The sequence below is a fragment of the Bombina bombina genome, chromosome 1 (genome assembly GCF_027579735.1).
Source record: "Bombina bombina isolate aBomBom1 chromosome 1, aBomBom1.pri, whole genome shotgun sequence".
Taxonomy (NCBI): Eukaryota; Metazoa; Chordata; class Amphibia; order Anura; family Bombinatoridae; genus Bombina; species Bombina bombina.
The window spans coordinates 55,643,320-55,704,267 of record NC_069499.1 but is presented as its reverse complement, the minus strand read 5'-3'; the positions used below and the strand labels follow the sequence as shown (position 1 = coordinate 55,704,267).

Below are 60,948 nucleotides of genomic sequence, written 5' to 3'. Positions count from 1 at the left end.
TGGATTAGAATGTCGTCTAGGTAAGGTGCTACAGCAATGCCCCTCGGTCGTAGAACCGCTAGAAGGGACCCTAGCACCTTTGTGAAGATTCTGGGAGCAGTGGCTAAACCGAACGGAAGAGCCACAAACTGGTAATGTTTGTCCATGAAGGCGAACCTCAGGAACTGATGATGATCTTTGTGGATAGGAATATGCAGGTACGCATCCTTTAAGTCCACGGTAGTCATATATTGACCCTCCTGGATTGTTGGTAAAATTGGTTTAGAATTTTTAGATCCAGAATTGGCCTGAAAGTTCCCTCTTTTTTGGGAACTACAAACAGGTATGAGTAAAAACCCAGACCTTGTTCCGCTGTTGGAACTGGGTTTATTACTCCCAATTTTAATAGGTCTCCTACGCAATGTAAGAATGCCTGTCTTCTGAAGATAAGCAAGACATGTGGAACCTTCCCCTTGGAGGAAGTTCCTTGAACTCTAGAAGATACCCCTGAGAGACTATTTCTAGTGCCCAGGGATCCGGAACATCTCTTGCCCAAGCCTGAGCGAAGAGAGAAAGTCTGCCCCCTACTAGATCCGGTCCCGGATCGGGGGCTACCCCTTCATGCTGTCTTGGTAGCAGCAGCAGGCTTCTTGGCCTGTTTACCCTTGTTCCAGCCTTGCAATGGTTTCCATGCTGGCTTAGGCTGGGAAGAGTTGCCTTCATGTCTGGAGGCCGCAGAGTTAGGATTCGATCCGTTCCTGAAATTGCGAAAGGAACGAAAATTAGATTTATTCTTAGCCTTGAAAGGCCTATCCTGTGGGAGGGCATGTCCCTTTCCACCAGTAATGTCTGAAATAATCTCTTTCAATTCCGGCCCGAAAAGGGTCTTACCCTTGAAAGGAATATTAAGCAATTTATTCTTGGACGACACATCCACCGACCAGGATTTTAGCCAAAGCGCTCTGCGCGCCACTATTGCAAACCCTGAATTTTTTGCCGCTAACTTAGCCAATTGGAAAGCAGCATCCAAAATAAAGGAATTAGCCAACTTTAGTGCGTGAATTCTGTCCATGACTTCATCATATGGAGTCTCTTTTTGGAGCGAATTTTCTAGTTCCTCGAACCAAAAATACGCTGCCGAGGTGACAGGAATAATGCACGAGATTGGTTGAAGCAGGAAACCTTGCTGAACAAATATCTTTTTTAGCAATCCTTCCAATTTTTTATCCATAGGATCTTTAAAAGCGCAACTGTCCTCAATAGGAATAGTTGTGCCCTTAGCTAACGTTGACACTGCCCCCTCAACCTTAGGAACCGTTTGCCATGCGTCCCTTCTGGGGTCAACAATGGGGAACATTTTCTTGAATATAGGAGGTGGAACAAAAGGTATACCTGGCTTTTCCCACTCCTTAGTCACTATATCCGCCACCCGCTTGGGTATCGGAAAGGCATCAGCGTGCACTGGGACCCCTAAGAATTTGTCCATCTTGCACAATTTCTCTGGAATTACCAAAGAATCACAGTCATCAAGAGTAGTTAGGACCTCCTTAAGCAGGGCGCGGAGATGTTCTAACTTAAATTAAAATTTTACGACATCAGTGTCTGCCTGCTGAGAAACCTTTCCTGAATCAGAAATTTCCCCCTCAGACAGGCCCTCCCTCACTGCCAATTCAGATTGATGTGAGGGTATAACTGATAAATTGTCCTCAGCACCAACCTGCTCATCTTCTGTATTTAAAACTGAGCTGTCACGCTTTCTAGGGTAGGATGGCAGTTTGGATAACAGATTTGCTATAGAATTATCCATTACTGCTGTTAACTGTTGCATAGTAACAAGCATTGGCGCGCTAGATGTACTAGGTATCGCCTGCGCGGGCAAAACTGGTGTTGACACAGAAGGAGAGGATGAGGAACTATCCCCACTACCTTCATTAGAAGAATCATCTTGGGCAATCTTATTCAATGTGGCAGTACTGTCCATATCTTTGTTTGGACGCTATGACACAATTTGCACAAACCTTACATTGGGGGAACCACCTTGGCTTTCATACAACACAGAACATAAAGCCTCTGAAGGTATAGACATGTTAGACAGAATTTGGCAGGCTAATAATGCAATAAAAGCGTTTTTAAAGAAAAGCGTTACTGTCCCTTTAAATAATACAAAACAAAATTTTTTACCACAGAGTCCTAATGCCCCTGAAAGTATTGCACACCAAGTTTCAAGACTTTAACCCTTAAAATGGAGCAAAACCGGAGCTATTTGTTAAATTAGGACAATTTTAGTACACTACGAAATCACAGCCACAGCCTTGCTGCGGCTTTTTACCCTTCCCTGAGAGCTTATTCAGCAATGAAATAATAACTTCAGAGTCCGTTTTAGTATGCCACAGGACCCCTCACATGAAGCTGCATGCACTGCCATGTAAGTAAACTGCGCAATTGAGGCGCGGAAAACGGGGCCCTCCTTCCTCTGCATAACCAGAGTGAAGGGGCCTTCCTGACTGAAATAGCCGTCTAACTCAATGCCAGGCGATAAAAAATGTTCCCAAAAAGTGCTTTTAAGTGCACAAAACACTCTAAATGCCATTAAAATATGAAATAAAACAATCGATTTAGCCCACAATAGTGTCAACCAGTGTATTAGCCCATTTGTAAGCCTTAATCTGTTATGAGTCTAAAGAAAATGGCTTACTTACCCCTTAAGGGAAAACTGACAAGTCTTCTACCATTAACATGTCTTGTTAGAAATATGACTGATCATACCTTGAGCAGAAAAGTCTGCAAAACTGTTCCCCCCAACTGAAGTTCTCTGGGCTCAACAGTCCTGCGTGGGAACAGCAATTGATTTTAGTTACTGCTGCTAAAATCATACTCCTCTTCATCCTTTTCTGTTTTAGAGTAAATAGTACAAACCGGCACTATTTTAAAATAAACTCTTGAAAGAAGAATAAAAAAACTACAACTAACACCACATACTCCTTTACCATCCCCGTGGAGATGCTACTTGTTCAGAGCGGCAAGAGAATGACTGGGGGGCGGAGCCAGAGGGGGAGCTATATGGACAGCTCTTGCTGGGTGCTCTCTTTGCCATTTCCTGTAGGGGAAGAGAATATCCCACAAGTAAGGATGAAGCCGTGGACCAATGTTGGAGAAATACATGAACAAATAACCCCTCTTTTCTGTAGATATCTAAACTTATATTGAGCGCAATTGCCTGCAAAGTTTTGTTTAAATACATTAACAAAAATGTATAAATTTACACCAGTTTCCTTATATCTTAAAGTGTAACTAGATCTCAAACTAAAAATAAAAAAGATCTTCTGCTTACGGTTCCAGTTTAGCTTTGTGATTACACAAAACACAATTAAATTCTGCACAATATTTGTACTGTAAAGGGACACTGAACTCAAAATTTTTCTTTTGTGATTCAGATAGAGCATGCAATTTTAAGCAACTTTCTAATTTACTCCTATTATCATTTTTTTCTTCGTTCTCTTGCTATCTTTATTTGAAAAAGAAGGCATCTAAACTTACATTCTTGCATTTCAAATAAAGATACCAAGAGAATATGATAATTGGAGGTAAATTAGAAATTTGCTTAAAATTTCATGCTCTTTCTGAATCACGAAAGAAAAATTTGGGTTCAGTGTCCCTTTAAACAAAGCACCTGCAGAAATGTGCTGATAGTTAAAGTGAAGGTAAACTTTGGTGAATGAAAGCCCGGTTTTTTAAAAAATACTATTAAAAACAGGGGCACTTTCATTCATCAAAGTTTAGAAGGCAGCCGTTTTGTTAAAAAAAATTACCTTTTTTTCTTTTCACTGCTACAGCAGATTCCCTCACCTAGAGATCCTCTATTCACACGTCAGCAATGACTAATCCTGATTCCTCCAATCACAGCTTTCCCCCCAGGGTAGTCATTGCCTGAGGACATGCTGTGATTGGAGGAAGCCGGATTAGTCATTGCTGACGTGTGAATAAAGGATCTCTATGTGGGGGAAGCTGCTGTAGCAGTGAAAAGAAAATAAGGTACATTTTTTAACAAAACGGCTGCTTTGTAAAGTTTGATGAATGAAAGTGCCCCTGTTTTTAATAGTATTTTTAAAAAACGGGCTTTCATTCACCGAAGTTTACCTTCACTTTAACAGAGTAGAAACACTGCATATTTAAATTCCCTTGTGTACAGCTGTTAACTCATTTTGTGTAAATCTCTTAGCTACAATACAGGGCTATTAGACACTGCTATGACTTGAAATAGAAAGCAAGGGGTTAATTCATAAACAAAAAAAATAGACATTTCAGCTCCATAGAAAGTAGACTGTAAATTCTACAACTCTAGTCCAATATGACAATCCATGGGTTCACTTTTTTTTTTTAACATTTCCCAAAACATTTAACAAAGTACCGGAGATGGCAGCTCACAGCAGAACTATGTCATTGTGTACTGTATAAAAGCAGGTACTAAAATCTTAATTACCAGTAGCATTACACTGTCTATATTGTTAAATGTGAACCCTGCAATTAAGATGTAAATTTGGCTGTGAGCATCAAAAGAACAAACCTTAAAGGGACAGTCTAGTCCAAAATAAACTTTCATGATTCAGATAGGGCATGTAATTTTAAACAATTTTCCAATTTACTTTTATCACCAATTTTTCTTCGTTCTCTTGGTATTCTTAGTTGAAAGCTTAACCTAGGAGGTTCATATGCTAATTTCTTAGACCTTGAAGGCCGCCTCTTAAGAATGCATTTAAACAGGTTTTTCACCACTAAAGGGTGTTAGTTTATGTTTTTCATATAGATAACACTGTGCTCGTGCCCCCGAAGTTACCTGGGAGCCATCACTGATTGGCTAAACTGCAAGTCTGTCAAAGAACTGAAATAAAGGGGCAGGCTGCAGAGGCTTAGATACAAGATAATCACAGAGGTAAAAATATATAAATATAACTGTGTTGGTTATGCAAAACTAGGGAATGGGTAATAAAGGGATTATCTATCTTTTAAAACAATACAAATTCTGGTGTAGACTGTCCCTTTAACAGGGGAGTTATTTAATAGTTTTACAACTTTCAAATGCCTTTTTGATTGAGACCAGAATTTAAAATGCTATAAAAATATAAGCAAGTGTTCCCCATCAGCATTTAAAAGACTTGTGTTCTGCTTTTGGATGATCATTTTTATTTGCCGATGAACATGAGATGCTGGGATACACATTGACAGGAGGAGGCTGGTGGCCATTTCAAAATGGCCAAGGGACATGTAGTAAGTACTTTTATTCGAAAACTACATATTTAGCAAAATTGGGCTACAGTTTGAACTATTTATCCTAGTAAACGTAATCCGTATGATTAAGATTAACATTTTTTGGGTTGACTGTCCCTTTAAGTTATAACACAGAAAGCGCTGAAATCTGACCTTTTAAAGAGCTAGCAGATAAACCCTTATCTAAGCCCTCTTGTAAAAATTGGAGAATGCTAGGAATTCTGAAGAAATGCCAGCTGAAACCTTGTTTTTCACACCAGGAAATAATCTTGTGATAGACTTTTCTTGTAACAGACTTTCTGGTCTGAATTACGGTTTCAACTACTGCATCAGAAAAACCACTGTTTTAAAATCAGGCGTTCAATCTCCAAATCTTCAAGTTTAGAAACTCGAGATCTTGATAATAGAAGGGGTCTTGAGACACTAGGTCACGTCTTGGAGGAAGAGACCACAGAGGACAACTGGACATCTGTGACAGATCCGCAGACCAAGTTCTGCGTGGCCAAGCTGGATTAATCAATTACTGATGAGAGCTCTTGTTTGATCCTAACTATAACTCTTGGCAGTAGAAGTTTAAGGAAATATGTATGCAAGATGAAATGACCAGGGAACTTCTATAGCATCTATAAATTCTGCCTGTGGATCCCTGGATCTTGCAGAATATCTGTGACGTTTGTTGTTTAATTGAGAAGCCATCAGGTCTATCTCTGGTAGACCTTGTTGATCTTCAATCTGGTTGAAAGCAACGAGATGAAAAGACCATCCCCCTGGATGAAAGGATTGCAGACTGAGATAGTCTACTTCCCAGTTGTTCGCGCCTGGAATATGAATTGCAGAAATAGTAAATTTAGGAAATCTCCTTCATCGCTAGGGAATCCCCCTTGATAATTGATATAGGCCACTGCTGTGACATTGTCCAAATGAAAACACAGATAAAAGTCTGTTCTTTCAGGAGAGGCCAACTCTGAAGGGCCCTGAAAGTAATTGCAAGTAATTCTAAAATATTTATTGGCAACCACACCTCCTGAGGACACCAAACTCCTTGCACTCTCCAGGACCCCAATACTCTCACCACATTATGAAAGAAAATAATGGATTTACTTTGCTTTATCAATAATAATAATAAAAACAGGAAAATAAAAATAAATTTGCACAACTGACCAGAGCTTTCTCATACTTCTAGTAATGGCAGATCACAGTCCTTCCCACATCTCATTTCTGAGCTATAACATTTGATGCCTCTGAGCAAACTTTTTTTAAAAAGTGAAAAATATGTATAATATTTAGAGTAAGTCTTTGGCTGTTGTATTTTTTTATTTATGGAAAATAAGATAGATATTAAACTTTCTCAGGGTCATATTTTACTTACACTAATTATTGTAGATGACTGGTGTAGAGGTCAGATCAATTCCCAATAAGTTGGAGCATTCGGCACAGAGGTGGGCTCGGATTCCAAGAGCCAAGATGGTCCCGTTAGCTCTTAGTCAGTTAACTTTATCGTACCAGCCATTAGCAGTGCTCAACCAGTATAAAATGTACCATACATTACAGTTAACAATTAACTAAGTATCAACAGCATAACCAGAAATAAAACTACATTTGTATCTAAATAAATATCTTACATTTTGTAAAACTCATTAATGCGCTGTGCTAATTAACACAATAATTGACTATTCTTAAATACTAATATCTCTCCATATATATGCATATATTATGTCTCTGTATTAATGCAGTCTCTTTTTGGCCTGACTGTTACATGATTCTTTGTCATTTGGCAGTGGGACTGACCTGAGCCTAACCTCTCACGGCAACCAGCAGCCTATTGCTCGGGGCAGGCAATCATTCATCTGGAGCAAAAATAGAGGACAGCACTTTCAGAGCTATGCAACATCTGATCCAGGCTACAGAAGAGGTGGTGAAAAAAGAAGACAGTGTGTGCACAAAATTGTGGCGTGCACCAACAGAAGTGCATGGTTTTCAGATAAAAGCTTATTCAAACGTGGCTGTGTGCAGGCACGGACACACACCCTGATATAGTTGCACCAGAATCACACAAGCTTACTCTCATTGGTCAGGTGGCCCTCACAGCCCTTCATCTCATCAACTGCTGTAGTATACATGAAAATACAGAGTCTTGTTGCGGAGTAATGAGTAAGAGTTGTCCAGTTTGAGTAAATAGACCCCCTCCCCAGGGTACTCATGGCTGCCCGCCTGTACTTCACGATGACTGTCTCTGCGAAAAACTTGCATAATTTCTCCATATCGACTGCGCAGACGATACACAGAACCACGCTCCACATCCCCTTCCCGGCTATGCCCTGAAAAAATATAAATTAGAATTAAGTTATACTGGTTTGGTTCTGTTTGTTGGGAGACAAATGGCACCACACAAACAAATTCAAAAGGCAACATTTACAAAAAACGTAGGCATTATTTATTCCTTCTCTGTATACTGATTGAGACGTGCAGCAATCGCCCAGGACCCTCCTTAAGATCTTAATTATATTCACTCAAATAGCACAGCACTACGGTCAGGTGCACGCCAACACAAGGGTGCTGTATATCCTTATCAAACAAAGTCCACAAACGGTAGCACCATAAAGTAGGTTAAAAGAGGTTTATTTCATCACACCTGGGTCAAAAAAAGTGACGTTTCGGGAACCAAGCCCATAATCATACATGTATGATTAAGGGCTTGATGACCGAAACGTCACTTTGTTTGACCCAGGTGTGATGAAATAAACCTCTTAACCTGCTTTATGGTGCTGCCGTTTGTGGACTAAGATCTTAATTAGGGATATGACTAGCTCAAAATGCTACTATCATTCAAGAAAGAAAAATACTTATAAGCTGTAGGACTGGTTGATAATGTGTTAACTCCAAATCCTACAATAGGTGGGTTGAGTTCAGCAACTCATGTGGAGGAGATCAGGCAAAAGAGGCCGATAGTGGTCTGGGTGAATCAGAATATGAAGATAAGCGTCCTGTAAGTCTATTGTTGACATGAAATCACCTTGCTGAACAAAAGGCAGAATAGTCCTTATAGTCACCATCTTGAAAGTTGGGACTCTTACAAAATGATTTAAAGTTTTCAGATCCAGAATTGGTCTGAATGAATCCTCCTTCTCTGGGACAATGAACAGATTTGAATAAAAAAAACCAAACCCTGTTCCTGTAGAGGAACTGGAACAATCACCCCTGAAAGCTCTAGGTCTGAAACACACTTCTGTCAGTATATGGCTGGGTTAGAATACAATGTATTTAATAATTATTCTTTAAAACAACCCCCAATTAAAATGCATATGCGAAACAATTAAAATCAATATTTATTCCTAAATTCTTTACGATAAGTTAAAGTTATAAACACATGGAATTATATTTATAGAAACCAGATTATGAATCAAATGATATACCCGTATGCTGTATAATATTCTATACAAAGACCATAAAAATATACCTTTACAATTTACCTTACTCACAATAATCTCGTATAAAATATCACAATAAAATACCAGAATCTTCTGTTATTAACCAATAACTCTAGTTCAATGTTTAATATGGATTACCAATTTACTATGCTTAATTTAGAACTACCAGGGATTTAATCACAATAACCAGTTTATGTACAGTTCTGAAAGCGTTCACTATAATGACTGACTTATAAATCTGGAGTGTAAAACCCTGTCTAGCAAATAAATGATTTAACACTGAATGTGACTGGTTCCAATTTAGACAGGGCTATGGATATAACTTAAAACACAAAATATGGTTTTTAAATTACTAGCTACAATTTAACTATAGCCTTAGTGAATGTCTGATTAAAATATTAAAAATATGGTTTCTTATACTTTACCCAAATAACCAAATTAATGTTTCAGCTTCCAGAATTTCTCCAATAAGTCCAATTTCACCTCATAAATTAAGAGAGGTATTTTTGCAAGATGGATAAAAATTAGGCCCAGATTTGCTTTAGAGAGACTGGCTTCCAAGGCAACAGTTTGTCAGTCCAAATTCAGCACGCGATATAACCCCACCCCTTTTTATTCTAATCATTGGTGAAATTGGAAACGCCCCACGGAAGTTTGTCTTGTGATAGGCCCCCTGATCTGAACATCTCTTGGTTATTTGGGAGACGCCTCCCTGAGTAGCCATTTATCTTTTGGCTGCGATACAATCTCTGATCTATAGGTGGCAGCAGACACCCAGAAATGCAGTTTCATTTTTAAACACTGCTAATAGTAAATACAGTTCCTATATATTTTTATTTAATATACTATAATTTCTTGTATTAATAACTTAAGTTCAATATACATGGGACCGTAAAGTTCCATTTAATACAATTTTATTCTGAGTATTTCAAGACTAGGCATGAATATATTCCACTTATAATATCTTAAAATGCGTTAAAAACATTTTCTATGAAAGGATTTAAAAAGATTATAATACCTTCATCATGGACTCAATTACTTTCTCAGTTATCTTAAAGGGACAGTCAAGTCCAAAAAAAACTTTCATTTTTCAAATAGGGCATGTCATTTTAAACAACTTTCCAATTTACTTTTATCAACAATTTGCTTTGTTCTCTTGGTATTCTAGTTGAAAGCAAACCTAGGAAGGCACATATGATAATTTCTAAGCCCTTGAAGGCCGCCTCTATTTTATTTACTTTTCACAGCAGGGGAGAGCAAGCTCATGTAGGCCATATAGATAGCATTGTGATCACGCTTGTGGCTAGTGGCAGACACTGCACTAATTGGCTAAAATGCAAGTCAATAGATAACAACTAAAAGTCATGTGATTTGGGGCGGTCAGAAGATGCTTAGATACAAGTTAGTCACAGAAGTAAAAAGTGTATTAATATAACAGTGTTGGTTTTGCAAAACTGGAGAATGGGTAATAAAGGGATTATCTATCTTTTTAAACAACAAAAATTCTGGTGTTGACTGTCCCTTTAATATCACATACATACCTTGAGATCAGCAATCAGATTTATATTGGACTACTTTCTCATATCAGTATAAATATTGCATATCTGTATATCACTTGCTGAGTGTATAAAAACATATGATGTTATTTATATTTTTCATTTAGCAGACATTCATTCACATTTAATATTATACAAACAGACAATTTCCCATCCATTTATTTGTACCTATTATTTAATAGTCTGAGGCACATATTTAACGTTTGAAAACTATATATATGATTTGTCCAAACTTCGAATCCTTAAGACTTCTATGTTTTCAAAAATACATAGGTTAAGACATGTTGAAATCTTGATTCTTAGGTTTTCAGCTTTCCATATTACCCTTCTTAGGCATAGACCATCTCCCAGATTCATGTGTTCATATTTAATAATGTTGTCTGAATATATATATTCATTTGAGTATCTTAAACTACATGACAATTTGGCATAATTCCTTTATCTGAGATCTAGTTTCCCATGTGCTGTAGGTAACTTGAGTTCAGATGCCTTCTCAACTGAGAATGTGTATTAGATCTCAGCAGGGACAATTTAAAACTTAGATGAGGACAGCTGTATCCTCTGAGTAAGTTTGTATATTCCCTTATTCTTGCAGATGGACCGTCTGTTCCTTACATGGGAACTGTGAGTTTTATTATTCATCTTGGACAGGAAACCCATTTATGGGCATATATCTGTGGGCTCCATATGTTAACATTTACTTTGAAGTGGCCCACTGGCCTTATTTATACAACGGTCTAAATTATTTGTTCTCTCCTGTGTAATTTTGCATATTGAGTGGGGGAGGATTGAACTTTGATGTGTGGTCAGCCAGGCATCTAATGTCTCATGATCTCAGAATTGCAATACACAGAATGTGTCCAGTAATAAAATAAGCATTTTTAAATTGAATATTATCTACTGACATTCACAGATACCCTGACACTTCAGAAAAGCCTGAGCCTTCACAGGGTTTGTTGGAACATGGGAAAGAAAGAATCTTCCCATGGGAGGTCTTATTCTGAAACCTATTTGATATCCCTGTGAAACAATATCCTGAATCCACTGATTTTGGACAGAATCTGCCCAAATGTCTTGAAATCATTTTAGCCTGCCCCCCACCAGTTGAACTGGATTGAGGGCCGCACCTTCATGCAGTCTTAGGGCCTGTATTTGGTTTCTTATAAGGCTTAGACTTATTCCAATTTGTGGATGGTCTCCAATTGGAACCAGAGGCCTTAGGGGAAGGAGTGTTTTTTTGTTCCTTAGACTGACGAAAGGAACAAAAACGATTGGGAGCTTTAAATTTACCCTTAAATTTCTTATCTTTGGGCAGAAAAACTCCCTTACCCCCAGTGATAGTGGAGATAATAGAATCCAATTGAGAACCAAATAAATGATTACCTTGAAAAGATAATGATAGTAATCTAGATTTCTGCATTCCATGATTTAATATCAATTTTAATAATATCAAATATAGCATCACAAATGAAATGATTAGCATGTTGAAGTAAAACAACAATGTTAGACAAATCAGGATCCAGTAGCTGCTCTGCTAAATTGTCCAACCAAAAAGTTGAAGCAGCAGCAACATCAGCTATAGAAATAGCAAATCTACAAATATAGCCAGTATGTAAATATGCCTTCCTAAGATGAGATTCAATCTTCCTATCTAAAGGATCTTTAAAATAAGTACTATCTTTCATAGGAATAGTAGTACGCTTGGCAAGAGTAGAAATAGCGCCATCAACTTTAGGGACTTTCTGCCAAAGCTCTAAATTAGACACAGGTAAGGGATACAATTTTTTAAACCTAGAAGAAGGATTAAAAGAAGTACCAGGCTTAGACCATTTCTTAGTAATCATATTAGAGAGATAGCATCTGGAATTGGAAAATCTTCCGGAGTAACCTCAGAATTCAAACATTTGCTATTCTTGTTATCAAGAGGACTAGATTCCTCAATACCCAAAGTAAACAATACTTCCTTTAACAAAGAACGGATATATTCCATCTTAAAAAGAAACTTCATCAGAATTATGAGAAGTAGGAAGAGACCTTTTACGTTTATTTGAAGGCGGAATAGCAATCATAGCCTTCTCTATGGCTGCAGCAATATAATCATTTATATCTACAGGAATATCATGTACATTAGACTGTGAATGTTTAACAGTAGATGTATTTGTACTTTTATAGAAACTTTATCAGCATGAAATAATTGCTCATAACAAGTGCCACATACTTGAGCTGAAGAAGGAAGATCAGCCAATTTACAACATACACACTTAGCTTTGGAAGATTTGTTTTCAGGCAACTTGGTTCCTACAGTAACATCAGAGGCAGGATCAGTTTGACACATCTTGAAAAATTTAACAAAAGAAAAAACATTTAAACAAAATATCCAAAAGAAATTGCGTCAACAAAGACGCAAGAAATGACGTGACTTGCATCACAACAAACGCAACCTTCACACCAAAAATGACGCAATAAATAGAAGTATTTTGCGTCATTGCAAGCTTAATTTGCCTGCGAAATTTGAAACAGACCAAAGTTACAACTAGCTGAAACCTCAGGTAAGTAAAAAATATACAAAATTTTTCCAGAACATAATTTTATGTCAAGACAGGAGGCTTCATATTTTTGCATAATTCTTTACTGAAACCAAAACAGCAGCAAAGAAAAACTGAAAGGAAGAAAAAATAACATAGCAACAGTGTATAATCAATCAGGATACAGCATAGCAATAAAGAGTCCAGAACAATCTAAGTCCTTCCTCTTTTCTTTGCTGCTACCAAGACAGCAGGTCACGTATTTCTTTTGAAGTATTATTATTCAATATAAACTGTTATATCATTAATTATATCATTCATTTCTAAGTATTTATTTAACTATTTTATTCTATTTAGTTTATTCTAATTATTGTTTTTTCTTATGTATTGTTATCTTTTTACTTTTATTTTTTAGCAAAGTGTATTTATAGTACTTGGTATTATGTACTACCAAGAAATTTTATGCGCCAATGTACTGACCATAAAAATTATAATAAATTATAATAAAACTAATATCTTAATTTTTTACAGGATACAAGATATATATTATGAATTTATGAAAAACCTCTGTGTATATAAAGATAGGATTCCAAAATTGTGTAGAACAGAAATCTTCTATATAAAACACTTCTATGGGTATTGTGTGTAAAAAATCTATATATGTATATATAGACACACCGAGAGAAATACAAAAGAAAGACACTTGATAGTTAATTCATAGTCTTAGTAAGGTTGGTCTGTTATGAATGTATATCCATAAAACGTTCAAATCTCATAATAGAGAGATGCCAGAAAAGTCAGACCACAGTACCTTATAAAATAATTTCAGTAATCCAAATCTTGCAGATGGTATCTTCTATTATTGTTATTCCTTAATTGTAGGGTACTCCCAACAGGTTACGTTGGAGTGGGCTTTTTTACCCAAATCTTGGTGCCTCTATAGTGCAGCCTTGTTCCAGCCAGCAATTCCACCGGTCTTGGCTCAAACGTAGTTACATAGAACAGAGAAGAAAAAACAGGCGCACAGGGCACGATTCAAGTGTAAAAGTTTTATTACAATGTAGCAAACGCACAAGTTTTAAATGCACTTACTAGAGATAAGCAAATAATTTGCATTGAACAAAAACTCCTGGAATCTGCAGCTTCTGTTGCATCGGCACAGATGGTTCACCTCCTCACGATCCTCAACCTGAGCGTTTGACCGGGCTGTGCATACAGTTTGTTCTGCTCTCCCAGAGTTATGGTAGCTTGTGATAGAGGCCAGCTATCACAAGCTACAGATTTTACATCTTTTGGATGAAGCCCTTTTGTCTGGCTCTCCTTTAGATCCTTTTGCCATTCGAGAATGGGCTTTTCAAGGTTTTTGCTTCCTTGGCAACGCCAACGTAACCATTTCTACTGAACGCAGAAGATCTGCCCTTTTGAGAATTAATCCTAGATTGGCTGTTCTCGCTGTTGAGGAAGCAGGCTCTTCAGCCAAGGGTCTTCTCTTTGGAGAACCCTTTTTGGATATCATGAGGCATTATGTTTCCACCTTTACCTCTATTGATAGGATTCAAGCCTCCCTTAGAAGAGTTTTCAATCCCTCTAATCGGGTTTTTGGCAGGGCCGGCAGATTCAGGGGTCGTCTGCCCGGCGGTCAACAGTTCATGGTTCAGCAACGCCAAGCAGTTGCTTTCCAACAGTACCCCCCTCCTATCCTCAGAGAACTCTCTTCCCACCAAGATCTCGAGCTGTCAGGACCAGATCAGCCCTTCCTAGACCCACCTTACCTCCAGGCCCTCCCGCTACCCAGAGTGAGTACTCCTCCTTTGTTCCTGACTTCTTTCCCCATATCTCCCTTTGCAGGCAGACTGTCCCTTTTTTCCCCCATACGTGGGATTTAATTTCTCAGGATCCTTGGATTGCTCAAACAGTGAGAGGCTTCAAGCTGGAATTCATATGCCCTCCCTTCCAGAGTGGTCACCCAAAACCCCTGAATCTTTCAAAATCAAATATAGACCTTATTGGTTCAGAAGTTCAATCTCTCCGTCTCAAAGGCGCAATAGAGGAGGTTTCGAACCCAGAGGAGGGGTTTCTAAGCAACCTCTTTCTAGTAAAGAAAAAGACAGGTGGATTTCGTCCTGTCATCAACCTTCGGGACTTAAATTACTTCGTGGTATACCGCCATTTCAAGATGGAGAGTATCCACATGCTCAGGGACCTACTCCGTCTTGGGGACTGGTTCATCCGCCTAGACTTGACAGATGCCTACCTTACGGTCCCAGTGTTTCCAGACCATCGGAAATTCCTCAGGTTCCTCTGGGACGACAGGATATGGCAATTTACTTGCCTTCCTTTCGGCCTCAGTTCAGCTCCTTGGTGTTTCACTAAACTTCTAAAGCCCGTCATTGCAACCCTCAGAGGCAAAGGTATTCACCTTATCATTTACCTGGACGAAATTCTCCTCATGGCAGAGGATCGTTCTTCCCTCCTTTGTCACTTACACACAACCTCCTCCCTTCTTCAAGGGCTAGGATTTGTTATCAATTCGGAGAAGTCTGCTTTAATCCCCTCTCAGAAAGTAGAATTTGTAGGTTTTCTCATAGACTCCACCTCAGGTCTGCTCCTTCTATCTCAGGAGAAGACCGACAAGATCAAATTAGAAATTCGAGAGGTGCTGGCGTCCCCCATGGTATCTATCCGCCAGCTTTCCAGAATCATCGGGCTCCTCGCCTCCTCCATTCAGGCAATTTTTCCTGCCCCTCTGCATTACCGAGCAATGCAGAGGCTGAAGATTCAATCTTTCAGAGAATGCCGTTCATATCATCAGATGATTTGTTTGAACGAGGAGGTCCGTGTAGAGATGTCCTGGTGGCTCCTTCACATGGAATCCTGGAATGGCAAGGCTATCTTTGGATCCTCGCCAGACTTTGTACTCTTCTCAGATGCCAGTCTTCTGGGACCTCTGTGACGGGGGGGGGGATCTTGGTCCCCTCTGGAACAGTCGTTACACATCAATTGTCTAGAGCTTTTGGCGGGCTCTTTTGCCATTCGCTCTTTCTCCAAACAATTTACGAATTGCTGCATCCTCCTCCGTATGGACAACATATCTGCGGTCCAATACATCAATCGCTTAGGAGGTACGAAATCCAAGATGCTATCAGATCTTGCCTCAGAATTGTTCAGGTTCTGTGCCTCCTGCAACATTTCTCTCCGGTCTCAGTATATTCCTGGAGATTCCAATACTGTCGCGGACTGGTTTTCTCGTTTTTGGAGAGACTCCAGCGATTGGCGGCTTCTTCTCCCCGTTTTTCTTAAAATTCAGAGAATATTTGGTCCCTTTTCTGTGGACCTTTTCGCTTCCAGGATCAATCATCAGTTGCCTCGTTATTTCAGCTGGCTTCCAGATCCGGGGAGCAAGGCCTCGGATGCTTTTCTGCAGAGCTGGCCTCAATCCGGAGCTTACGCTTTCCCTCCCTTCTCGCTCATCACGAGAACACAATAATTACCCCCTTTTGGCCAATGCAGCCCTGGTTCCCACTTCTTCTGGAGATGGCTGTTTCTCCGCCTCTTCTTCTGCCCAATCAGCTCGACATACTTTCAGACCCGCAAGGAGAATCTCATCCCCTGATTCTCCAGGATCGCCTTTCCCTGCTAGCTTGGCAGATTTCAGGGGATCCTGGAGAATCAGGGGATGAGGTTCTCCTTGCGGGTCTGAAAGGAGAACCTCATCCCCTGATTCTCCAGGATCGCCTTTCCCTGCTAGCTTTGGCGGATTTCAGGGGATCCTGGTCTTCCGAAGGCCTTTCTAAAGACGCTCAACTTCTCCTTCGAGAATCTTGGGCCCCTGGCACCAGGAAATGTTACGCTTCAGCCTGGGCGTCATGGGTTAGTTGGTGTTCTCACAGGCAGGTTGATCCCTTTTCAGCTGCTGTAGTTTTTATTGTAAATTTTCTTTCTGAACTTTTTTCCCAAGGGAAAGCTTACCGCTCCATTAATGTCGTCCGCTCTGCAATTTCGGGTCATTTTCCGGTTGATGGTAATCCGATTGGAAGACATCCCCTAATTTGCCGGATTTTAAAAGCAATTCGATTGAAGGTTCCACCTCCTGCTCGATATTCTCACCTTTGGGATGTTTCCATCATGTTGTCCTTTCTTAACAGTTGTTTGGCCGACAGTTGTCGGCCAAATTGGCTATGTTACTCTGCTTGGTTTCCTTCCGCAGAATTTCAGATATCCGTGCGCTGGACATAGAAGGCATTTCCTTTTCCCCTGAGGGCGTTACCTTTTCTATCTCTTAACGCACAAAATCCATGTCCATCCTCTACCCATATTTCCCTGAGGATCCTCAACTCTGTGTGGCTCTCTGTTTGAAATCTTATCTTTCTAGGACGATTTCTTCCCGCCCTTCTTCTGGGGGTCAATTACTAATCTCCTTTGTTCCCACCTTTCGCCCCGTCGCTTCCCCCACTTTAGCCAGATGGGTGCGTTGGCTCATGTTCTCCGCAGGCAAATCTTTCGTTTGGAGCTCATTCCGTTCGGGGTGCAGCTGCATCCAAAGCTCTTTTGGTGGGCAGTAATCTTGAAGATATCCTTAAAGCCACAGATTGGTCTTCTTCAACCACCTTTTCTTGTTTCTATTATTCTTCACGATTCTGAGTCATTACTTTTATTGCGTTAAAATTGCAAAAATATGAAGCCTCCTGTCTTGACATAAAATTCAGATTATTATAACCTTGGTGACTAAAAAAATCTTGATTTTATTAAAGACAGGAGGCAAATATTTTCCCACCCTCTTTCTTCTTGCATCTCCCGGTGTAGGATTAAAAAAAAAAAAAGAAGAAGTTTTAGGATAAAGATATTGAAATGTTATGTATGTTCATGGTTATGTTTTATTCTATAGTTCTGTACCTAAGAGAACAATTATTATTGTCATTTTTATTTCTTTTTTTACAGTTTAATTCTGTGGACTGGATTTTTTCTTGCATCTTTCAAGGCTCGGCTAGGATCTTCCACAAAGCTTCAAATTCCGTGCTTCACAGGATGTTATTGATGTTCGTTCTTCTGTAGTCTTTCAAGAGATTCACCAAAGAAAAGAGGAAGGACTTAGATTGTTCTGGACTCTTTATTGCTATGCTGTATCCTGATTGGTTATACACTGTTGCTATGTTTTTTTTTTGTCTTCCTTTCATTTTTTCTTTGCTGCTGTTTTGGTTTCAGTAAAGAATTATGTAAACTTATTCGCCTCCTGTCTTTAATAAAATCAAGATTATTTAGTCACCAAGGTTATAATAATCTGAATTGTCCATGCTGAAACTGTGAGACTGGAAAGGGAAATAAACATAGACCTGACTCACGGCAAATATATGCAATATATATTTAAAACTTTAATAATATAAAGTGCCAAACATAGCTGAGAGTGTCTTAAAAAAAAATAATATATATATATATACACACACACACACACACTTACCTGAAGACACCCATCCACATATAGCAGACAGCCAAACTAGTACTGAAACATATCAGCAGAGGTAATGGTAGAGGAGTATAATGTCGATCTGTAAAGGGAGGTGGCAGATGAATCCCCACGAGTGAATTTACAGAGAGCCTTAGAATAGATTTCCCATAGGCGAAAACATGGCATCATCAGGCAATACTCCCTTCACATCCCTCAGACAAACACTGTACTTTGAGAGGAACTGGGCTTCAAAATGCTTAGAAGCGCCTTTCACAGAAGAAATCAAGCATGATATGCTTCACCATCCTTCAACGAAGGCAAAGTTTGTAAAACTTAAGTATGAGGTGGGAGGTGTATTTATAGGCATTATGAGGTTTGGGAAACTTTGCCCCCTCCAGGTAGGAATGTATATCCCATACGTCACTAGCTCATGGACTCTTGCCACTTACATGAAAGAAAACAGATTGTGTTAAAAACAGCAAACAACTTACTAGTTTTCTTCCTAAATGAGCACTTAAAAATTCTCAGTGTAGCCACCGCCTGCAGCTAAATAAGGGCGTCACCATTACAAAACCTAAGTTCTATTGTCACATGATTTTTGCAGCAAAGGTCTTCTACTAAGCATTGACAATAAACTGACTGTAGCAATTTTATGATGTCCCCTAGCAAAAATTCAAAGGAAAATCTGATCCTTTGGCTTCATGTTAAGACCCAAGCCCCTTGTGGTGTTGCGAACAGGAAGTAATTAACCCTGCACAAATGAAGTTTTAAAAATAAAAAAATAAAAGTGCTTAGCTTTTTTATTACAACATTGAAACAGACTAACACTGTTTCCACACACAGCCTTGTTAGCAAACACACTTTTAATTCAGGTTGTATGTGTGTCCCTGATTGTCCTCAGCAGAAGAGATTGATAAGGGGGGGGGGGGGGAAAACGGTTCCAACATCATGGGATCCATTACTTTATAGAAACTCAGTGTAACTGAGAAAACCAACAATTACAGGTTTTTTTTTGTACAGTTGTATTACAGGAAAAGGGGGGCAACATAAAAAGTATATTGCAAAGATTTGTTTAATACATATAATTATTGAATTTGTATTATGAGCTCAACCTGTTTAACATTCCGGTAAGTTACTCTTTTGTTGTACATTCTAGGTTCCTTGGACTGAAGTAGGGTGGGCAAGATTCTCCATCTTACTATTAGGGTGAGTATAGAATCCAGTCCAGGTTTTAAACTGGGTTCTCTCTCTCTTACCTGCTGAGGCTATGTATGGGGGGGGGGGGTTACAGATGAAGGAAACAGCTATACCTGCATGTAATACTTGCAAGTGTCAAACAGACCTTATTATTTGTCTGGAGTTTATGCTGGGAATCCTCTGTTTTGTCTGCTTTGCTGGACAATTATATTGTCTGTCTGAGATCCTGGTTATTTACAGTTTGCACCAGTATTCAAGTTCAGATAGCTGGTGGTGGTGTGTATTGTGCATATAAAGACTTAATTTGTGCCACTGCTGACTCTCTGGGAAGGTGTAGTGTTTGAATACGGGTGCATTGGCCCTCACAGCATATGTGCATATGCCACTGAGAAACAGTAATAACTTTTACCAGAAGCATTTTTGCAATTGGAAGTATATTGCTGCTTCTATTTAACATTCAAATGCACCTTGCACCCTGGCAAATTTCAATTTTGACCTTTCGATCCCTTTAAATGTAAAAAAAATCCAATACAACCTGGATAGCAGTGGATTCCGAAGACGTGTGGTGCAAGTAAATGTCTGAGACACAATATGTGTAACAAACTATACACAAAAATAAAAGGATTTCAACTTTGGCCTTCGGGTGGGGTCTGTGAGTGCGGAAGAAAATTGACCTCCCTTTGTTTTTTTAATTATTAATATGTATTAGGGTGTTTTCCCCTGTTTCTATCCCTTTTAGCCTGATACCTTGAGGACAAAGCTAATTACTTTCTTTTAACGTTCCTCAATTACGACTGCACTGTTTTTTCTGTTTTACTCTCTTACTGTTATACACACACAATATATAGTCACTGAACCTTGCATTTGATGATCCTGTGGTTCATATTTTATCCCCATTACAGCTCACAAAACAATGTCAGCAGAGTAACAGTCTATGCAACATTTTCAAGATTAAAAGTTCAACATTTATTTATTTATTTATTTAAGGGACCGTCTAGTCAAAATTAAACTTTCATGATTCAGACAAGGCATGCACATTTTTAACAACTTTCCAATTTACTTCTATCATCAAATTTGCTTTGTTCTCTTGGTATTCTTTATTGAAAGCTAAACCTAGGTAGATAAATTTGCTAATTTCTAAGCCCTTAAGGGTGCCTCATCTCAGTTTTTCACAGCTAGACAGCACTAGTTCATGGGTGTCATATAGACAACACTGTGCTCACTCCTGTGGAGTTATTTATGAGTTAGCACTGATTGGATAAAATGCAAGTCTGAGAAAAGAACTTAAGATAAGGGGGCAGTCTGCAGAGGCTTAGATGTGAAGATAATCACAGAGATAAAAAGTGTATCAATATATCTGTGTTGGTTATGCAAAACTGGGGAATGGGCAATAAAGGAATTATATATATTTAAAAAAAATAAATTCTGGTGTAGACTGTCCCTTTAAGTAGTTTTAAAAAATAACCTCACCATTTCAGCACAACATGCTGCTCATCCTCTCTGTAATTATATTTATGATTCCACAAAACATTTTTCCTGTAAAGTGGTCCTTGTCTTCTAATGTTATAACTCAACATATTGTGAAGTGTCTATGCTCGGATATTCTACAAAGCTTCAGTATTTGGTGACATTTTACGAGTAAGCGATACTAATACATTTTACTTTAAACCTAAAGTGAAAGATTATTTTTTTTTAGAATAATAAAAAATAATAATAATAATAATAATAATAATAATGAGAAAATAAGAGATATCCAATATTTGATCTCTTCAGCCACTACACAACCGAACACTTGTACATTACAGTTATAGAAACAAACATGAAAAAAGATCTATTATTGAAAGTAATTATTAAGAACTAAGAGGGTCAAAAATGTTGGTCTCCCAACCCCTTCCCCCCTTTTTTCAATTTCTTCCCTTTACTTAGATAGGTTTCCTTGAGGTAAAAGTGATCGGTTTTAAAAATTTTACTTAATATGTTATGTTGGTGTAGTTGTTAACTGTATTACTTTGTTCAACTTCCAAAATATGTTTTGGACTTATAGTGGGTGAATGATCAAACATATTGAAAAATAGGGCTTTCACGCTATTTACAAAATGAACTTAAAGGGACACTAAACCCAATTTTTTTTCTTTCATGATTCAGATAGAGCATGTCATATTAAGCCACTTTCTAATTTACTCCTATTATCAATTTTTCTTCATTCTCTTACTATCTTTATTTGAAAAGGCAAGAATGTAAGCTTAGGAGCCAGACCATTTTTGGTTCAGAACCTGGGTCGCGTTTGCCGATTGGTGGCTAAATCTAACCACCAATCAGCAAGTGCTATCCAGGGTGCTGAATAAAAAAATGGGCCGGCTCCTTAGCTAAGATTCCTGCTTTTTCGAATAAAGATAGCAAGAAAAATTTATAAAAAGAGAAAGAAAAAAAAGAGAAAAAGTATTCAGCACTTAGCAATTGTGATCACCCCAAACAAACACAACTACCAAAAGCCTTAATTTGCTGCCCAAATAACCAAACAATAGGTCAAACCAAGGCCCCCGCCTAGGAAAGACTGATGTTAAAAACAGAAAAAGAATGGGTAAAAAAGATCAGGAAATAGGGAGCAGGGAAAGAGTGCTTGGAAGTATAAAGTCACAACCTGAGTAATTCTAAAAGGAGTAGGTTATGTAGGGTTTGTAATTCTATTGTATAAAATAATACGCAAATACACAAATCTTTAAATTGATATTAAGTGCCGGCAAAAATAACAATTCTTATAAATGTAAGCACAAACAGTCCCACTTTTCTTGAAAATAAAACAACGTTGATTCCAAGATATCCCACGTGCAGAAAAGATGAATTCCAAATTCCCAGTCAACGTGCTTAAAATAAGTAGAATACCTACTTACTCAGAATTACCTCAATCATATGAGGTAAGTGCTGCTTGTATACACAATCTGTAGACTTGTCAGCTACTCAGACGGTCTGTGATCCACTGCAAGGCTGCTCAATATCATTCCACTTCCCACTTCCTCTTGTTGTCAATACAGATAGAGGGAAGACAGAAAAACATAATTTATGTATGAACTTACCTGATAAATTAATTTCTTTCATATTGGCAAGAGTCCATGAGCTAGTGACGTATGGGATATACAATCCTACCAGGAGGAGCAAAGTTTCAAAAACCGCAAAATGCCTATAAATACACCCCTCACCACACCCACAATTCAGTTTAACGAATAGCCAAGAAGTGGGGTGTTAAAGAAAGGAGTAGAAAGCATCAACAAAGTTATTTGGAAATAATTGTGCTTTATACAAAAAAATTATAAACCACCATAAAAAGGGTGGACCTCATGGACTCTTGCCAATATGAAAGAAATGAATTTATCAGGTAAGTTCTTACATAAATTATGTTTTCTTTCATGTAATTGGCAAGAGTCCATGAGCTAGTGACGTATGGGATAGCAATACCCAAGATGTGGAACTCCACGCAAGAGTCACTAGAGAGGGAGGGATAAAATAATAACAGCCATTTTCCGCTGAAAAAAATTAATTCACAACCCAAATTATAAGTTTATTTTCATAATGAAAAGAAAAAACTTAAACATAAGCAGAAGAATCAAACAGAAACAGCTGCCTGAAAAACTTTTCTACATAAAAACGGTAGAATTTAGTAAATGTATGCAAAGAAGACCAAGTTGCTGCTTTGCAAATCTGATCAACTGAAGCTTCATTCTTAAAAGCCCATGAAGTGGAGACTGATCTAGTAGAATGAGCTGTAATTATCTGAGGTGGGTCCTGACCCGACTCCAAATAAGCCTGATAAATCAAAAGCTTTAACCAAGATGCCAAGGAAAATGGCAGAAGCCTTCTGACCTTTCCTAGAACCAGAAAAGATAACAAATAGACTAGAAGTCTTCCTGAAATCTTTAGTAGCTTCAACATAATATTTCAAAGCTCTTACCACATCCAAAGAATGTAAGGATCTCTCCAAAGAATTCTTAGGATTAGGACACAAAGAAGGGACAACAATTTCTCTATTAATGTTGTTAGAATTCACAACCTTAGGTAGAAATTTAAATGAAGTCTGCAAAACCGCCTTATCCTGATGGAAAATCAGAAAAGGAGATTCACAAGAAAGAGCAGATAATTCGGAAACTCTTCTAGCAGAAGAGATAGCCAAAAGGAACAACACTTTCCAAGAAAGTAGTTAATGTCCAAAGACTGCATAGGCTCAAACGGAGGAGCCTGTAAAGACTTCAAAACCAAATTAAGACTCCAAGGAGGAGAGATTGATTTAATGACAGGCTTGATACGGACCAAAGCCTGTACTAAACAGTGAATTTCAGGAAGCTTAGCAATCTTTCTGTGAAATAAAACAGAAAGAGCAGAGATTTGTCCCTTCAAGGAACTTGCAGACAAACCCTTATCCAACCCATCCTGAAGAAACTGTAAAATTCTAGGAAGAACACTATGAAATATAAGTTTTACAAACTCGATAATAAATCTTCCTAGAAACAGATTTACAAGCCTGTAACATAGTATTAATCACTGAGTCAGAGAAACCTCTATGACTAAGCACTAGGCGTTCAATTTCCATACCTTCAAATTTAATGATTTGAGATCCTGATGGAAAAATGGACCTTGAGACCGAAGGTCTGGCCTTAATGGAAGTGGCCAAGGTTGGCAACTGGACATCCGAACAAGATCCGCATACCAAAATCTGTGAGGCCATGCTGAAGCTACCAGCAACACAAACAACTGTTCCATGATGATCTTGGAAATCACTCTTGGAAGAAGAACCAGAGGCGGGAAGATATAAGCAGGTTGGTAACACCAAGGAACTGCTAACGCATCCACTGCTTCCGCCTGAAGATCCCTGGACCTGGACAGATACCTGGGAAGTTTCTTGTTTAGATGGGAAGCCATTAGATATATTTCTGGAAGACCCCACATCTGAACAATCTGAGAAAACACATCTAGATGGAGCGACCACTCTCCCGGATGTAAAGTCTGACGGCTGAGATAATCCACTTCCCAATTGTCTATACCTGGGATATGAACCGCAGAAATTAGACATGAGCTGGATTCCGCCCAAGCAAGTATCCGAGATACTTCTTTCATAACTTGGGGACTGTGAGACCCACCCTGATGATTGACATATGCCACAGTTGTGATATTGTCTGTCTGAAAACAAATGAACGGTTCTTTCTTCAACAGAGGCCAAACCTGAAGCGCCCTGAAAATAGCACAGAGTTCTAAAATACTGATTGGTAACCTCGCCTCTTGAGGTTTCCAAACCCCTTGTGCTGTCAGAGATCCCCAGACAGCTCCCCAACCTGAAAGACTTGCATCTCTTGTGATCACAGTCCAGGTTGGACAAACAAAAGAGGCCCCTTGAACTATACGATGGTGATCTAACCACCAAGTCAGAGAGAGTCGAACATTGGGATTTAAGGATAATTGTGATATCTTTATATAATCCCTGCACCATTGGTTCAGCATTCAAAGCTGGAGAGGTCTCATATGAAAACGAGGAAAGGGGATCGCGTCCGATGCTGCAGTCATGACACCTAAAACTTCCATGCACATAGCTACTGAAAGGAATGATTGAGACTGAAGGTTCCGACAAGCTGAAACCAATCTTATTTGTCTCTTGTCTGTTAAAGACAGAGTCATGGACACTGAATCTATTTGGAAACCTAAAAAGGTGACCCTTGTCTGAGGAATCAAGGAACTTTTTGGTAAATTGATCCTCCAACCATGTCTTTGAAGAAACAACACTAGTTGATTCGTGTGAGATTCTACAGAATGTAAAGACTGAGCTAGTACCAAGATATCGTCCAAATAAGGAAACACCGTAATACCCCGTTCTCTGATTAGAGAGTAGGGCACCGAGAACCTTTGACAAGATTCTTGGAGCTGTCGCTAGGTTAAATAGAAGAGCGACAAATTGGTAATGCTTGTCTAGAAAAGAGAATCTCAGATACTGATAATTATCTGGATGAATCGGAATATGAAGATAAGCATCCTGTAAGTCTATTGTGGACATATAATGTTCTTGCTGAACAAAAGGCAGAATAGTCCTTGCAAATATCCAGAAAAAGTTGTCAGGAGCACCAAATTGCGAGTTAAAAAAAACTTTATTGTTTTACAAAAGGGTAATTATACCCTAGGGTAAGAGTCAAAAAAGAAAACAATTGAAAAACAGTAGACAAAAAGGCTGACCGGTTTCGGCGTCTGCCTTAATCCTAGCCTGCTTAAAAAACGATTGTCAGATACCAGTTTAAAAACCCACTTCTGTGATTCAATTGGTTGTGGTGCTTACACCTCTTTCCTATTCAACCAATGTTGACACTCTATAGTTAAACCTATGACACCTGTGTTCCCTAATTTCTACACTTATGGCAGTATTGTTTTTCATATCAAGACATGATCTCTTATTTAGTGCTCTAAATGCTCAGTTTTATTATTAGCCGTAATGTTATTAACTACATTGCTAAGAGAAACTTTCTTCCGGCTACGATCTCTGCCTCTTATTAAAACCAGATGTGTGAATTTATAACAGTGTTTATGTACTGCAGATCTGGGCTATGCCTTTAGCCGCTTTGTTCACTTTATTAATATTTAGCCGTGGCATAGATGGCCCCACCTCCCTGCAGGGATATGCTCGCTGCCTCTTGCTACAAACGCATTCATAGTCCTTATAGTCACTATCTTGAAAGTTGGTACTCTTACATAACGATTCAAAATTTTCAGATCCAGAACTGGCCTGAATGAATTTTCTTTCTTTGGGCCAATGAATAGATTTGTATAAAACCCCAGACTCTGCTCCTGAAATGGAACTGGTATGATTACCCCTGAAAGCTCCAGGTCTGAAACACACTTCAGAAAAGACTGAGCCTTTACTGGATTTGCTGGGATGCGTGAGAGAACAAAATCTTCTCACAGGAGGTCTTACTCTGAATCCTATTCGGTACCCTTGAGAGACAATACTCTGAATCCATTGATTTTGGACAGAATCTGCCCAAATATTTTGGAAGAATCTTAATCTGTCCCCTACCAGCTGAGCTGGAATGAGGGCCACACTTTCATGCAGACTTGGGGGCTGGCTTTGGTTTCTTAAATGGTCTGGATTTATTCCAACTTGAAGAAGGTTTCCAATTGGAACCAGATTCTTTGGGGGAAGGAGTAGGTTTCTGTTCCTTTTTTTGTCGAAAGGAACGAAAAAGGTTAGAAGCTTTAGATTTACCCTTAGGTCTTTTATCCTGAGGCAAAAAAACTCCCTCTCCCCCCCCCCCCCCCCCCGTAACAGTTGAAATAATTGAATCTAACTGAGAACCAATTAACTTATTACCTTGGAAAGAAAGAGATAGTAATCTAGACTTAGATACCATGTCAGCATTACAATATTTGAGCCATAAAGCTCTTCTAGCTAAAATACCTAAAGACATAGATTTAACATCAATTTTGATGATATCAAAAATGGCATCACAGATAAAATGATTAGCATGTTGAAGCAAGCGAACAATGCTAGACAAATCAGGATCCGTTTCCTGTTGCGCTAGACTTTCCAACCAAAAAGTTGATGCAGCTGCAACATCAGCCATAGAAATGGCAGGCCTGAGAAGATAGCCAGAATATAAATAAGCTTTCCTTAGATAAGATTCAAGTTTCCTATCTAAAAGGGTCTTTAAAAGAAGTACTATCTTCCATAGGAATAGTAGTACGTTTAGCAAGAGTAGAAATAGCCCCATCAACTTTGGGGATCTTTTCCCAAAACTCCAATGTAACTGCTGGCAAAGGATACGATTTTTTTAAACCTTGAAGAAAGAATAAAAGAAGTACCAGGCCAATTCCATTCCTTAGAAATCATATCAGAAATAGCATCAGGAACTGGAAAAACCTCTGGAGTAACCACAGGAGGTTTATAAACAGAATTTAAACGTTTACTAGTTTTCAAGAGGACTAGTTTCCTCAATATCCAATGTAATCAACACCTCTTTTAACAAGGAACGAATATACTCCATTTTAAATAAATAAGTCGATTTGTCAGTGTCAATGTCCGAGGAAGGATCTTCTGAATCAGATAGATCCTCAGAGGAGGATAATTCAGTATATTGTCGGTCATTTGAAATTTCATCAACCTTATGAGAAGTTTTAAAAGACCTTTTACGTTTATTAGAAGGCAGGATGGCAGACAAAGCCTTCTGAATCGCATCAGCAATAAAATCTTTTATATTCACAGGTATATCATGAATATCATGTGCATTAGATGTTGAAGGAACAACAGGCATAGTACTATTACTGATGGACACATTCTCTGCATGTAAAAGCTTATCATGACAACTATCACATACCACAGCTGGAGATATAATCTCCACAAATTTACAGCAAATGCACTTAGCTTTAGTAGAACTGTTATCAGGCAGCAGGGTTCCAACAGTGGTTTCTGAGACAGGATCAGATTGAGACATCTTGCAAATGTAAGAGAAAAAACAACATATAAAGCAAAATTATCAATTTCCTTATATGGCAGTTTAAGGAATGGGAAAAAAATGCAAACAGCATAGCCCTCTGACATAGAAAAAGGCAAGAGGCATATAGAAATGGGGTTTTAAATAATGAAAATATTTGGCGCCAAGTATGACGCACAACGTAACTGAAAATGTTTTGCAGATAAAAACATCCGGAAATGACACACTCGCGTCATTGACGACGCAACCTTGTGCAAGGAACTCAACGCCAACTAAGACGCCGGAAATGACGAATTTGCATCATCAGACGTACCTTTGCGCCAAAAAAAAATTCTCGCACCAAGAATGACGCAATAAACTTTGGCATTTTGCGCCCTTGCGAGACAAATTTTGCCCGCAAAATTTTAATGAAAAAAGCAGTCAATTTGAAAAGAGACTAAACCCCAGGTAAGAATTTTTTTTTTCCTAAATATGTTTTTCTCCCAAATATGAAACTGACAGTCTTGCATAAGGAAATATACATAAACCTGACTCATGGCAAATATAAGTAAAATATATACATATATTTAGAACTTTATATTAATGCATAAAGTGCCAAACCATAGCTGAGAGTGTCTTAAGTAATGAAAACATACTTACCGAAAGCACCCATCCACATATAGCAGATAACTGTTTCAGTACTGGTTTGGCTATCAGTAGAGGTAATGGAATATGAGAGTATATTGTCGATCTGAAAAGGGAGGTAGGAGATGAATCTCTACAACAGAGAACCTATTAAATAGATCTCCCGTGAGGAAAGCCATTGCATTCAATAGGTGATACTCCCTTCACATCCCTCTGACATTCACTGTACTCTGAGAGGAACCAGGCTTCAAAATGCTGAGAAGCGCATATCAACGTAGAAATCTAGCACAAACTTACTTCACCACCTCCATAGGAGGCAAAGTTTGAAAAACTGAATTGTGGGTGTGGTGAGGGTGTATTTATAGGCATTTTGAGGTTTGGGAAACTTTGCCCCTCCTGGTAGGATTGTATATCCCATACGTCACTAGTTCATGGACTCTTGCAATATTGTATGGTTAAGAGTAACTTATATGTTTTTATTGAAATCCTCTGATGAAGAAGGCATTGAATTTACTATTAAGCCTCTGAAACGCGTAAGGAATATTTTTAGCGAGGTCTAAATAAGCTATCTGGGCTGTTATCAACTTTTCCACATACTACTGTTTGCCAAGACTAGCTGTTATTCGAATGGACTGTCTTTCTGGTTTTTATATGAACAATTGATACCTCATATCTAATTGAGGTTGTAATATGTAAGCAGAATTTACCTATGAGTTTAATAAAACTAAGTTACTCTTAACCATACAATATTGCACTATCGTGTGTGTGTTTTCCGTCTTCCCTCTATCTGTATTTGCGGTAGAACAAGGGGAAGTGGAACGATATTGAGCAGCCTTGCAGTGGATCACATGATTTTGATGTATTTGCTTCTTCGGAAGCAGTTTTTGGTAGAAAAGTTTTTCAGGCAGCTGTTTCTGTTTGATTCTTCTGCTTATGTTTAAGTTTTTTCTTTTCCTTATGAAAATAAACTTATAATTTGGGTTGTGAATTAATTTTTTTCAGCGGAAAATGGTTGTTATTATTTTATCCCTCCCTCTCTAGTGACTCTTGCGTGGAGTTCCACATCTTGGGTATTGCTATCCCATACGTCACTAGCTCATGGACTCTTGCCACTTACATGAAAGAAAACATAATTTATGATAAATTCATTTCTTTCATATTGGCAAGAGTCCATGAGGCCCACCCTTTTTATGGTGGTTATCATTTTTTTGTATAAAGCACAATTATTTCCAAATAACTTTGTTGATGCTTTCTACTCCTTTCTTTAACACCCCACTTCTTGGCTATTCGTTAAACTGAATTGTGGGTGTGGTGAGGGGTGTATTTATAGGCATTTTGCGGTTTTTGAAACTTTGCTCCTCCTGGTAGGATTGTATATCCCATACGTCACTAGCTCATGGACTCTTGCCAATATGAAAGAAATTAATTTATCAGGTAAGTTCTTACATAAATTATGTTTTTCTGTCTTCCCTCTATCTGTATTGACAACAAGAGGAAGTGGGAAGTGGAATGATATTGAGCAGCCTTGCAGTGGATCACAGACCGTCTGAGTAGCTGTCAAGTCTACAGATTGTGTATACAAGCGGCACTTACCTCATATGATTGAGGTAATTCTGAGTAAGTAGGTATTCTACTTATTTTAAGCACGTTGACTGGGAATTTGGAATTCATCTTTCTGCACGTGGATCAACGTTGTTTTATTTTCAAGAAAAGTGGGACTGTTTGTGCTTACATTTATAAGAATTGTTATTTTTGACATTTAAGTGATATTTATTTTGTTTTGTTTTGGTAGAATACAGGTCCGTTTATAGATGGAAGGAAAAGGGGAAAAAAAGGAATATATATATATATATATTGTTACTATTTAGGAATAATTGATAATTATCATGCAGAAAATATGCTCACCTTATTATCTTATATATATATATATATATATATATATATATATATATATATATATATATATATATATATATATATATATATATATATATATATATATATATATATATATATATATATATATATATATATATATCCATACCCTTGCCTCTACTCAAAGTGCCCTAAAAGATGGTGGACTGCAACAAAAATTAGAGCCACAAGATACAGTGCAGAGGAAAAACCATGTGTGGAGAGGGTGGAAAATAGAACACCTGTAAAGGTAGATCTTAGAATATCTGTCCAATTTCCATAAAAGAGAATAATGTGCCTTGATAAGTACTACTAGGGTGATAAACAGATAAAAAAGCAGATTAATAATACAGAACCTAAAATGTAGGGTAACAGCGTCAATGCACCCCCATGCCACCAACCCTGCAGCTAAAATACGGATTACTCACATGGACTTTCTATCTCTTCCTCTTCTTCTTCATCACTAGACTCACTGACGTGCAGTGTCACTGCTGTACTGGTGACTGGGGTCCAATCAAAATAGATACCAAATCCAATGTCATAATCATCTGTAGCGAATTCCCAGCAAAGCCTCTTTCCTTCAGGGTGTGTGGGCACCCGAACCGTCATGACCTCCCCTCTCCGTATTGTCAATAGCCCATGCTTTTCCGATGCCATCCTGGTTTTAAACTCACGCAGATTGACACTTGTCCAGGTTGAAGGTGGAGCCAAGGGAGGGGGTGGAGCTACAATAGCAGGTGAAAGGGTTAAATGTTCAATCCCACTTGATATTTCAGACACTTCATATGATCACATGCAATTTGATAATAAAGTAAATGCAATGCAGATCTTTAGAATAGAAGCTCACACCTGTCCTGTTCGGATAAGGTAAAGATGGTTTACAGCTTACAGTGACTCACAGTCAGGACCCTCTACCCTTTATGATTTATGTAAATGTCTTCTCCTCATTATTGTATTCCACTACTGTAAACCTTAATGTTTGGCACTTAATAAATAAATTATAATAATCAGCATGGCATTTTACGGATGGCATTTAAAATTAATGCTACAAAATTTTAACCAAAGGGCCATTATACACTCGTTTTTTCTTTGCATAAATGTTTTGTAGATGATCTATTTATATAGCCCATAAATTTGTTAAATTTATAGTTTTGTTTATTTTTAAATAACATTGCTCTGGTTTTCAGACTCCTAACCAAGAACCAAAGTTTTAGGAGAATACCGACGTATACCCACTCCAGCTTGCTCCCGTTTGTGTAAAGGGTCTTTTCATATGCAAAGGAAGGGGGAGTGTCTGATATTTCCCACTTGCAGTGGGTGTTCCAGTAATCTTTTAAACAGAGCTAAACTGGAAGCTTCTAATTAAGTTTTTAAACGGTTTTCTACTGGATTTTTATATTAGTATCTGTGCATATTATTCTTTATAGTAGTGTCTATTGCATGCAGTTTTATGAAAATTGGTGTATACTGTCCCTTACTGTCATGGCTGCCTTGATAGGAGATAAAAACATATATATGGATATATATATATATATATATATATATATATATATATATATATATATATATATATATATATATATATATATATATTATTATTATTTTATTATTTTTTTTATTTTTTTATTATTATTATTTTTATTTTCATCATCATCATTTTCTCACCTTTTCCTTTACCCACTTCTGAATCTGGTGTGCTGCTCTCCAGCTTTACAATGTCCACTCTACCAGAATGCTCAGACTGGATCATAAGGGTATCAAGTGATTCCGACTCTTCTGTGCATAAAGACAGGAGGGCATCAAGTTCCTGTAAAGGAGAGATGGGCGTAAGACTACGTCATATGATCAATGAAGGAGGATACGGTTATGTCCATTAGCACTTTTTTTGTGTTACAGAGCGGGAGAGTGGTCACCAAGAGAAGGGAGTTGAATCTAAGCTCTCTTCTGTATAGGTTACTCTGGCTCCATGTGTTTTAGAGTTACCATGTGGACAATTTGCTGTATTTATTACTCCTATTATCTATTCTGTGTCACTTCAAATAAAGGAACAGAATAAATGTCCCCTTGCTGTCTTCTGTGTCACTCCATGTCTGTAACATGCTGTCTGCTTCATCAATGTGGACTCCAAGACCCAAATTTATTTTTGACTATACCTCTAGTTGTTACCTTATCTAGGCTGGAAGGAACAGCTGCCTTCTGTGGTTCTTTCTTGGGTTCTTCATTCTGACCCACACCGGGAGCCTGTGATAATACTGTGGCACTCTCCTCAGGCCGCAAACTGCTGACGGACATAAAAAAATGTCACAAATACAAGGTGTCAGCTATAAATGTAAATAACAGATCAATTAAAAAGGGACTTGAACCACAAATTTTCTCTTTCATGATTCAGAGAATGCAATTTCACAACAACTTTTCAATTTACTTCTATTATCGAATCTGCTTCGTTCTCTTGGTATCCTTGGTTGTAGAAGCAGCAATGCACTACTGGGAGCTAGATGCATATATCAGGAGGGCCTATAACTAGTGACATATATCAGCAGCCATCAATCAGCAGTTAGCTCCCAGTGGTGCATTGCTGCTCCTACCCTCCTCGGATGCTTTTGAACCAAGGATAGCAGGAAAATTAGAATATAGAAGTAAATTGTAAAAAGTTGTGTATAATTGCATGCTCTATCTTAATTATGAAAGTTTAATTTTGACTTTACTGTGCCTTTAAAAGAAACATGGGGCTCACACAAAATGCAGAATATTACGGGGCTTGAGAGAAAACGCAGGGCAAGGTGTATAAACCGGATTCTTTACCTTTTAATCTCGTCACTGTCAGCATGCTCTGTACTTTTTGTTTCCTGCACTGACAGCGCTTCCACATCTTGCACATACGCTTCTTCACCCGCATCTTCATCCTCTGAAAAACAGAAGGAGGACCAATAGCAGATAGAGAAAAACACAGCAATAAACACCCAAAGCATCTAAATCTAAACTGCTTTTTTATTTAAATAAAATCTGTAATGGGAATGTGTACTAATACTAAATGTTCTAAGCTTATATAGTCAATAAGTGCTTAAAGTACTAATAAGTAAATATCTAATCTAGTGCTTATACAGGAGATAGGGTGTGTATGTATTGGGGAGTTGCAGTTTAAAACTAAAAATGTAAAAGCTTTTATTAAACAAATCCACTAATAATTGTGTAAATGAAAACTTTAATGCCACATGCAGACACCTGCAATACATTTTAGCAACCAATGAAAACATTTCAGTCTGCACGCTACTCTGTACTGTACTTCAGTCTGCACGCTACTCTGTACTGTACTTCAGTCTGCACGCTACTCTGTACTGTACTTCAGTCTGCACGCTACTCTGTACTGTACTTCAGTCTGCACGCTACTCTGTACTGTACTTCAGTCTGCACGCTACTCTGCAATTAATATCAAATATTACAATTGAATTTTACTAGAACAATTCATAATTATCCAGTAACATTAATCAAATGCACAATATGGATTACTTACTTAACGCTTGGTTAGCAAATATATCCAAATATTACAATAAAATCTAACCAAATTTCAATAAATCTAATCGAATTTCCAGGAAGTATAATTTAACTATCTAATCCAAAACATAGATTTCTATAAATTAATCAAACAGAGAAATGTACACTGTATTAGCAATTCAATATCAATCAGTACAACTTAGTCACTTTAAATACAATTTCTAAGATATAGCACAGTAACTTAAAATCAATTTATGACTCGAGAATTAAACCCTTTTTCCTCAATAGTAAATGTACTTAATGCTAATATAATTACTATATAGAATACACTGATCTATTTAATATTAGATTATAAATATAAGATACCACATTTAAATCACAGCTTCAATTACACTACTGCTATAAAGAATATTTTAACTTTATTAAAGGGACATGAAACCCCCAAAAATTCTCTCATGATTAAGATAGAGAAAACTATTTTAAAAAAAACTTATCAATTTACTTCTATTATTTAATTTGCTTCTCTCTCGTTATCCTTTGCTGAAAGCTTTATCTAGGAAAGCTCAGGAGCAGCAGAGAACCTAGGTTCTAGCTGTGGATTGGTAGCTGCATATATATATATATTGATTGTTATTGGCTCACCCATGACTTCAGTTAGAAACCATTAGTGCATTGATGCTACTTCAACAAAATGATACCAAGAATGAAACAAATTAGATAATAGAAGTAAATTAGAAAGTTGTTTAAAATTGTATTCTCTATTTGAATCATGACAGAAAAGAATTGGGTTTCATGTCCCTTTAACTCTTAAAATATTCCTCTAATACGTTGCCAATTAGCAGGATTTGAGCTTTATAATACCCAGGGTTCCTCACTGCCATATCAGAAGGATAATACCACTATATTGCAAGAAGACAAAGGGGATCACAGAGTTATATCTCTCTTTCCACAAGAGAGCTTTATAATACCCAGGGTTCCTCACTGCCATATCAGAAGGATAATACCACTATATTGCAAGAAGACAAAGGGGATCACAGAGTTATATCTCTCTTTCCACAAGAGAGCTTTATAATACCCAGGGTTCCTCACTGCCATATCAGAAGGATAATACCACTATATTGCAAGAAGACAAAGGGGATCACAGAGTTATATCTCTCTTTCCACAAGAGAGCTTTATAATACCCAGGGTTCCTCACTGTCATATCAGAAGGATAATACCACTATATTGCAAGAAGACAAAGGGGATCACAGAGTTATATCTCTCTTTCCACAAGAGAGCTTTATAATACCCAGGGTTCCTCACTGCCATATCAGAAGGATAATACCACTATATTGCAAGAAGACAAAGGGGATCACAGAGTTATATCTCTCTTTCCACAAGAGAGCTTTATAATACCCAGGGTTCCTCACTGCCATATCAGAAGGATAATACCACTATATTGCAAGAAGACAAAGGGGATCACAGAGTTATATCTCTCTTTCCACAAGAGAGTTTCCCCAACAATAACCAAGAGATTGTGTTCACAGGAAGTGAATTGCCAGCCAGAATCAATGTGCAATCTCTTTCAGCAAGTCTCCAACACAATGCGAGTCTCAGGCCACCAAAACAATGTGTATCTTCAATTTCTTGCATAGTATGGAGTCTTTTGTCTGTTTGACGCAGCTCCTCCCTCCATTCTTAATCACCCAATGAGAAACATTTTAGGGCATGATCGACAGCTCTCATCGGTCACTTGCCTTTTGTACCTGGCAACTCAAAGGGACAGTCAACACCAGAATTTTTGTTGTTTAAAAAGATAGATAATCCCTTTATTACCCATTCCCCAGTTTTGCAAAACCAACACTGTTATATTAATATACTTTTTACCTCTGTGATTATCTTGTATCTAAGCATCTTCTGACCGCCCCTAATAACATGACTTTTAGTTGTTATCTATTGACTTGCATTTTAGCCAATTAGTGAAGTGTCTGCCACTAGCCACGGGCGTGATCACAATGCTATCTATATGGCCTACATGAGCTAGCTCTCCCCTGCTGTGAAAAGTAAATAAAACAGAGGCGGCCTTCAAGGGCTTAGAAATTATCATTATCATATGTGCCTTCGTAGGTTTGCTTTCAACTAGAATACCAAGAGAACAAAGCAAAATTGTTGATAAAAGTAAATTGGAAAGTTGTTTAAAATTACATGCCCTATTTGAAAAAACATAATTTATGTAAGAACTTTCCTGATAAATTCCTTTCTTTCATATTAGCAAGAGTCCATGAGCTAGTGACGTATGGGATATACATTCCTACCAGGAGGGGCAAAGTCTCCCAAACCTTAAAATGCCGATAAATACACCCCTCACCACACCCACAATTCAGTTTAACGAATAGCCAAGAAGTGGGGTGAAAAAGGTGCGAAAGCATCAAAAAAATAAGGAATTGGAATAATTGTGCTTTATACAAAAAAATCATAACCACCACAAAAAAAGGGTGGGTCTCATGGACTCTTGCTAATATGAAAGAAAGGAATTTATCAGGTAAGTTCTTACATAAATTATGTTTTCTTTCATGTAATTAGCAAGAGTCCATGAGCTAGTGACGTATGGGATAGCAGATACCCAAGATGTGGAACTTCCACGCAAGAGTCACTAGAGAGGGAGGGATAAAATAAAGACAGCCAATTCCGCTGAAAAAAATAATCCACAACCGAAATCAAAAAGTTTTAATCTTATAATGAAAAAAACTGAAATTATAAGCAGACGAATCAAACAGAGACAGCTGCCTGAAGTATTTTTCTACCAAAAACTGCTTCAGAAGAAGAAAACACATCAAAATGGTAGAATTTAGTAAAAGTATGCAAAGAAGACCAAGTTGCTGCTTTGCAAATCTGATCAACAGAAGCTTCATTCCTAAAAGCCCAGGAAGTAGAGACTGACCTAGTAGAATGAGCCGTAATCCTTTGAGGCGGGGACTTACCCGACTCCACATAAGCATGATGAATCAAAGACTTTAACCAAGACGCCAAAGAAATGGCAGAAGCCTTCTGACCTTTCCTGGAACCAGAAAAGATAACAAATAGACTAGAAGTCTTCCTGAAATCTTTAGTAGCTTCAACATAATATTTTAAAGCTCTAACTACATCTAATGAATGTAACTACCTTTCCTTAGAATTCTTAGGATTAGGACATAATGAAGGGACAACAATTTCTCTACTAACGTTGTTAGAATTCACAACCTTAGGCAAAAATTGAAATGAAGTCCGCAACACCGCCTTATCCTGATGAAAAATCAGAAAAGGAGATTCACAAGAAAGAGCAGATAACTCAGAAACTCTTCTAGCAGAAGAGATAGCTAAAAGAAACAATACTTTCCAGGAAAGTAATTTAATGTCCAGAGAATGCGTAGGCTCAAACAGAGGAGCCTGTAAGGCTGACAAAACCAAATTAAGACTCCAAGGAGGAGAGATTGGCTTAATGACAGGTTTGATACGTACCAAAGACTGTACAAAACAACGAATATCAGGAAGATGAGCAATCTTTCTGTGAAAAAGAACAGAAAGAGCAGATATTTGTCCTTTTAAGGAATTTGCAGACAAACCTTTATCCAAACCATCCTGAAGAAATTGTAAAATTCTAGGAATTCTGAAAGAATGCCAGGAAAATTTATGAAAAGAACACCAAAAGATGTAAGTCTTCCAAACCCGATAATAAATCTTTCTAGAGACAGATTTTCGAGCTTGTAACATAGTATTAATCACTGAGTCAGAAAAACCTCTATGACTAAGAATTAAGCGTTCAATTTCCATACCTTCAAATTTAATGATTTGAGATCCTGATGGAAAAAAGGACCTTGAGATAGAAGGTCTGGCCTTAACGGAAGTGTCCAAGGTTGGCAACTGGCCATCCGAACGAGATCCGCAAACTAAAACCTGTGGGGCCATGCTGGAGCCACCAGCAGTACACATGAGCGCTCCATTAGGATTTTGGAGATTACTTTCGGAAGAAGAACTAGAGGCGGAAAGATATAAGTAGGATGATAATTCCAAGGAATTGACAACGCATCCATTGCTTCCGCCTGAGGATCCCGGGATCTGGATAGATACCTGGGAAGTTTCTTGTTCAGATGAGAGGCCATTAGATCTATTTCTGGGAGACCCCAGATTTGCACAATCTGTAGAAAAACCTCTGGATGAAGAGACCATTCGCCCAGATGTAATGTCTGGCGACTGAGATAATCCGCTTCCCAATTGTCTACACCTGGGATGTGAACCGCAGAAATTAGACAGGAGCTGGATTCCGCCCATACAAGTATCCGAGATACTTCTCTCATAGCTTGAGGACTGCGAGTCCCACCTTGATGATTGACATATGCCACGGTCGTGACATTGTCTGTTTGAAAACAAATAAACGATTCTCTCTTTAGAAGAGGCCAGAACTGAAGAGCTCTGAAAATCGCACGGAGTTCCAAAATGTTGATTGGTAATCTCGCCTCCTGAGATTCCCAAACCCCCTGCGCCGTCAGAGATCCCCATACAGCTCCCCAACCTGAAAGACTCGCATCTGTTGAGATCACGGTCCAGGTTGGACGAACAAAAGAGGCCCCTTGAATTAAACGATGGTGATCCATCCACCAAGTTAGAGATGATCGAACATTGGGATTTAAGGAGATTATTTGTGATATCCATGTATAATCCCTGCACCACTGGTTCAGCATACAAAGCTGAAGTGGTCTCGTGTGAAAACGAGCAAAAGGGATCGCGTCCGAAGCAGCAGTCATGAGACCTAAAATCTCCATGCATAATGCTACCGAAGGGAACAATTGAGACTGAAGGTTTCGACAGGCTGAAACCAATTTCAGACGTCTCTTTTCTGTCAGAGACAAAGTCATGGACACTGAATCTATTTGGAAACCTAAAAAGGTTACTCTTGTCTGAGGAATCAAAGAACTTTTTGGTAAATTGATCCTCCAACCATGTCTTTGAAGAAACAACACAAGTTGATTTGTGTGAGATTCTGCAGAATGTAAAGACTGAGCAAGTACCAAGATATCGTCCAAATAAGGAAATACCGCAATACCCTGTTCTCTGATTACAGAGAGAAGGGCACCTAGAACCTTCGAAAAGATCCTTGGCACAGTTGCTAGACCAAATGGAAGGGCAATAAACTGGTAATGCTTGTGTAGAAAAGAGAATCTCAGAAACTGGTAGTGATCTGAGTGAATAGGAATATGCAGATATGCATCCTGTAAGTCTATTGTAGACATATAATGCCCTTGCTGAACAAAAGGCAGAATAGTTCTTATAGTCACCATTTTGAATGTTGGTATCCTTACATATCGATTCAATATTTTAAAATCCAGAACTGGTCTGAAAGAATTCTCTTTCTTTGGTACAATGAATAGATTTGAATAAAACCCCAGACCCCGTTCCAGAACTGGAACTGGCATAATTACCCCAGGTAACTCTAGGTCTGAAGCACATTTCAGAAACGCCTGAGCCTTCACTGGATTTACTGGAATGCGCGAGAGAAAAAAATCTTCTCACAGGTGGCCTTACCTTGAAACCTATTCTGTACCCTAGTGAAACAATGTTCTGAATCCAAAGATTGTGAATCGAATTGATCCAAACATCTTTGAAAAATCGTAACCTGCCCCCTACCAGCTGCGCTGGAATGAGGGCCGCACCTTCATGCGGATTTAGGAGCAGGTTTTGACTTTCTGGAAGGCTTGGATTTATTCCAGACTGGATTAGATTTCCAACCGGAAACCGTTCCTTTAAGAGAAGGGTCGGGCTTTTGCTCTCTATTTTGACGAAAGGAACGAAAACGATTAGCAGCCCTAAAATTACCTTTAGATTTTTTGCCCTGGGGCAAAAAAGCTCCCTTCCCTCCAGTAACAGTTGAAATTATAGAATCCAACTGAGAACCAAACAACTTATTACCTTGGAAAGAGAGAGAAAGCAAAGTTGACTTAGAAGTCATATCTACATTCCAAGATTTAAGCCATAAAGCTCTTCTGGCTAAAATAGCTAAAGACATATACCTGACATCAACTCTAATGATATAAAAAATGGCATCACAGACAAAGTTATTAGCATGTTGAAGAAGTTTAACAATGCTATATGCATTATGATCTTTTACTTGTTGCGCTAAAGCCTCCAACCAAAACGTTGAAGCTGCAGCAACATCAGCCAAAGATATAGCAGGTCTAAGTAAATTGCCTGAACATAAATAAGCTTTTCTTAAAAAAGATTCAATCTTCCTATCCAAAGGATCTTTAAACGAAGTGCTATCTGCCGTAGGAATAGCAGTACGTTTAGCAAGGGTAGAGATAGCTCCATCGACCTTAAGGATTTTATCCCAAAACTCCAATCTATCAGATGGCACAGGGTACAATTTCTTAAACCTTGGAGAAGGAGTAAATGAAGTACCCAAACTATCCCATTCCCTAGCAATCACATCTGAGATAGCATCAGGAACTGGAAAAACTTCCGGGATTAATACATGAGGCTTATAAACCGAATTTAAACGTTAAGCAGTTTTAGTATCAGGAGGACTGGATTCCTCCATATCTAATGCAATCAAAACTTCTTTTAGTAATGAACGAATAAACTCCATTTTAAATAAATATGAGGCTTTATCAGAATCAATATCTGTAGTAGAATCTTCTGAACCAGAAAAAACCTCATCAGAATCAGATAAGTCAGAATGATGACGGTCACCTACAAATTCATCTGAAATGTGAGACTAGACATACTTACCCCAGGACACTCCTCTACATAAAGCAGATAGCCAAACCAGTACTGAAACGAGAATCAGTCGAGGTAATGGTATATAAGAGTATATCGTCGATCTGAAAAGGGAGGTAGGAGAAGAAATCTCTACGACCGATAACAGAGAGCCTATGAAAAAGATCCCCTAGAGGTAGACCATTGTTCTCGAATAGGCAATACTCTCTTCACATCCCTCTGACATTCACTGCACTCTGAGAGGAAAACCGGGCTTTAGCCTGCTGCGAAGCGCATATCAACGTAGAATCTAGCACAAACTTACTTCACCACCTCCACGGGAGGCAAAGTTTGTAAAACTGAATTGTGGGTGTGGTGAGGGGTGTATTTATAGGCATTTTAAGGTTTGGGAAACTTTTCCCCTCCTGGTAGGAATGTATATCCCATACGTCACTAGCTCATGGACTCTTGCTAATTACATGAAAGAAATGAAAGTTTTTTTTGGACTTAACTGTCCCTTTAAAGGACCAGTCAACACAGTAGATTTGCATAATCAACAAATGCAAGATAACAAGACAATGCAATAGCACTTAGTCTGAACTTCAAAATGAATAGATTTATTTTCTGACAATTTTAAAAGCTATGTCTATTTCCACTCCCCCTGTACCATGTGACAGCCATCACAAATGCATATATGCTTATTCTTGTACATGCTCAGTAGGAGCTGGCTAATTACAAAAGTTTTAATATAAAAAGATTTTGCACTTTTTTTTTTTAATGGAAGTAAATTGGAAAGTTGTTTAAAATTGCATGCTGTATCTGAATAAAGAAAGTTTAATTTTGACTTGAGTGTCCCTTTAATTCACTCAAAATGAAATACCTCTGGCTGCATTATTCAGGTTCGGCCACTGGGGGCGCAGGACCTTGAATAAAGATTTTTTTTTTTTTTATAACATACGGTAACTTCATTTCTCAAATACAAAAGTGTTATTTTTTTTTAGATATTTTCATAAAGTGTTCATTTAAAAGGTACCTATGATCTCAAAATATTGGGTCATATTTATATGGACTATTTAATTGAACTGAGTAGATAGATAGCAGTGTATAATTGTATATCTGATTATATATATATATTTACTGCCGAATAAATATTTGTTGATTTGAAATCCAGAGAGTGCTTATTCCTATTCAGATTGTACATTCCGTTAGGCACCCTGGTCTGTGTCTGGGTTGGCAAGTGAGAGTGCACTACTTTGAAGCATATATATATATATATATATATTTATTTATTACACATATATGTTTAATGTATATTCCCATACTATTCCCTATTTATGGTTATATCTCAAGAGATGTATTTGAGAGTTATGTTTATACTTGGAGATTAAGGAATTAATATGTTCAGTAAATATATTCTATTAGTAAGTAAATTAAGAAATTAATGGAATTTCATTTTACATTCTGATAGTATATTTTGTTACACTTACTATTTATATTTGATCATAGACATTTATAAGTTGAGATCTGAAGGAACTAATTAAATAGATACATATTTTGATTCTAATAGTTATTGGCTAATTAATAGATATATTCCATCATCAGTGCACATTTCTTAATGTCACTAACCACTGCAGACCGTCTGTCACTAGAGGGGTGCCCTAGATCTGGTGGTGGAAGTTTCCCTCATTTGGAGATATCTAATCTCACTAAGCAATGAAGTAAAGAATCTTTTGAAGTTTATATCTCACAACTGGGACAAATGTCTTTTCTCTCAGATGTCTTGACTGGTGATGTGCATCCTAATAGCAAATCGTCTGAGTCATGAGTCTGATTTCAGGCCCATTGAATAAATAGATCTGGGGTGGGGGTTTTTAACAATGGTCAAAACATTTTTTATTAAAGTAGTTTTATATATAAATGCATTATTAATATATATGATGTATATAAAACTTACAGTGCCACTCACCTTTTACCTGACAAGCTACAAAAACTATGAACCCTAAATATTTTCTTGAGTTTTGAAGACCACATCTATATATAATGTCCTAGAAAAATAATTAAATCATACAGATTGTAAATTCCCACGGGAATAGGGCCCTCAATCCCTCTTGTATGTGTTTGTAAATTTTGTCCTGTATCTTACAAGTCTTGTATTGTTTTATTTAAATTAATTGTATCCATGGACAGCGCTGCGGAATATGTTGGCGCGTAATAAATAAAGTATAATAATAATAAGTAATAATAATTACCCTGAAATATGCTGTAGCCCTCAATCAGGAATTAAAATGAACAGGAAAAACAACTGAATTATTTTTTTGCCTGTCTTCTAATATGCGAGTACAGCCATAAACTTCTATACAGAATATAAAGCTATATCAAAGTTTGTAAAGTGACCATGATTTCTAAGTCAATATTTGGATTTGACCAAAACCCGATAACTTCTACGAAGTTACTACAATTGATGAATTATCTAAAGCTTGGCGATACAATTATCTAAGCTGTAATACATACCATTAACCCCTTAATGACCACAATGTACCCTGTACGTCTCTGGTCGTTAAGGGATTGTCTGGTTATAATAGCGCAGATCTTGCACTCCCTCCCTCATGCAGGCTTGCTAAAATAGCACGGAAAATAACGTCAAAATTAACCTTTTAGGATTCAGATAGAGAATGCAGTTTAAAAAAAAAATCTCAAATTTACTTCTATTATCAAACTGTGCACATTTTTTTATATGCGCACTTTCTGAGGCACCTACTGAGCATGTGCAAGAGTTCACAGTGTGTATGTGTGTGTGATTGGCTGGTAACTATCACGCGATACAGGGGGCCAGCAAATTGAAATAAATTTTGAGTTTTGTCAGAAGAAAACGTAAAGTTCATTTAAAATTCACAGAAAGTTCTATTGCATTGTCTGTTTTTATTAGGCATTTTTTGATTATGAAATTCTTCTGTATTTAAAGGACTAGTAAACACAGTAGATTTGCATAATCAACAAATGCAAGATAACAAGACAATGCAATAGCCTTTACTCTGATTTTCAAATGAGTAGTAGATTCTTTTCTAACACATTTCAAAGTTATTTATATTTCCACTCCCCCTGTACCATGTGATAGCAATCAGCCAATCACAAATGCATATACGTATAGTCTGAGTTCTTGCACATGCTCAGTAGGAGCTGGTGAGACAAAATTGTAAATATAAAAGACTGTGCACATTTTTTTTAATGGAAGTAAATTGGAAAGTTGTTTAAAATGACATGCTGTATCTGAATCATGAAAATTTAATAAAACCTGAGTGTCCCTTTAATGGTCCTTTAACCCCTTAACGACTGAGGACGTGCAGGGTACGTCCTCAGAAAAAAGGCAGTTAATGCCTGAGAACGTACCCTGCACGTCCTCAGTGTGGAAAGCAGCTGGAAGCGATCCTGCTCGCTTCCAGCTGCTTTCCGGTTATTGCAGTGATGCCTCGATATGGAGGCATCCTGCAATAACCCTGCATGGCCATCCGATGCAGAGAGAGCCACTCTGTGGCCCTCTCTGCACCGGACATCGGTGGCCGGTAACGTTGGTGGGTGGGAGCTGACTTGGGAGGCGGGTGGGCGGCCATCGATGGGCCGTATAAGGTGGAGGGGGGCGGGATCGGGGCCGGAGCTGACGGGGGCGCGCACGGGCGCGCGCGCGTGCACAGAGGGTGGCGGGCGGGCGCGTGCACGGGGCGGGAGCGGGTGGGAACCGCTATACTACAGAAAATTAGATTGTAACTGTGGGGGAAAAGGGACACATTAAAAAACAAATAAACTTTAGTAAAAGGGATCTTGGAGGGGTGGGGGGTTGTTCTTGGGTGTGGGGGGAGCTACACTACAGAAAAAGGGATTTTTGTTAAAAAAAAAAGCACATTTTTGTTCTAAACTGGGTACTGGCAGATAGCTGCCAGTACCCAAGATGGCGCCCATTAAGGCAGAGGGGGAGGGTTAGAGAGCTGTTTGGTGGGGGATCTGTGAGGTTGGGGGCTAAGGGGGGATCCTACACAGCAGCATATGTAAATATGCTAAAAAAAAAAACTCAAAAAAGCCCAAATATACCTTTTATTTTAGTACTGGCAGAGTTTCTGCCAGTACTTAAGATGGCGGGGACAATTGTGGGGTGGGGGAGGGAAGAGAGCTATTTGGGAGGCATCAGGGGGTCTGATGTTTCAGGTGGGAGGCTGAGCTCTACACTAAAGCTAAAATTAACCCTGCAAGTTCCCTACAAGCTACATAATTAACCCCTTCACTGCTAGACATAATACACGCGTGATGCACAGCAGCATTTAGCGGCCTTCTAATTACCAAAAAGCATCGCCAAAGCCATATATGTCTGCTATTTCTGAACAAAGGGGATCCCAGAGAAACATTTACAACCATTTGTGCCATAATTGCATAAGCTGTTTGTAAATGATTTCAGTGAGAAACCTAAAATTGTGAAAAAGTTAACGTTTTTTTTTTATTTGATTGCATTTGGCGGTGAAATGGTGGCATGAAATATACCAAAATGGGCCTAGATCAATAGTTGGGGTTGTCTACTACACTACACTAAAGCTAAAATTACCCCAAAATGCTCCCTACATGCTCCCTAATTAACCCCTTCATTGCTGGGCATAATACACGTGTGGTGCGCAGTGGCATTTAGCGGCCTTCTAATTACCAAAAAGCAATGCTAAAGCCATATATGTCTGCTATTTCTGAACAAAGGGGATCCCAGAGAAGAATTTACAACCATTTATGCCATAATTGCACAAGCGGTTTGCAAATAATTTCAGTGAGAAACCAAAAGTTTGTAAAAAATTTGTAAAAAAGTGAACGATTTTTTGTATTTGATCGCATTTGGCGGTAAAATGGTGGCATGAAATATACCAAAATGGGCCTAGATCAATACTTTGGGTTGTCTACTAAAAATATATATATACATGTCAGTGGATATTCAGAGATTCCTGAAAGATATTAGTGTTCTAATGTAACTAGCACTAATTTTGAAAAAAAAATGGTTTGGAAATAGCAAAGTGCTACTTGTATTTATGGCCCTATAAGTTACAAAAAAAGCAAAGAACATGTAAACATTTGGTATTTCTAAACTCAGGATAAAATTTTGAAACTATTTAGCATGGGTGTTTTTTGGTGGTTGTAGATATGTAACAGATTTTGGGGGTCAAAGTTAGAAAAAATGTGTTTTTTTCGATTTTTTCCTCATATTTTATATTTTTTTTTATAGTAAATGATAAGATATGATGAAAATAATGGTATCTTTAGAAAGTCCATTTAATGGCGAGAAAAACGGTATATAATATGTGTGGGTACAGTAAATGAGTAAGAGGAAAATTACAGCTAAACACAAACACCGCAGAAATGTAAAAATAGCCTTGGTCCCAAACGGACAGAAAATGGAAAAGTGCTGTGGTCATTAAGGGGTTAAAGGGATACTAAAGCCAAATTTTTTCTTTCATGATTTAGATAGAGCATGGAATTTTAAGCAACTTTCTAATTTACTCCTATTATAAATTCTTTTTTTCTCTTGCTATCTTTATTTGAAAAAGCAGGAATGAAAGCTTAAGAGCCGGCCCATTTTGGTTCAGCACCTGGGTAGTGCTTCCTAATTGGTGGCTAAATGTAGCAAACCAATCAGCAAGCTCTATCTAGGTGCTGAACAAAAAATGGGCTGGCTCCTTACCTTACATTCCTGCATTTTCAAATAAAGATAGCAAGAGAACGAAGAAAACTTAATAGGAGTAAATTAGAAAAAAAATTGCCTGCTCTATCTGTATCATGAGAGAAAAAAAATAAGCAGATACAAAATATAGATAATCCCTTTATTACGCATTCCCTAGTTTTGCATAACCAACACTGTTATATATCAGGAACACTCAAGTCAAAATTAAGCTTTCCAATTTACTTCCATTAACAAAATGTGCACAGTAATTTTATATTTAAACTTTGAGTCACCAGCTCCTACTGAGCATGTGCAAGAATTCACAGAATAAACGTATATGCATTTGTGGTTGGCTGATGGCTGTCACATGATACAGGGGGAGTGGAAATAGAACTTTTAACTTTGTCAAAAGGAAATCTACTACTCATATGAAGCTCAGACTAAGTGCTATTGCATTGTCTTTTTATCATGCATTTGATGATTATGCAAATCTACTGTGTTTACTGGTCCTTTAATATACTTTTTACCTCTGTGATTACCGTGTATCTAAGCCCCCTTATTTCAGTTCTTTTGACAGACTTGCACTTTAGCCAAATCAGTGCTGACTACTAAGTAAATCCATGTGCATGAGCACAGTGTTATCTATATGACACACATGAACTAACACCCTCTAGTGGTGAAAAACTGTCAAAATGCATTCAGATAAGAGGCGGCCTTCAAGGTCTAAGACATTAACATATGAACCTCCTAGGTTTAGCTTCAACTAAGAATACCAAGAGAACAAAGCAACATTGGTGATAAAAGTAAATTGGAAAGTTGTTTAAAATGACATGCCCTGTCTGAATCATGAAAGTTTATTTTGGAGTAGACTGTAGGAACACTATGAAGTACTAGCAGAGAAGATGAAAAGATAAAGTGCTGGGCTCTACTAATACCACGATCCTCAAGCACTGAATACAATTGTTACTAATTATCACTTGAAAAACATCTTAGAATATAATAATTGAAGAAGAAACGGATATGAAGAGAAAAGCGAAAGAGAAGAAAGAAGAGGGAAATCGGACCAGAAAAAAAGAAGGCAGGAAAGTGAGGATATGTATGTAAAAATATTTGTGTAATGGCAAATCTTGAGAACTTTGCGGGTAGAGGAGTTTCTGGGGCCTGAAAGTCAAATGTGTTCTTGCAATGATTCCCAATAAAATTAAATAACGTGATCATTTTTTTTTTTTTTTTTTTTTTTTTTTTAAATATGCATACTCTTTGAAAACCATTAATTCTTGCATTCCCAATTTCCATTTATTCAGGCTTGGAGGTTAATTTCCAATGCCTTGCTATCAAGGAGTGTGCACTTTTGAGGCCAATTTGCAAAAGGGCAAGTCTAAATTTACAATTATGCTTGGGTTTATCATTGAGTAGGACAATTAGGGTCGTATGCACAAATGCATTTCCTATAATGTTTTTAAAAACTAATTCAATGGAGTCCCAAAAGTTTCACAAGCGTGGACACGACCACCAGATGTGGACCATAGTTCCTATCTCTCCAGCATTTAGGGGAGGATCTGGGAAATATAGTTTTAAGTCGTGTGGGTGTTAAATACGGATGTGAAAATATTTTAGAAGTCATCTCTAATATGTTTGGTGAAGTAGAATAGCCTTGACCACTGTTGAGTTGTTATATTTGTTCTTAGTTCTTTCTGCCATTTCTGGGTGTAATTAGATAGAGGTTTGCACATACTATCTTCTAAGACCCGCCGGGATAATTCTAGTGTACCTTTTGGAGGAACACCCTGCCTGCACAGGCGTTCAAATGGTGTTAGATCTCTCAGAAAATCTGATCTATATGGAGAGGTCTGGTGCAGGTGGTGCAATTGTGCATATTTCAGACATGAAGTAAAAGTAACTTCTAAATTGTGTTGTGGACCTACTATGGTCTTCAACAACCCCTACAAGTTGTGTGTTATAAAATACAGGTGATAGTGGTGAACAGGTGGAGAATATTCCCTTTATATTTTTGATGATATTATGCCATTTAGAAAATATATGGGTATAAACTATGGAAGATCTGATCTTTTAAGTGTTGGAATCCAGCAAAGTGGTCCTACAGTAGGTTTTCTAAAGATATGTGAATCTATAGAAACCAATGCCTTATCGTTTGCTTTAGTATGCAAGTCCAGCACTCTTGTAATACGTTTGATTGATAGTACCGTATTGTTCCGAGTATAGGCCGCTCCTAATTATAAGCCGCACCCTTAAAGTTTGGTGCCATTTAAAAGAAATTACATTTTTAACTTTACTGCCTCCTCTTAACCCAATCAGTCTCCTTTCCTCACACAGTGCCCACTACTCACCCAATTAACTACCTATTTACCTTATACAAGCCTCCCCTCAGTCCTCCTCACCCTCTTAGCCCCTCTAACCCTCTTTTCTGCTTTCCTGTAAGGGCTCAAAGGTTACAGGTCCATAGCTGACTTCTGACAAATCTATCTTCAATATCTTATATATGGTGATATTCTCTTTAGTGAGTCTACAGCCCAGACAGCCCAGCTTTTTCAAGGTAGCAACTGTGTAACTTACCTTCCCCCTTAATGGATCATCACACACAACGATTATGGGAAACAGGATAAGTGACTGTTGTCCCTCTGACAGGCTCTCACCAGCATCAGCTTCTCTAGGTAACCCCCGCGGTTAACAGTTCAGAGCTGTCGGACCCGCCGTGACATCCACTGACTCTCCGATCGGCAACCTCTCCCACAGTACAGGATAGGTGACAGTTGTCCCTCTAGCTGATAGCTGTCCCTCTGACAGGCTCTCACCAGCGTCGGCTTCTCTTGGGACCTCTTAGGTTGACGACTCCAAGCTGTCAGATCTGCGTGACGTCACTAACTCTCTGCTCGGCAATCAGGGGATTTAACTCCCAAGCATTGTGCTGGTGTGGTGGCTCAGGATCTCTCCTGTCGGGCTGTGTCCCAGATCTGGTTAAATTGCTGCTCCTGAGTGCAGCTTTGAGTGTGGGGTCGGTGGCAGCCATAAGAGTCTCCAGGAAGCCCAGTGTGTGCCCTAACTCCTCCCTGAAACAAAACAGCACTTCCGCCCAACCCCAACACAGACCGTTCAAGGTACTTACCATATAGCAGTACTTTTATGGTGTTTTGTACAAAAGCCCGATTGTAGGCCGCACCCCTAGTTTAAAGACTTATTTTAAGGGAAAATACAGTATTTGTAAATGTAAGGTACTCCCAGACCCCCTCTGTCTCTCACAAGACACAAAGTGACTCTGGCAATCCTAGGCTTGCTGTTCCCCAGATAAAATCATTTAAAATAGTTTGTAATTGTTGAAAATATGAGATGGGGAGGGTTATTGGTACGGTTTGTAATATATAAAGGATTTTTGGTAAAATTTGAATTACCTTAATACAACCCCACAACGAAAGGGGTTTCTGCTGCCAATTACGATAGTCAGCTTGTATTTTAGAAAGTAAGGGTTTATGATTAAAGTGGAATAATTTATTAAGATTGTGCATAAGGTTAACTTCTAGATATTTGATAGGGTCTGACTGTAGTTTATAAGGAGATACCTCAGCTATTTTTTTAAATAGAGTGTGGCTCATGTTTATCTCTAATTCCACCGATTTTTGGCTGTTGATAAGAAAATGTGAGAGTTTTCCAAATTCCTGAAATTTCTGGACTAAAGGTGCTAAGGAGGTAGAGGGAGATGTGAGGGTAAGGAGAACGTTGTCTACGTATAGACTTATTTTGTACTCATTGGGTCCTATCTGTACCCCTTAATATTTGTATTTTGTCTATGTGCTGCTCAGGGTTACATGGCCAGAATAAAAAGGATTGGGGAGAGTAGACATCCCTGTCTCGTTCCATTTTTAATGTAAAATGTATCTGAAAGGATGCTATCCACTTTTATCTGGGTGGAAGAGTTGCTATATAGGCTAAATATCCTATGAACCTTTTTAGGACCTAAACTAAACCCCTTTAGTGTAGAAAAATTCAGACAGAGCATAACATTTAAAGAAAGTTTCAAATTTACTTCTGTTAACAAATGTTTTTGTTTTCTTGGTATCCTTTGTTGAAAAACAGGTAAACATTGCTAAAAAGCTAAAAAAGCCTCAAAATCAAAAGTCAGTATTTAAAATCAAGCAGTCCAGCTGATACATGCAGCTCTTCGGTTGATGTGTGAAATTTATGTGGCTACAATATTTCACATTTCAAGCAGCCATATTGGCTTGGAATTGCATTAAAAAAGCAAGAGGGAATACAAAAACGCTTATACTCTTGCTGCAAGTCTTCGCCACCTACTTGCTGTCGAGCTCCATTGTAAGTACTGGAGGAAATAAAGCAGTGCAGTAAAAAAGTTTTTATCAAATCGCATAATACAACGTTTTATTATTGGTCCAATAAAAGATTTCATCATTTATGTCTCTAGGTGCACAAAGGACCCCTTCAGTTAAAGGACCAGTTAACAGAGTAGATTTGCATAATCAACAAATGCAAGATAAAAAAACAATGCAATAGCAGTTAGTCTGAACTTCAAATGAGTTTTAAAAGTTATGTCTTTTTCCACTCCCCTGTACCATCAGCCAATCACAAATGCATACACGTACCATGTGACAGCCATCAACCAATCACAAATTCATATACACTTATTCTTGCACATGCTCAGAGGAGCTGGTGACTCAAAAAGTTTAAATATAAAAAGACTGCACATTTTGTTAATGGAAGTAAATTGGAAAGTTGTTTAAAATAGCATGCTCTATCTGAATAATGAAAGTTTAATTTTGATTGAGTGTCCCTTTAAGTACAGAATGATTAGGAAAAATAAATATGCTTCAAATAAAAAACCTCTGAAAGAAAACTTAGAGAAAATTAAAACACCCCCATTTTTTTCCAAGCAATTTACATGAATATTAGTAGTGTAAATTTTCTTCATATCTTTTTGAATGTGTGTAAAAAAATCTGACACAGATTAAACCAAACCTGCTTGAAAATATGCACCACCTCTTTAAACAGAGGCCATAGTGCCCTCGCACATGCACGCTCCTTGGTCTACCAAGGTATGCTTTTAACAAAGGAGATGTAATAGAAGTAGTTAAAACTTTACATAAGAAACTACTGAGGTATGCTCAGGAGTGTGCACGTATGTGTATAGTACTATTATTAAGGGGGGAAACAGAGCTACTATACAGTGCTAAAACCCATGCACTCTCCTCAGCCCACCCACAGTATGCTGTCATGGAATAGTTCTGCGTTTTAACAAACAATAACAAAAGAAAGAAGTGAACTTGATAAGAGAAGTAGAAATAATTGTAAAATTCTATCTGAACCATGAAAGTTAAAATTTGACTCACATTCCACATTAATAAATTATTTATTCTGTTTATAACCAGTGGATGTTATAGGGTTAACCAACTAGGAATCATTAACATACAAACACACCATCAGTACAAAACGGTTCCTCGTGGTAAAGTTTAGACTGAAATACTAGAACTGTATCATCCAATTGGCTAACTTCAAGATCCAATCACGAGCTTGCAGGGATTGTGAGTAAATGTTTTGTTTCTCCTGCCTGTAATTTGTTTGTCACCAAAGCACTACTTTATTCAATAATTCTACTTATATTTATATTCAAATATTCTTGCAGTTGGGATACCTGACTTCTCATGCAAGTGACATCACATACAAATAACATTATACCATTTGCATATTTAGCCCTCCTGGGACCACCAGAAAAGTAAAGTACCTAGCTGGGGTTATCACATAATAAAATATCTTATTCACATTTTAATTAAAGAACCATAATAGGGGGCAATCTTAAAGAGACAGTGAACTCAATTTAAACATTTTGAATTTGTCTGGAAAAAAAAGAAAGTGTGGTAAAAGTGGATTCAATATAAAGGGACATTTTACACTAGATTTTTCTTTGCATGAATGTTTTGTAGATGATCCATTTTTACAAAAAAAACTGTCATTTTTTTTGTAAAAATTTATAGTTTTGCTTATTTTTTTTAAAGGGTTTCAGACTCCTTACCATGCCCCAAAATGTCAGATGTATACATGCATTTACAGACCTCTGCTGGCTACTGTTTGTCTAATCTGTATTTTCATATGCAGAGAAGAGGGGGTGGGGGTATCTGCACCCAGTCCCTTTCACTGGGTGTTCCAGCTTATCTCATCAACAGTGCTAAACTTGGAGCTTTTAAGTACGTTTTTAAATGGTTTTATATTGGATTTTTAGATCAGTATCTGTGCATATTCTTCTTTATAGTAGTGTCTATTACATGCAGTTATATGAAAATCAGTGTATACTGTCCCTTTAAGCTAGTACAATTCTATCAATTGAGTGTGGCTTGTTTGGTGTTAGGTACAAATACTCATGGTCAGCCAAGCGAGCACTAGCAGGAAGTACCCGTCAGCCAAGCGAGCACTAGCAGGAAGTACCCATCAGCCAAGCGAGCACTAGCAGGAAGTACCCCTCAGCCAAGTAAGCACAAGCAGGAAGTACCCGTCAGCCAAGCAAGCACAAGCAGGAAGTACCCGTCAGCCAAGCAAGCACTAGCAGGAAGTACCCCTCAGCCAAGTAAGCACTAGCAGGAAGTACCCGTCAGCCAAGCAAGCACAAGCAGGAAGTACCCGTCAGCCAAGCAAGCACTAGCAGGAAGTACCCCTCAGCCAAGTAAGCACTAGCAGGAAGTACCCGTCAGCCAAGCAAGCACAAGCAGGAAGTACCCGTCAGCCAAGCAAGCACTAGCAGGAAGTACCCATCAGCCAAGCAAGCACTAGCAGGAAGTACCCGTCAGCCAAGCAAGCACTAGCAGGAAGTACCCGTCAGCCAAGCGAGCACTAGCAGGAAGTACCCGTCAGCCAAGCAAGCACTAGCAGGAAGTACCCATCAGCCAAGCGAGCACTAGCAGGAAGTACCCATCAGCCAAGCGAGCACTAGCAGGAAGTACCCATCAGCCAAGCGAGCACTAGCAGGAAGTACCCCTCAGCCAAGTAAGCACAAGCAGGAAGTACCCGTCAGCCAAGCGAGCACAAGCAGGAAGTACCCGTCAGCCAAGCGAGCACAAGCAGGAAGTACCCGTCAGCCAAGTGTATAACGTACATGATATACCGTAATTCTTTAGAACATGTACTTTTTGCACTTACTGACTCTAGATGACTATGGGGGTCGATCACAATCCTTTAGAAAGGAACTAATGTGTTTTCTACAAACTATCTATGGAACTCCCTATTTACTTTAATAATAAATGACATGATTGCAGTCAAGCCCTGTTTGTGCGTTTAATGGCCATAAAAGGTTAAACACATAGGATCACATGCAGGAGCTGAACATCTCCCAAACAGGACATGGACAGTTTTCTTTAAATAGTCACTGATCACTGGTTATAAATGTGTTACATATTATATAATTGGGGGCCGATTTATCACGGCCCGAATTAGGCCGTATACCCGTTTCCGCGCAAGCCTTCAGGTTCGTCGGAAACAGGAGTTAAGAAGCAGTGGTCTTAAGACCACTGCTCCTTAACTCGTCCCCTGCCTCTGAAGCTGTGGACATCAATCCGCCCGATCTCATACAATCTGGTTGATTGACACATCCTGTCCACGGCCACGAATCAGCAGGGGGCGGCATTGCACAAGCAGTTCACCAGTACTGCTTGTGCAATGTTAAATGCTGACAGCGTATGCTGTCGCCATTCAGCGATGTCGGGCGGACATGATCGCTACAGCGGATCATGTTCGACAGTTAGTAAATCGGCCCCAATGTCTTAGAATATGGGAAAGGAGTTAAGAAGCATTGCTCTTAAGACCGCTGCTCCTTAACTTGTCCGCTACCTCTGAGAAGGCGGACAGCAATCCCCCCGATCATGTATGATCGGGTTGATTGACACCCCTTGCTAGCGGCAGATTGGCCGCAAATCTGCAGGGGGCGGCACTGCACAAGCAGTTCACCAGAACTGCTTGTGCAATGTTAAATGCTGACAGCGTATACTGTCGGCATTCAGCGATGTCTGGCGGACATGATCCGCTATAGCGGATCATGTCCACCAGACATTGATAAATCGGTCCCTATGAGTTTTCTCTTGGGCTGTAGCCCCAGGTTTTTCTGGAATCTAAGCAACACCCCAGAATATTGGAAGAGATGCAGCAAGGTGAATAATGAAAGCATATTACAGTGACAAATGTGCTTGAACAAAAAGTAATGCTCTGACGGAGTAGAGTTGGTAGAGTACAGAAAATGTGAATAAGTCTCTTTACAGCAAAGGACACAGATTCACATCACACTTGTTTAAAAGACATCCATATATATGTATTGTGTTAAAATAAAGTGAAAAATCACAATATACAGCTTGTTCAAAGAAGGAAAATAGAGAATGGATTTGGATTAAGGTTCCTTTTTGTTTTACTTTGAAATGACACAGGTTCAGAAGTGATAAGCAAGAGAATAAAAGAGTTAATAACCAGGCACATCCCTGCTGTGTTTCACATGATGTAAGACTTGCACAAAACCTAGTTACCCAAATTAAGAGGGGAGGGAGCTGCCGTGGCCTCCAGAGCAACCAAAATGTCCCTAGGCTGATGTTAGTTTTAGCAACTCTGCTAATTACAACCGTGCACAACAGGTGAGAATACAAGCTGATAATATCCTAACAGAGACACAGGAGATGGAAGCTGAATAAATCAGTTAGCAGACATAAGTAGATTTTTTTCAATAATAAAGAAAAAAAAAAAAAATATCTTACATTTTTGTACATATGCATTTAAAATGTCACCTTCCCCTTCCCTGGAATTAAAAAGGGACAGTCAACTCAAAAATGTTTGTTTAAAAAGATAATCCCTTTATTACCCATTCCCCAGTTTAGCACAGCCAACATTGTTATATTTATATACTTTTTACCTCTGTGATTACCTTGTATCTAAGCCTCTTTTGACAGCCCCCTGATCACATTACTTTTTATTTATTATCTACTGACTTGCATTTTAGCTGTGTTGAGCACAGTCCACGGGCATGAGCATAATGTTATTTATATAGCACACATGAACTAGCAGTATCATGTTGTGAAAAGCAAATAAAAAAGCATATGATTTAGAGGCTGTCTATAGTGGCTTAGAAACAGGCAGAAATTTAGAGGTTTGAATGTTATAAAGTATATTAATATAACAATGGTGGTTGTGGAAAGCTGGGGAATGGGTAGTAAAGGCGTTATCTATCTTTTTTAAAAATAACAATTTTTGTGTTGATTGTCCCTTTAAACCATATTAACTTCTTGACTGCCAGAGAAGGCTGCAGAATATTACATAATGTTCTACAGCCCTCTCAGACAGCTTGTAAGGAGAATAGGCTACCACACCTACCCATGGAATGGAAGAGTAATTTAGAGAACGGCAGTGACAGCATTCAATACTTAGATGCATGTATTTTACAAGATAGCAGGGGCATATACAAACACCATCCCTCAGTTATACAGAGCTATATGGGTTTAGTTTCTTAAAGGGTCTGAGTCTTTTCAATACTAAAACAAAGACTAAAAGCAGTAGGCACAAACAGGTCATTAACCCACAGCATGGCCTCAGGCAATAACCACCTTGGGGGGAAAGCTGTGATTGGAGGAGGCCGGATTAGTCATTGCTGACTTGTGAAGAGAGGATTTCCAGGAGGGGGAAGCTGCTCTGGCTGTTTTTAATCAAAACGGCTGTTTTGTAAACTTTGATGAATGAAAGTGCCCCTGTTTTTAATAGTATTTTTTAAAAACGGGCTTTCATTCACCAAAGTTTACCTTCACTTTAAGCTCAGTGTACACAGTGTTGGTTTACTCTCTCTGCATCTTCTATGGACAGCTGTGTGATGATTAGATTTGAATACATTTTCACATGATCGTTTGCACTGAGAGCCTTATTGCTAGGACATCTGATCCCACTGCAAGATGACACCTGGACTCATGAGCTAGGATGATGCTGGTAAGGCTGGGTACCTAATGAAGACAGAAAATAGCTATTTAGGGGTCTCCAGCAAGCAGTACAACTAGCACATAGGGAGGCTGGGAATGGTTGGGCTCTGAAAGCCAGGGAACATGTGAAGCTACCAAAGCTGGGTAAGGCTAAGAAACATGTGGAGCACCCAGGGTAAGGTATGGACAGGTATGTATGTTTGGAGATCACAGGGTAAGGCTAGGCTAGTTTGGGGTGCCAGGGGAGGTCTTATGCTCCAAAAGGTAAGTCTGACAGCTAATAAAGCTGGCATTGCCTTAATAACGGCCACCAGGTCATGACAATCCTAGGATGGTTATAAGTTCTCAATGGTTAATAGAGACAACAGATGTCCTAAATCCGTGGTTCTCAACTTCATTCCTTATGTAGCCCCTAATAGAATAGATTTTGTTGTTATTTTCATACTTGGGTTGATCAGCTGCTCACTCATTAGGATAGACACACACATGCAAAAAAGGGGCATGAAATAACATCTGAAATGTGCACGATCTGAGCAGTGGTGAAGTCATGCGCTAGGAGTATGCATGACAGCAATGCAAATGTACACAACCTGCTACTGTAAGCGTGTCAGGTCATGTGTACGGTAATAGTTACCACAGAGGCCTGAGCTCACTCAGGATTTAAGCACTTCCCTCTGGGAGGTATACATGAAGGGGGACAGTAGTTCTCCATATTCTTTCAATTAAAAAATGGTGCTGTGTTTCTCACAGGTTAAAAAATGGTCAACATTCATTCTGATGTCTTTGTACTTAACAATAAGGAAAAACTCACTAAAGGGACCATAGGTTTCACTTGTATGTGCGCACTAACAGAGAGACCCAGGTGCTTGTCCAGTCAGCTATGCTCACAGAGGGGTCCCTGTGTTACATCAGATGAATACCTCCACCAAAAAGTCCATGTATTTCTCTGTATTACTGCACTAGTTTTTGGTCCCCAAACTTCTCTGTGTAGCTGCACTAAATAAATGGTATTGCATTTTTGACAGCTAGACTAAATAGATAGTTGTGATCTGCACTTATGTAAGTGGCCTTGCACTTTGTTGGGTGGTTACATTCTCCAAAAGGGTAAACAATGAACATTGTGCTTCTCTGGATTGTCCCATTCACCAACAGTGCTTAGTGATTAACTAGACAGGTAGCTGCACTAGGACTCTATCTTCTCTGTCAGGAGGCTATGCTCACTAAAGGTTAATTTATTCTGTTTACTGGGTTTCTGCACTCAAAAAGGCATCCCAGTACTGTACCTGATGACTGCACTCATGGGGCAGAGGTCCCTGAGGTCTGTCAGATTGCTCTACACATCAAGGTCCACTTTGTCAGAGGGTTTGCACTCATAAAAGGGTCCCTGAACTGTGCCAGGTTAATCCCTAAAGGTAGTCCCTTCAGTCCATTAGAAGCCATCACTCATCAAGGGGGCCCTCAAGTTCATCAGATGGCTCCTATAACTTAGAGGTCCATTATCAAAGGGATCCTCCATCTGTCACATAGCTGCACTCACCAAGGGGTTTCTGTAGCCCTCTGTGTTTTGCCAGCCTGCTGCACTCATCTAAAGGTCCCTGTACCATACCTGGTGGCTGCACTCCTAGCTGGTTCTCTCCTTTGCTGGTGGACTTTCTAATAAAGGGTCAATGTGCTTCAACAGGTGGCTGAGCTCATAGGGATCCCTGTGGTGGCTGGTTATACGGCTAGTGACGGTGACTGCACATATCAAGGGCTCCCTGAGAGTCACCAAGCAGCTGTGTTCATCGTCAGCCTGTACCCATGCAGGGATCCCCTCACTTTATTAAGTGGCCGTACTGGGTGAGGGGTTCCTACCACTTTCTAACAGTGCTTTTCCAAAAAGCGTACTCTAAGGTATCACAATAAACCCGAAAACACAACGCTCAGAGCCAGCATGCCCTGATAGACATCTCATTGCCCTCACTAGGGTCCTACAGCAATCTCACCTGCTGTGTCAGGGCAGCTCTGATTCTGACAACCTTCTAACTCCGACACTTCCTTTTTGCAAGCTTCACTGCTGTCCGGGTCTCCGGTACCGGAAGGGGTACCGGAGGGAGATGCTGCATCAGGAGCCAGAGACATCTAGCGACCTACCACTGGTCGTGAACCTTCGACAATCTCCGGAGCAACATCGTAAGGCCAGAGCCAAACGATGACCAGCTCAGCCAATCACAGCTCATTTACAACTAGTGGGCTGGACAACCCGGGCTTCAGCTGAAAGAATAAAGCAAGAAGTACTGAGACTAGAAGCGAAGGCTGGCCGGGGGCGTGGCTGAGGGGATTGACTAGTCTGACGCTGCATGAGTGGGCGGAGCTAACAGGACTGTCGAGAACCATAAGTAGGCGCTACATTACTTGCCCAATGCCCATCTCCTGTGCCTGTACGGGCGGGGTGGGTCGGTGTATCATAGGTGGGGCGGGTCGGGGCGGTGTATCATAGGCGGGCCGGGTGGAGTTTAGGGACTGAAGTTAGAGCTGAGTGGTGGTGGTAAAACCAGGAGTGATTGCAATTAGGGGGTGCATATGAGTGGCCAAATTGTTTCTACGTTATATGACGAATAAAAAAATGTATAATATTTATGTTGAATGGCAATGTTACAATATAATAAATCAATTGAAACTGTTGCAGCCGCAGATCTGTAAAAAAGCAGATTAGAAAATATCACCTGAAAATCTCTATTATAAAAAAGGAACATCATTCAAAATGTATTCAGCTCACCAGGGTTCTATGAGCAGTTATCCTTTATTTATTCTTTTTAATGTCATCTGCATGGTAAAAATAAAAAAGCCAATCTGCATAATCAGTGCTGAGCTCAGATTGCAGTTTGCTGTGGTCCCCTTGTCATCATAGTCTAAGAGATTATAGTTTACTGTTTTAAACTGAGGGGGAAAATAACATGATGCACACTCCCTGGCAAGTCCTGGGACTAGCATATTGATTGGCTACTTTAAAGTCCCTTTACAATGGGATTTGACATGATCGTGTGATATTTTATAGTCCGTTTTGTTTTCTGGATATGCTGCATCACTTTCAATGGATTTAGTGTGAGTAACATTTCCCTTAAAAAAAAATGCTTGACGATTACGCTGTGCTTGTGATTCTACCAACTCACTGATAGTCTTGACAGCCCTATTTCCTGTTGAGTCCGTAGAATGCGCACACTCCATTTTTCTCAAGGGCATTACTGTAAAACTTATTCTACCAATACTTCCCCCCCCCCCAGAATTTAATTATATCAGTTATTTGTTGTAAAAAAAAATGTCAGATTGCTGTTATGTAGCTACCATACAGCCCATTTTCATCCATGACTCCCTTTCACAATGTGAAAATGATTATCCATAGTGTTATCCTGAGAAGATACTCAAAACAGTGTGTCACGCTGTCTCACAGTGTTACTTGACTAGACACTAGAAAACATTAAAACTACTAAGGCCTTGTTTCCATTAAGGTGGTAACGTTTGGAAAATGGTGGTGAAAAAAACATTTATCTCCATTAAAGTTTATGGAGAATTTTTTGTTACCACAAGTTTTCAAACTTTAACACCTCAATGGAAACTAGGCCTAAAATCTTACATTGTCTAGGAAACAAGGAAATATTTTGTGACCTCAATACTTATAGCTCAAAGGAAAAAAGAGAGGGAATAAAGCGGCATCACATCAGCAGCACCACCACTCCCTAGGACCACTCAATGCAGTAGACTAACATAAGTACATAATAAAAAGACAATGATTTAACACCTACTCTGAATTTCAAATAAGCAAGAGATTTGTTTTCTGTCAAATTCATTTTTTCTCTTATTTTCCGCACCCCTTCATCATGTGACAGCCATCAGCCAATCACAGACTAGTATACGTATACCCTGTGAGCTTGTGCACATGATCAGTAGGATCTTGTTCCACAGAAAGTGTGAATATCAGAAGACTGTGCAAAATTTGATCATGGAAGTAAATTGGAAAGTGTCTTAAAAGTGCTGCTCTATCTGAATCATAAAAGTTTAATTTGACTTGTGTCCCTTTAAGTTGTAGTCCCCAATCCGGCTTTGCAGCTGTCATCCATACAAATAAATAAAAATACTGGACAACAAGCCAGTGATTGGAGCAAAAGCTGTAGTCAATTTCATGATCAGACCTCAGATCAGATAAGCCCTTATTGGCTGAACGCATTGATTTATATATGTAAATATCAGATCCAAAAAACCTGAAACACCTTAACTATTATATTCCAACGACATATCTAAATAGTATCCATTTTTTTGCAAATATTTTACTTTATACTGTATGTGACTAATATGACTGTCCAGCAGTGACGTGCAGTGAGGTCAGAGGCTGGTGAGGCGCTAGATATATGACATATAACACGGGCCACAAGTACCCCCAACAGAGTAGGTTTTAATTATAGCTGAACCAGTGCACAGGTGAAATAATCAGCTGATGGGTAAGAGCAAGTTAGTAACCATGGTGTTACTGATCAGCTGATTATTTCACCTGTGCACCGGTTCAGCTATAATGAAAACCTGGCCTGTTGGGGGTACTTGAGGACCATGGTTGAGAAACACTGCACTAATTCACCAGCTCATCTGAAAAGTGTTGATTAACTGGAGAATAAAGCACACATACTCACTGACACACACACTACGCGCACACACACACTCTGCTCACCTACTCATTCACACAATTC

General features: G+C 38.7%; 1 protein-coding gene across 1 annotated transcript; it reads right to left on the bottom strand.

Annotated features, from left to right (window-relative positions):
* Window positions 1-6,539: 6,539 nt before the first annotated feature.
* TMED8 (transmembrane p24 trafficking protein family member 8) lies at window positions 6,540-58,397 on the bottom strand. Its single transcript, XM_053689263.1, has 6 exons — window positions 58,216-58,397; window positions 33,193-33,295; window positions 32,557-32,668; window positions 32,056-32,197; window positions 30,819-31,115; window positions 6,540-7,562 (listed from the first exon to the last, which is right to left on the bottom strand). Exons 1-6 carry the CDS (start codon window positions 58,349-58,351, stop codon window positions 7,345-7,347), a joined length of 1,008 nt encoding a protein of 335 aa, XP_053545238.1. The 5' UTR covers window positions 58,352-58,397; the 3' UTR covers window positions 6,540-7,344.
* Window positions 58,398-60,948: the final 2,551 nt, after the last annotated feature.

What these genes read in the sequence shown, in the direction of transcription:
- TMED8 (XM_053689263.1), bottom strand. Translation starts at nt 58,351, where the DNA reads ATGTCTCTGGCTCCTGATGCAGCATCTCCCTCCGGTACCCCTTCCGGT. An exon ending in TTCCTTCCAGCCTAGATAAG is followed by an intron (nt 32,198 to 32,556) that starts GTAACAACTAGA and finishes TCTCCTTTACAG; the next exon opens with GAACTTGATGCCCTCCTGTC. An exon ending in GGAAGAGATAGAAAGTCCAT is followed by an intron (nt 7,563 to 30,818) that starts GTGAGTAATCCG and finishes ATATTTTTTCAG; the next exon opens with GGCATAGCCGGGAAGGGGAT.